This window comes from Centroberyx affinis, unplaced genomic scaffold (assembly GCF_046629955.1).
Source record: "Centroberyx affinis isolate AG114_WGS23_722 - 3 ecotype Tasmania unplaced genomic scaffold, CSIRO-AGI_Caff_v1 ptg002062l_1, whole genome shotgun sequence".
Taxonomy (NCBI): domain Eukaryota; kingdom Metazoa; phylum Chordata; class Actinopteri; order Beryciformes; family Berycidae; genus Centroberyx; species Centroberyx affinis.
The window spans coordinates 159764-229479 of record NW_027280393.1 but is presented as its reverse complement, the minus strand read 5'-3'; the positions used below and the strand labels follow the sequence as shown (position 1 = coordinate 229479).

Below are 69716 nucleotides of genomic sequence, written 5' to 3'. Positions count from 1 at the left end.
TTGACTTCATCATCAACAAACCAATATTATTGAAAAAACACTTTCTCACTGCCCGAAAACACTTGGAGGCAATTATTCTGAATTCTTTTCAGTACAAATGCTTTTTTCCAACTGCTATAGCAAACAATGCAATAACAGCAAGTGAACGTGTCACTATGGAACAGAGCAGGGTGCATTGGGATGCTGATTCACCTGTTAGGCAGAATCAAATTGGGAATCCAGTTGTGTCTGTCTCTCAGTTGTCTTTTTGCAGCTTCTTCTGCAGGAAACCCTGGTAGATTAGATTAGTCAGACAGAGTTGAAACATCAGAAGATTGGCCAGTGGGCTTTGTAATTTCCTCTGATCTGACAACCATCACAGAGAGGACAGTGTGTGTGTGTGTGTGTGTGTGTGGGGGGGGGGGGGGGGGGGGGGGGGGGGGGGTTTGCAGTACGAGACTGCATTTTATACTGGGTTGTTCCCAAGTGTATATGTGTGTAAACGCTGCAAATACTCCCCTTGTTGTACTTTGTCAAGTTGTGTAAGGGTTCACCCAGCTGTTTTATGGTGCTTGCAGTGGAGCTTATTTAACAAGTCAAATTACATTTTTTAAACTATCACATGATAACTCCCTATCACTCCCCCACAGGATGATGAAGACTTCGAAGCCCCTAAGAAGAAGTGGCCCACCGTAGACGCCTCCTACTACGGAGGGAGAGGAGTTGGTGGGATCAAAAGAATGGAGGTGAGATCTGCTAAAGCTCTACATGTGAAGCTCTCATCAAGCAATGCACAGGATGTGATGTTACTGTCCCTTGTGTCAATTAACAAGGGTGAGCGCTTGCATAGAAACCTGGCTTAGACGTTAGGGGAAAGAGGGATGGGTGAAAGTGGGTTCACACTACACTACTCCACAATATCTCATCCACTAATACCCACACTGATTGATTCACGCTCCCACTCCATCTTCTCCATGCTCGGCTGTGATGTCAATACTGTTTCATTAAAGGTAACACCTATCACTGGTTGTTGATTGTCAGGTCCGCTGGGGTGAGAAAGGCTCCACTGAAGAGGGAGCAAAGCTGGAGAAGGCCAAAAATGCCAAAGTGAAGATGCCTGAGCAGGAGTTTGAGGAGCCTCCCACACGGGTTCTCAACAACGGCATGCGCAAACCCCCAGGCCCGCGCAAGTGGTACTCACCCATCAAGGTACGGCCACAGCCAGCCAAGAGGAAGCTGTCTGGGGGGAAATGTTTGGATAGACCCCTAAAGATGGTCTGCACATTCACTTTCAAGTGTAATTACTGACAACAACTAAAAAAGGCAGTCATATAGAGTTAAAGACTAGCAACTGCTCATGATAAAAACAAGAGCCGAGTGGATGGAATCTTTTGTGGAGCATTTGTCGATTTTCTTACAATAAGTATATGAATATTTATAGCTCAGCTTACATTTAATTTATAATACAGGCATTATAATTGTTCAATAGTTCTGCAAGGACTTATGTAAAATAAAACTTTTGTACCGTATAAAGCACAAGATCTGTTACAAATTAGTGAACATTAAGTTGGCTGTGGATATGTAAGTAATAGCATTATTAAAATGTCACAGTCAGGGCAGCGTGAGATGTGTTAAGGTAATAGCACCTAGGTGACTACTGGCACCTGGTCCCTCCTCCCTGGGCCATAGGCGAGTTAAAGGAGTTGTTCTAGGATTGCTAATAGAAAGCAGACTCCTGTTGGACTGACCTCCAGGGAGCAGAGTTGCAGAGCCAGCACTTTTGTGAGGAAAAACAGCTTTATTTTCTGCCCTTATCCTCAAAGTATTTGCTGGGTTTGAAACTATGAAGAGTTCACAGTGAACTAACACCATTTCAGAAATTGGTCATTGGCTGCAGTTGGATTTGGGCGGACGAGGTGGAGCTATGGAAGAGCTGAAGGTCTTGAATGGGACAGAGATCACCTGACTGGGGCTCAAAAACACACAAAAAATACCGTAGTTTTCCTAGGTTTTTCTTAATGGAATTCAGTTTAGAGAACAATTGGTTTGTCCTTTGAATGAATGAAAGGTTCTGTAGTGTTTTCACAGACTTATTTGTTCTTCTCTGTTTCTGCAGAGCAAACTGGATGCATTGTGGGTACTTTTAAGAAAAGGCTACGACCGTGTCTCAGTAATGAGGCCACATCCAGGTGACAAGGTAAGAGCTACTCAAAAACTACACAAGCAAAGGCATTCAATGGGCATCTTAACTCGGCCCACATTTTACTCGGTGACGTAAACACTTGGCTTTACCTTAGGATTTGGCAAGGGAGGAGATTCTTTAGCAACCGAAAATGTTGTGAAAACGGAGCAGCTGTGAGCAATAAAGTGTGAATAGAAAGAGAGGCTCATGGGAAAACTTGTGGTGAGTTGGCATCCAGACCGCAGCGTCTGGCTACAATACATCGCAATGTAACGAAGTCTGGTGAAGTCATTAAAAAACAGCAAATGTAACTCCCCCAAAAGGCCAGCTATACCGGGGGTAGAGACAACAGTCCACTGACCTCCACTGCTGGCTGCTCACATGAAGTCAGACTGGGGGATTTGGGAGTGTTGAAAAATGAGTCTGAGGGAATTCTGTATAAAATACTCCCTCACCCACAAGATGCTCTGTAAAAATCAATCTTTTGCTGCGCAAGAAATCATTAACTGGGTTGAGCAGACAGCAGGCATTTCCACCAAAGTTATAAATTATTGTCTGTCAACCTTTGCAAGTTCACCCCAATGTCTTGCCAACTATGGTTCTTAAAAAGTCTTGTCAGTATTTTGAAAGCATTATGGTTAATTTACTGCATACAGCTACAGCGGATTATCGTGTAATGTGAGTATCATGTTAAGTCAGCTCCAAGGTGAATGTACATATAACCTCTCCTATTAACCCTAATGAGCCTTTTCATGCAGTCTGGGGATCAAGTGCTCTCTGCTAGCTATTCACAAAGGCATATGATGTGACACACAGCTGTGTAGGTTGAGGAAAGGTAGGACGAAGCAATACTCACAAAGTCAAACCAACTTTGGAATACTTTTCAGAGGGTTAAACCCTTTGCTTTTCATGCCATGAATGAGTGCTTTCTTTACAGTAGAGTAAGTGCAGCTAACACGCCACTCCATAATTAACATAACATGAGGAGTAGGAGTGAGTCCTCACTATAAAGCTCTTCATTAGTACACAGGAAGAAAGCTGCTGCAGTATCCTTGATGATTTGCAGTAAACAAGCCTGTTCTGGTTGCAATTAGGAATCTCTAGTCAAAGCAGTGCTTTTATAACTTCCCCTAAATGAATGCAGCGGTGGGAGGGAGCGGGGCGGTCCATCCCATTGCCCTTTACCCGCTGCCTTGAGAGCGAACCAAGTCAGGGTCCTGTCCGGTGCCATGTTGCCTCTGAAGACTGGTTTTGTTTTAATTGTTAGTATACATAAAGGAATCCAACACACAGCACAGTACAAAAGCTCTTACATCAACATCAGACATCTTCGAACCGTTTGCTCATCGCTTCTTTGTTTCTGCACTCAACTTTTCTTGGGTACTGATGCATTCTGAGGTTAGCTCTGTATACTTACCGTCCAAGGTACGTTAAGAAGTCCATGACACTAATCGTCCTTCAGGTGCTAACAAAATAAAAGAATTGGTTTCTGTTTCCAACTCTGCCGTATGACATGCATCATTTTGTATGGTTTTGTCTCAGAGGGCCACATTGCCCAATGGGTGAATGTGAAGCGCGGACCTGCCCTGTCATCCTCTATCAGTCCGCTCCAGCTCCCTTATCCCCACAGCCCGGCGGCTCCAGGGGTGTAGCTTGTTTCTGGAATATGATATAGCCTCTGAGCATGACCTCACTCTGGTTTGGAGGGGAGCAGAATGGTGGCAGGTTTACTTATTCAGCTAAATAGAGCATACACACAATATTACTCACAACTAAAGCCATGATTGAAAATCACGGCATATGTGGAGGTTTGTTAAAATGATCCAGCCGTACTGTACAGGGCAATATGTAAGTCTGGACAATAGGCAGTGCTTCTATAACTGATAGTCACAGGAACATCTGGTGTAACCATCAGTCTGCACGGTTTGTAACAGAAAGCAGCAAGAGACATTTTTATACCTTTAGACTAATTCAGCTGTCAAAGCAATAAAGTCATGCGTGTTTTGTCAACGCATTAATATTTAGAAAATCAATGATATACAGCAGAATCTCATTTTTCCAAGCACCAGACTTCTGAACTAATCTGTTTAACTAAATGGGCATAATGAACAACAAATGCAGCCATACAAAATCATATTACATTCATTGCATGCAATCATTGGAATATGAATGTTAAGTCAGATGGTACCGAGCATTTCAGAAAGTGTGTGAAAGCATCTTTTGTGTGTTGCATCAGCTTTGGTCAGAGATTTCAATTCAGTTTAATTCATTCCTGATGGGATTGGATAAACAGTGTTCTACTGTATCATCAGTATCACTGCTGCTAACAGGCCTCTCATGACTTGGTGCCAAGCTGTCAGAATGATCTCAGTCTAAAGGTACACTGTGTGATAATCAAGTGAAAAAGAAAACGTCTGGATTGTTGCTCAGTATGTCATTTCTTTGCTCTTCCTCTAAAGCCTGCCTCCCTTTTGAATTTCAGGGCAGATGCATGAACTTCACCCGCATCAAGTCGAATCCTCCTCCTCGCTACCCGCACTACAACCACCAGCCATCTCCCATCTACACCCCTCCTCCCAGCAGCAGCCCCCCTCCCCCGCAGGGCCTCCTCCCTCCGGTCCCCAACGGCCCTCCCTCCTCCCCCTCTCCGTCCTTCTCCTCCACCCTGCCGCCGCTGCCCCCCACGCCCCCTCCCACCTCCAGCACTCCGTCCCCGCCCGGCACACCTCCACCTTACACCCCGCCTCCCAACCGGGCTCTCCCTCCGACCACCCTGCACATACCGGCTCCTCCGGCGTTCCCGCCCACCCCGCCGCCCTCCGCCTCCCCGACCGGCTCCCCGACCGGTTCCCTGCCCCCTCCCCCGCAGGGACCTCCCCCGGGACGAGCCCCGCCCCCGGCCCGCCCGCCGCCACGCCCCGGCCTGTAGAGCTCCGGCTGCCAACGGGAGAGAGTCGCGCCAGATTGAAAAGGCAACACAGAGTCTCACCGTCCTTGATTTTACTTGCAGGCAAGGATGTCTGAGTGGCTCGTGCCACGGTCAGCGGGCTGTGGCCTTTCTGCTTTGGAGTGGTGAGATGAGGACTTGTTTTCAGCTATTTGTCTACAGTGACTTTTGTACACATCTAGCCCAACAGTGCAATTGTTCTAAAGCTTGAAGTTCATAGACATTCCCCGATGGATAGCTCGTACACATGAGGCCAGGCGTGCTCAAAAACATTTGCCTTGCCGTGGTCCTCAGAGCTGCTTCAGGCCCCACTGTCCCAGAAGAATGGGTGAAGCCCTGATGAAATCCTGACCAAGCAGAGGTCCTGATGCCTCTGTTCATATATGAGCATTGGCCATCAAGAGAGTAAAGTTGTGTCTATTTGAGAAAATGTAATGTATCAAAATGATCATACTGCCAAAATGTTCTGTTCTGTCTTCCCTGAGCAGAAAGAAGATGCATAGTGCATATGTTCCACATACAGTAGAAGCAGGATGCTTTAGAGGCATCTAAAAATCCCTATTATTGTATTCCTGAACATCGAGCAATTGCATGTAATGGTGTTTGAGTCAGTATTTTTGTTTATTTTATAGCATTTCTACATTTTTTAATACCATATGGATACATAGTGTACTTGTTCTTTTATTGCCTTCTTACCGCCGAGTATTAGCCCACGTTTGTCGAGTCTTTCGAGGTTAGAAAAAGACTCATGCCAATAAACACATGTACAGTAAGTGTATTGAAACATGCAGCATAGCTGAAGTAACAATGTGCGTTCCATGCAGCATCAAACTAGGTGTTGCTAATGTAAGTCAATTACCTTATCTTTTGTGCACATTAGAATAGAGAGTCTTACCCAATTAGATACAAAATTGACAGTATTACAAAAAATAACCAGACACTGATGACTGAAATCATTGCTATAATTGCAAATGTTCAGTCTATCAAGATGTGGACCAAAAGATTTTGTAATCAGGGAAAAAACTTTGCACAATGGCATGCTCATCCACCCATGGCCTTCAGCAGAGTTTCATGTAACTCATTTTTAGAGAACCATGTGTGTTATGTGTGTGTGTGTGTGTGTGTGTGTGTGTGTGTGAGAGAGTGAGTGAGAGAGAGAGAGAGAGAGAGAGTGAGAGAGAGAGAGAGAGAGAGAGTGAGAGAGAGAGAGAGAGAGAGACTCAGCCATCACTAGTTAATTATATTGACAGCGTGTGAACAAATCACGAGCAGCAACACATCCATATTGTCCAGATAAAGCCCCGCAGTACCCAGCGGCTGCAGTAGGCTGACCTGTATCCTCCAGATGAGGCCTAATGTAGTCCAGACTACATCGAGCCATGGAGGAGAGGTTGGAACCTCACTTGTGGAAAGTTGGCCTCCTGCTCTGCCAGTTTCATCAAGTACACATAGACAAAGATGTCTGGTTTTGTGCACAAGATGCTTTTGATTCCTCAGAGCTTGGAACATGCGAGGACAATGATAAAAGCATACTGTTTCATGACGCACAGAAAAGTTCAATGTAGATAATGTGAGGTCAATATGAAGCTGTTCTTTGATGCTGAAAGAGGAGTATGCAATGCAGGTTGTCTTTAGAAATCAGACAAGGTCTTCATTTAATATTGGGAGAATTGAAAAGGCAGTGCGTACCTTTCCATGCGTACAGTATGTAGACGTCGTTTTGAAATCTGTTTAATTCAAGATGAAAGTAAACAATTTAAGTGTATGAAATTGATTGGAGCCTTTGTCTTTCTGTATCTTTTCTTCGAAGACAATTACTGACCTGTGAACCATTTACCATTTTGATTTACCTCCTGAAGCTTCTGGTGACAAGGTGAAAACAGCCACTGAGCCATAGTTTGTTCTCTAACCAATCAGCAGAAGCCTGTAAAGACATTAATGGGCTCACCTCATATTTCCTAAGGTCGCTCTTTATCCTTAAATCCTCTCCTGGAGCTCCTGGGTCTCCAAACCTTAAATATAAAAGATTCCCCTCATATGCCGTTATATAATCCTACATTTTCCACGGCTCACTTATGGGTAATATATCCTGATGCAACTCTCATAATGAATGCGTTGTTCTTTTGTTTAGCAGTAAGTGAGACAACTGATATTATCATTGGGTTCATCGAGTTCGCCCAGTCATATCTATTGCAACGCACTGGAGAGAGACTGGTTACAAAAAGCCCAGTGAACCTCAGTCACTCCCCGAGACGGAAAAAAGAAAAGAATAGGCACAGCATGGCTAACAGCATCCAGATGTTCATATGTTGAATTATGTCACACGCACATGGAGTGAGCTATCTCGGAAAATATTAGACACCATCTAATCCTCAGGAAATGTGGACAGGCTGCAGGAAATGCGTGCTGGTGTTAAACGTTCATGACATAATTGTGATTTGGGGATAGTGGATGGAGCGGAGCGGACCAGCGGACTAACAAGCTATAGCTTCTGAAGTGTGAAAAGACAAAAAAGTGATTGGCAGTGGAGTGATATTTGCATTGTTTTTTGTCACAAATTGATAAGGTGTAGAATACTTCATGCTCTTGCAAATGGGACATTTTAAAGCTGGGCTGTTTCGAGTGGTCTTTCCCGTGTCAGCCAAACACAATGCAAGAAATGTCTTGGCATTGGCTGCCTCCTTTCTTCCTTCCACTTCGTCTGAACCAGTACAGCATGGGTGTATGGCTAACGTCAACATCCAAACTCAATGCACAGTTCACTGTGGACCAGCCCACATAATCATTGTATCACCAAATACCAATATTATGCAGGCTTCTCATACGTGATAAATCTCTGGTCAGAATGTGTCTATTATCAGTTTAAAACCAACCTACCAAATCCCCATCAGGGATGAATCCTAGACCTTAATTAGTGACTGACAGTTAACTGGAAAGACATTTCTTATGCTTTTTGTCAGAGCAAAGTGAGGCCAGCTAAATGAATCAATATTTACTGGTGTCTGACCCACATTCAGATGTTTTAAAATCACTTCATTTGTTTGATTACACTTGTCGGTTGTGCTCTGAGATCTTTTTGTACTAAAATAGAGCTGTATATATTAATCTGCCGTCTAAAAAATTTTTTGGATCCTGCAACTTACTACAAAAACTCGCTGCTACTGACTGTCAGAGACCTTTTAAACTCTTCATTCCAAATGCTCTTACTTTTCAGTATGGAACAATCAAACAATCAAACTAACCCTTACCAAGACATGGTTTCCATTAAGCAGCCCACTCAAGTAACTTAATCTAAACAAAGTGACATGTAGTATATACTTTGCATATTTTGCTTGCGTAAAGCACTTGGCTTGGTTCTATTTACTTGTTTAGTAGCTACTTACACTCTAATAGCCTTAAGCTCATCCCCAAACATTTCTTTGTTCTCAAGAGTCCCAAACCCATCTCTCCTGCACAAAAGCCACCAGAATGGAGGCATTATCACCTAAACCTTCTTCCAAGCTAAAGAAAACCCTGAAAGATTCACTTCAAAATAGGTCATGATTCAGCTGACTCAGCCCTAGTGGCAGAACAACATCAAACTATGCAAATACACCAGGTGGCAACACCTGCTGATAATTATTCAATCACTTTCAGCCACCATAAAACTGCTGTGATGGTTTGTTCATGTTGGTGAGGGACCTGGGCGCAGCACAAAGGACTTGAGCTGAAATACTTCAGATGATGAAATCTTTCTGACAGTGAAAAAGATTAAAACTACCCACAATGCTGTCAGTGATTGGAGAATGGAGACTCTCTCTGCTAAAAGTCATGGTTGTCTTTCATGATTACACCACAGCTGCACTTGAGGCCGTTGTCGTAATTAGTCAGTGCAATGAAAGTGTTCTGAAAACTGCACTTGTTTTTACCAACAGTTTAGCCCTTTTCCTCACAGCCATGCTGAAATTCAACACATTCTTCAGGCTGACATTGCTAGGTATTCTCTCGTGTGTTGAGTTGAGACAACATGGCTGCTCAGACTTCAGAGGCGGCTGCCCCTCTAAGTCCACCTGGCCTTTATCCCAAAATCTCAAAAGCAATAGCTGCTCGCCTCTGTGGTTTCGAGGCGTCCGGTCTGTGGAGCGGTTCAAGTCAAGCTGTTCAGTGTTGCGTGCCGTGCCGGCACTCTATCGGTGTTCCCTGTCTGTTTGCACGGCCATCTTGGCCCTCGTTCAACTGGCACCGTCTGCCCTGTCAGCACTGTGTGGGTATGTCAAACCCACTGTCTCCGTTGTTCTGACTTTACGTGGATGCATCGGCCCGATGCTGTCTACCATGTGGACCGTCACTGGCTACCTGTCATCTCTCCACAGCAGCCCCTGAAGATGTCTCCTGCACCTGTAATATGACTGACAGTAACCAAAAATCATGCTTTTAGAGAAATTACTTCAGAAAACCTTTTAATTTCTATGGACCTCCAGATCTGTCTGTGATGGGATTTTTACTGTCTGCTTTATTTTAATAAAATTATTGTGAAATATTTCCTGGCTAATCTGTAATGAAGCACAATATTTGGCTATACACCCACCACCGGCTAATCATTACCAGTATTTCAGGTTGCATGGGCCGTTTCGGACCAAGACTGGCATGTACCTGCAGCGGACCTTGTCCTGTATCGCTGCACCTTCTCTGACCAAAGAAGCTCAGACACTTAAAAGAGAAGTACTTGACACTTTATTGCATCAGTTCCACTAATAAATAGTGCCCCACTCCCTCCGTAACTCAATAGTTTCCAACAGATGTTGCTGGGATTTAGTGCAGTTCCCTTGTCAATGCTTCCAGTCAAGAAACCAATTGAAAACCTGCTCATTTACTTGGGTTACTAAAGTACCTGTAACATCATTGTCCAGTTTTCCAACCAATCCTTTCACTGGCTCAGAAAAAGCTTAATATTGAAAATTAAATCCGAAGGCTATGAATAGACAGTGTGTTCCTAAATCGAAGTTAAGGCTCGATTGCGAAAGCAACATAATGTCTCAAACTAAAATATGAAAAGGAATAGAAAAAAAAAAAGAAACACAAGCAGCCTTTATCTCATCAGTACTCAGCTACATGTATATAACATCACTCTTTCCTTGGCTTATAAGACAAAAGACATTTGGGAGAGCACATATAGCTGACATCTGAATTTTTATCTAAAACAACTACAGTATGACACACTGCTGCATAACTGCATACGCCCCCTTGGGCCTTGGTGCTGGCCGCTTCAAACCACATAATCTAACAGCATTGATACATGTTTGGCTAAAAAAAACTATGCAGGATGAATGTAAAAATGTTTTGGTTTCAAACTGCCAAAGCCATTGCAAAGTATAGCGATTTTTGGTTTGACAGGACATTTTAAATGACAGTCACATTCACATTTCAAATCAAAGAGTAACTTCAGTAATATAAAACTTCTTTTATAATGTAAGAAAATGGAAAAAAAGGTAACAAAGAGAGAAATAATAGCAACAAATGGTCCCGATATTGCAATCACAGTAGTCAGGGTGGCAGGGTGTGGGTTGGCAACATGGTGCAACTTCTACTCAGGTGAGTGCCTTCATTTCATTTAAATTGCTTCCATTTGTAGTTCTACTGTTAACTGGAGACCACAAATCAGCAACAAGGTCTCTCTCTTCAGCAGCGAGGCAACTTAGGTCAGCAAAGAATCAGACAGAATTGTACACACCCAGAGATTTGGACTCAGACTGATGTACAGAAAAGAATAAAAGCAGGAGCGGCAGTGTAAACAGTATATTATCTAGAGTATATGAAATGGAGAAAAATCCTTCCCTATTCTGGTTTGCTTAGCCACTTAACAGAGCTTGATTACACTACTAACTAGGCTTACTCTAGTTAACCTATCCTATGTGTCAGTATACTGGGTCTGTACAGATAGGCTTTTGCAATCTACCCAAGAAGACAATAGCATTTTACACGGTAGTGTATTCATGAGCTTTACAATAATCCAGCTGTAGATCACCCAACTGCAATACCCTAGTCACTGAAGATGCTGTTCCTACAGTAATGGTGTGTACTTAGAAGCACGTCCAACAGAAAAGCAGACTCAAACCTGGCAGACAAACTATTTTTTACAGCACTGCAATTATGGAGAAGCAGAGTGACCTATGGCTTGGAATGATTTAAGACCGTCTTTTACTTCAAAGTGGGGTAATGACGTTTCAAATGATTAGCTGCCAAAGAAAAGTGATCCCAACACACTACAAATCATTGCACTAAAGAAAAAACGAACCAGTAACTTCAGCAAGGTCTTTTTTAACATGGACCTTCACACACACACACACACACACACCTAACTCCTCCGTCAGCCATCAGCTCCAAACTTCCCAACATGGTCAAAATAATCAGCACAAATAAACATGTAGGATTTACTCACAAGCTTTTAGCATGGCTGTGGATGATCCTTAGTCTGTCAGTTTCTACGGGTTCACGGACCCAGAGAGAGAGCAATGAAAGCATTTATTATCGATACCAGCCCAAACCTTGCCACCACTGACAAAACAACTTCTCTAACAATGATATGACAATGATGCAAAAGGTTTCTGAGAAAAGAGACAGTGAGATACAGATAATAGGTGACAGTGAGATACATAAAAGATTGCATTAAAAAGAGCCATGACACGAGACACAAAACAAGAAACTGTCTTCTCTTGGTATCTGTGTAAAGCTGCTCCAGCTCCGTCTGTTCGTGTTTTTGAATGCGTGTCCACGAGGCTTTTCTTAGGTGATGAATGGTGCGGTTCATTCCACTGTCACAGACTTGGCCAGGTTTCTGGGGCAGTCCACCTGCATTAAAATAGAAGGGATCATTTGCAAGACAGGCAAAAGTCATGCAGATGGACAACACGTACTAAAAGGCTTCTGCTGATGACAAAGTGCTACTGTCAAACTCTTAACAAAATCTTTACAAAAGCCCATTTTATTGTGTGAGCCAGTGACATGACAGCTTGACAGGACTGCTTTTATACTCCCCAAAACCTGGGCCAAAACAGTTCTCATCCCATGGACTTCATAGATACTTAGAGATACTTAAGAAGGCGGGTGGGCGTGCATTTGAAATGTGTGTACATAAATGTTTGCCTCTCCGTTAATATAGCAGCACGATGCGGCACGATCGCCAGTCGTCTTTCCATTACTCAAAAAGAACAGCTAACTGGGCCATCCTGTCTGGAAGTCTCTCCGAACCACTTTACAAGTAGCATCAACACTGGCTATGTTTACATGCAGAGTAACCCGGCTATCGGCCATACACCGGTTAAGCTGTTTGCATTGACTTTTGAACTTTTGATACAAAGCCAGCAAAAAAGTATGAAAAGGTATAAGTGCCAGCTACCTCCTCTCTCTTTGCCTGTAGGTTACTTCTAATACAGGGGAAAGTAGTGATGATCCCAATAATAATAGTAATAGTAAGTACTGCTTGCCTCCGTGTTTTTTGTTGGCGTCAAAATGTACCAATAACGGTGTGAGAGTGTGAGTTTGCGCACATGGCGAAACCCCACGGTGAAAGGACTAAGATGTTTACATGTCATAGTAACGCGTTTAACATTGGAGTAAGCCAGGCGTCTTAACCGTGTTTCCCATAATTGGAGTTTGAGCTTAAGTGGGTTATTCTAACAGTCACAGTGTTTACATGTTTCGGCCCAAAATCGGGTTACTTGAGTAACCGGGCATGTAAACACTCTCTGTGCATGTAAACATAGCCATTGTTGTTCATCTGGGCCATGGTTCCCATTGCCTTCGAGCAGCTCAGGGTTACGGTGCCAGATAAGCAGTGACACTGGGGCTACACAATTCATTGTATATACTCATATATTGTGATTTTAGTTTCCACAGTTAATAAATTGTAGAATATTGGCATATTAGCAACATTGAAATTGAAATTTAGAATGCCCACTGTGGCTGAAAAGTCAAGATGTTGACATAAGATGCAAAAATGTGCAGCAAAATATCTGTTTGTCGAGTCAAGACACAAATAATTCTGATCACAGTAACTGGCAAAACAGTCTGGATCTTCATTTTTATCGGTAACGGTGGAGCCTGAGGTGGCAGTACTCACGTCGAAGCCTCGGAGGACGGCCAGGTGGAAGGACAGCAGCTGCAGAGGGATGACGCTCAGGATGCCCTGGAGACAGTCCACGCAGTGAGGCACTTTGATGGTGCGGCTCGAGTTCTTGATGGTCTCGTAATCGTCTTTGTCGCAGATGACGATGGGGCGGCCCTGTGAATTGAACAAACGGTTTTAGGTTTCTAGCGCGGCATCTGTCGCCTCGCTCCTAAACCTGGATCTGGGTCTTAATAAAGCTGAATCTGATACTTCTGAGCTCTCTCCTGAAAAATACCTGCTTTTTTTTTCAAAAATTTGGCTTTCACACCTCCAAAGTCCACATCTGCTGCAGATTACTAACAGTAATGATGTCACGCAGAAACAACTCCTCCCTTGTATTTATTGAGATGAATGGATCAGAGGACTGTGAAAACAAAACTAATCTGAAAACTGTACTTTGTCACCCAATGTTCAGGGTTTGAAGTGTCTTATTTAAAATGGAAATATCACAAATTTAACTTAAATTACTGAACATTATACCTATACCCTGGGACAGTTTAGTCTGTTTAATGAATCTGGTCTCCCATAGCCAGAAACAATAAAGAGCTTTGTACAGCCCCATAGAGAATGAATTGGGAAACAAGTAAAAGTAAAAATGACAGTGAAAAAATGTTTCTTTGGATAAGCGCAGATGTTATGGTTCACATTGATAGCACTACAAAAGCATACAACTCATTTGGATGTTCAAAATTCAGACAAATGAATTCACAAAGTCACTCTTCAATTCATTGTCAAAGGAAGAGCTACAAGCTGTACACTGGCGCATCATCACAGATCAGTTCTTGAGTTGTGACAGAGTTTGTTCCCTAAGGCCTAAATATGAATCGTGAATAGTGCTATGAAGAAGTGTTTCATAGCAGCTCAGGCAGTGAATTAATTAATCTGGAGGGTCCATCACTTAGGTTTACATGGTTACCATGACAACAGCATCAGCTATGAAGTGAAACATGACATCGTAACAACCAGATGGAAAGTGCTGGGACAAATAACACATTTCAGGGCAGCGGCGACACGTTGTATGAGACGCAGCGGCAGCTAATGGAAAAGCGAAGAAAAAGTGGATAGCCAAGTCCATCCCAATCAAAGATGCACTGTGGGAATGTTTGAGGTCACAAGTAATTTTGGTGAAACAAATACAACCATCATAATAACATGGCTGATGACACTATATAGTTTCAATTTGTAGCAATTAGGGTGTAAACACAAACATTCCCCTTTAATATTTCCCAAAAAATGTCAGCATGTGTTAAAATAGACAATGCTTACAATGCTTACATCGTCTTACTCGTATGTGGCTACAACTGTTAGCTCATAGTACATCTTCTAATCAGATAGGTGTTATTATTGTATTTTCTATTTATAGCCAATTCTTTGCTGCTGCAATGACCTAGTTTCTCCTCAGTTTTATGGTGACAGCAAGCCTTTTCAATCTGACGTGGGTTTACGGAGGTTATTTGGGAGGTGTGTGTGTAGCTCGTACCTGGCGGGCCACAACTTGCTGCAGGGCGTTCTGACACTTGATGTAGGTGTGGTCTCTCATGATGATCATGATGACTGGCATGAGCTTGTCTATCAGGGCCAGCGGACCGTGCTTCAGCTCCCCGGCCAGGATGCCTTCCGAGTGCATGTACGTGATCTCCTTGATTTTCTACACGGAGGGATGGGGGGTATCACAGGTTAAGAAAATCAATACCCATTTATGGGGACTTTATTGATGTACATTTATACAGCACTGACCCAAAAAGGAAAACTATTTGTCTACTTTTAAGGTCAAAAGCTCATGACTAGGGCTTATATCTCAAAACAACAAAAATTATACCCATAAATGCCATTAAACGATAAGGGGAGGAATTTGTTCAAAAGCTCAATTATTTGGTATTATTTTTCTATAACCCTCCAGAAACACTTGGCTTATCACTAACATAAGGGTCATAAATACAAAACTTGTGGCCAAATAATTTCAAATTCCACTGATTGATATCTATAATAATAATAATACGAGAGACGTTTTCAGTGTTCAGATCCAAAGAGAAATGAATAACTTCAGGAAGCTGGGACAGAGAGGAAGGGTTGACTGGCTCACCAGCGCTCCTTCCAGGCAGGTAGCATAGTGGTAGCCTCTGCCCATGATCAGCACACTCTTCTGCTGGTACAGCTCTGCTGCCAACTTCTGGATCTCATCATCCAAACTGAGAACCTCCTTAATCAGGTCTGACAGAGAGACACAACGGAGAAACAGGTTATGATTGAGCACTACTTAAAAAGTTGATACGAGGAATATTTTAGCAACAAAGACTTAAAATATTGCAATTCGATTAGTCTTCTGAAGTTACTTCTTCAAATCAAACATCACTGACAGATACTGTCAGCATACTGCTGTTGACAAATGCTGAAGCTGGACTGGTTAGGAATATAATGTGGGGCAGGGAGGAGGCCTGAGCAGAGTAGCCAGACATTCCTCATTAGTTTGCCATTGGGGACACCCCATCATATGCTTTAGATCCAGAGGAGCATGCCAGGGCCCAGAGCCAACAGCTAGTTCTCCCTCTCTCTGCTCGCTCCCTCTCTCTGTGATCCCTCTCTCATCACAGATCAGCTTCTTCTTCCAAGCAGATTGTTTGAAAAAACAACAGAGCTGAAACAGGCTCTGGGGGCCAGCAAATGAGACCTTAGCTGCATTTTCTCTTTTGTCTAAGAGGCGGTTTTCCATCCCTATACATTATAATCTCACATGTGATCAGGATTTCCCTGATGGGACCAGAATGCTCGTCTGTATGCGAGGCTTGATTTACCTGGCAGCACTCTCAGGCCCTGGATGATCTCACGTCGTCGTGGCTGCATGGAAATCCTGTCGTCACACATCAACAGCGCAAACATGATCAGGGCCACAAACTGACTGGTGTAGGCCTGCGGAGCAGCAAAACAAACACAGAGAATATGTGGTTACTGATGTTTACATAGATAAGCATGGAGAGGTGGAGCTAAGCAGGACTAACATGCTAGCGAGGTACACACTCGCTCACCGTTTAGATCAATGGTGAACCAAATCTAAACATCTTTATGTATTTTTATGCATGGCTTTTACACATTCGGCTGCCTCCACTGTCGGCCAATTTGTAAAGCCAAATACAACTCAGTCACCTGATTATATACTAAAGGCATGATAATTTTCCTATCTTGGGAAAAAGATAGCAAAACTAAAAAGCAACAACCAGATCCCAACTTCAGCTTGCCTTTCAGTAGAGTTTGAGGAGCCTGAGCCTCTTGTCCGCCTGTTTTGATAGTGAACTTTGTCTCCAGCTAATAATGTGCACCAGATGAGAAGTGGAAGGAGAGGTGGGTGTAAGTATACGCCAGGCAGCATTAGACTGCATGGAGCGCATCCCATCAAGTCAGAAAGGCCATTCTCTGATAATTCTGGAAAAGTCACTGCTCACAACATCAACACATCTGAGACTCGATGCCTGCTGTCATCATCGCCCACCCTCTCTCTCTCTGTCCCTTCACCCTTCATCTCGGAGCACGTTTGGAGGCCTTCCATGCCCATTTGGGAGATTTAATCAGTGTTCAAGAGAAGCCAAGTCATTTCACGGGACCCTCTGGACTCAGAAATGCCAGTATCTTGGGCCAGGGAAATGGCTGTAAAGCCTTTACACAGTTATTTTCCCTGACAACACACTAACCACAGCCCCTCAGAACTCTGACAGTCTATGGCGTCAACTCAGTTGTGGCAACATATTTAATCCACATAGTAAACTCTGGTGCTTTTCTGTGTTCATGTCGCCATCTATATAGTGCCCAATGAAGTGTGTTTCATGCAGAACATGTCAACTGTTACGCTAATGATGACACCCTTAAACAAGGTTGAAACACAAACAACCTCCTCTCAAACAGAAACAGTTGCGCACTAGAAAATAAGACTCATAACCCTGTAAATTCCCCCTGGATACTGTCACATAGTTCACTAAGGCCGTCTTCCATTTGCTGTCAATGGACCAGCAGCAGGATTTGCCTTTTGACGGCATCAAAGTCTTTTGCCTCTGGCTTGGGGAGACTTATTCCATGTTTATAAATCTTGAGTATGATCATAGGAACAGGGAAGGAGTTCAATTTTCTCTTCCAATTAATAAAAAAAAGCTATAATTAGCCTAAAATAAAGTTAATAGAAGCAAATGGAGTGATTTGGAGTCATTTAGCAATTGGGTGCGATGCATTCCCTCCTGTGATTTGATGAGCTGGGCTGTGCAGCACTTGGTTGCGCTGGGTGTGGGTGTGTGGCCCAGCCAGCCAAGCAGTAAATGATGGCGTCTCCGAGGCGTGCTCTGGTCTCCAGGCTCTCTGCTCTGGGGCTTTGGAGCAGCACAAAGCCGGCTGAGCCAAGCCCAAGGGCTGGGCCAGGGAGGGACCTGCTCCATTCTCTCTCCGCTCACTAGCTAGGACTCGGGCTCTGCTGCTTTTCTCCTCTTCACTCTCCTCCCGAGTCTTGTCTGGCAAACCCTTTTAGCTTCGAGTGGGGGGGATAGAGGGAGAAAACCATGGATCCCGACTTTACATGGCTAGAGATGAGAATATCAGGCTTCTTCAACTCCCCATGGGACCAGTGTGGAGGAATATGGCCGCTTCCAAGGGGGCGGAGCTAGTCACACAATGAAGTTTTCACTGGGATTTCATTCAGTGTCAGTGGGGTTGAGTGCGTTTATGAGATGATGCAAGAATATTCTGTCCAGCTCCTTTAGATTCGATATTGACATAAAAATACATGCCAGTGTTTAATATTGGTGTGAATTTATGTTACAATAACTATAACTGAGCAGTTACACAGACCGATGCAAAAATTTCCCCTGGACAGTCACGTCTGTGGCAGCAACTTGACAATGAGACAGCTGCATTCATCTCCAATACCACAAATGGGATCTGAGCAGCTGAGACACTAAAGAGTGGGACAGAAGAAAATTCCCCTGCCCCAGCCCTTCAGCCTGGCTCCTGACAGAGGACAAATATTCCCTTCTGAATAGAGATATTTCCCAGATATTCCAACCTGCTGGAGTATCCCCCCCTCTTCCCACCATAGAAACTGTTCAGGACAGAGGATGGAGAGGGGAAAGTGTATCGTTTCAGCCGCTGAGGGCGTATGAGACTGGTGTGTGCAGAATGGTAAAGACATTAGGATGTGTAAAGTCTATAAGCCATCAGAGCTAAAGTCATGAAAGCTGACTGAGTGAGGTAACCGGAGCTGTGGCGCTCGCGGCTCACCTTGGTGCTGGCCACTCCGATCTCCGGCCCGGCGTTGATGTGCACCCCGCAGTCGGTCTCCCTGGAGATGGAGCTGCCCACTGTGTTGGTGACGCCCACGGTCAAAGCCCCTCGCTCCTTACAGTAGCGCAGGGCCATGAGGCTGTCTGCCGTCTCCCCTAGAAGACGGTGAAATGATGATGCTGATTTATTAGTCTGTTAGGAAATCATACTGGGATCAGATTTGAAACAGCGGAACACAAAACACATGGCAAACCACAGAAATAGCATAAACAACGTTGGGAAAAAAAATGCAAATTTACAAGGCTACAACGCAGTAGATTAGGCACAGTGTTTACTCATTCAAGACTCAACTGGATAGCAAACACTCAATAGCTAAAGGAGGCTCAAACAAAGCAGGAGGCAAAATGACTCAGGAAGAATCTGAGTGGCAGTTCTTTGGGGTGGAAAGTGAGGGACAAATAGGGAATGTGCAGTAGATCAAGTCCAGACGGCAGCGCTCTCCCCACCTGACTGGCTGATAAAGAAGCAGACGTCGTCTCGGAAGACGGGCGTGTTCCTGTCCAGGAAGTCGCTGGCCAGCTCCACCATGACAGGCAGCTCGGTGAGCTCCTCCAGGACCTGGCGGGTCTGGGGAAGGAACGCAGCGCTGCTCAGCATCATCGTATGAAACAAGCCAGTCTAGCCGGGAGCAGAGAATGTGCCAGCACACAAGCCTCGCACCTGTGTCCACATACAGCCATGACATTTCCTACTGGTTTTTCTACACTGCTGATGGAATCAATGTGGATGGTGAAAGAGACATGTTTCCATGATGGTCTGATTAAAAAAAAAAAAAATAGCGGTTACTCACCGCAACCCCGGCATGGTAGCTGGTGCCGCAAGCAATAAGGATGAGACGTCGACACCTCTGGATCTCTTTGATGTGGTCCTTCAGTCCACCCAGTGTCACTGAATAGCAAACAAAACAGTCAATCCATCATTCTCCTCAACCACGTTCCACCTCATTAAAAAGGGACACAAAGAACCGATGACTGTGCTGAGAAAGAATGTTTTAACACAACAGGTAATTTTTGCACATTTTGTGTTTCCAGAATTATATATTATTATTATTAAAGCTAATAGAGAAAGGCATTTATGCTGATTTCAGCCTTTGTGTTAAAGGTAAGATCAATATGCCATATGCAGTGATATGCTGGCAGTAGAAATTCAGCGAGTTAATAATTCATTCTTGCGTGTTTATTCTTTGAGACACGCTGAACTGAACTGTGGGTGGTTGAGCATATTTTTGAGCAAAATGCATGAAGGAAAAGACAAGCCGAATAAAAGAGACCTGTTGGCATTGTAAGAGGCTATTAGACTTGGCAATTCTAGTGTTATGAATGTGTAAAATGTGAAGGTGGAAAATGGGACAGGGTGGAAAATGGTGTAGTTACAAGCCGTGCTATTCCATTAATGCTCCACTGTGAAAACTGAACAGACCACCTCTCTAACCTGTGTTGTTGTCAAAGTTGACTCTTCCTCTCATGGTGTTGACCACAGACTCTGGCTGCTCAAAGATCTCCTTCTGCATGAAGGAGCTGTAGTTGCCTGTGGAGGCAGGATCAGAAATCAGGGCACATCCCCAAAACCATTAAAAAGGTAAATGCCTCTTAAGAACACAGTGATGGAGTTTTTATAAAGTGCGAGCCCACATGAGGCCGTTTGAAAAGGGTATTGTTGACACACATTAAGCTCCTGAAAAAGCAAACCACAAACTCCTGCAAGAGCAAAGACGTGACAATGTAGTGATAATCCAGCTTTTTGGAAATGTAGGGAGTTAAAAAGATAAATGCAGTCTTTCTGCAACTAGCTTTTTTTTTTTTTTTTTTTTTTTTTTTTTTAAATTCAGCCCCACTGCATAACTCATCTCTTAAATTAAGGAAAACAAACATGAGGCATCGGGAAGATAGTGTTTTTCCACCAATAACCAATTGTGACAGTGAAATATGCGAGTGTTTTTCGGCCTGCCTCTGACAGCAATTTGGGTCATGCGAATTAGGTTATTCAGCAGAATGGCTCCAGAAGTTGAGACCGAGGAGAGAGGCTGTGTAATGACAGGACCACAAAGGAATGTCTCCAGTCCAGCCAACATCAGTTTACCTCTGCCCTCTGCTGGATCGCCGCGGAAGAGGCAGAGGAGGTGCAGGAAATAGAAAATTCAGTTTGGATTAAGTTTGTTTTAACAACACTGGTACAGAGGGTGGGGGGTTAAAGTCCCCCGCTGGGACCAGGCCGCCTCACTTTGAACATGGCATCTTCCCTGGGGGTGTGAGTGATCCAGGCAGGGGTCGTAACTACCTGGCTGTGAACGACAAGGGACGGCCTCAAGGCTGGAGGTCGACAACCACCTCAGCAATATAACAAAAGCAGTCTTCATCGACATCTGCACAATAATAACAGGGTTCGGGACAAAATTATAGGGCAGGGTACCAATGAGCTGTTCACACATATGGCCGAAGTAATTATCTAAAGTGGGGAGAAAATATGACCACCCTTGTGTGGGATACACCTGGCAGGAGGGTCAAACCGGTTGACAGAGCAGCTGCTCACGGCAAACAGCGGGGTTCAATCCCAGAGTTCGACCCTCTGCTCACCCTTCATGATCTGCTGCAGCTCCATCTGCAGGGTCTGGATGGCGCGGGCGGGGTGGTCTCCGACCGTGCGCTTTATCCTGTGGATGGACAGCCGCCCGTCCGTCACGGCGGCCACGTCATCGTCCTCCAGGAAGATCACCCGGTTGGTGTGCTCGATCACTGCGCTGCAAGCCACATCAAAGAGTTCATTTACACTCCACAAGGCTGAGCTGCTTTAAGAGGCAGCGTAGGATAAGATAAGATGATGAAGACAATGATTCCCCCCGTGGGGAAATTGGGTAACATGTCTTGGGCTAATGAGTGAACTGTGAAAAGGTGGTTGGAGAGTATAAATGTAGACACTGACCTGGCATCAGAGGCAAAGTAGTACTCCACTGCTTTCTCATCCACAGGGAACAGGCAGGTGTCCTGGTCCATCCTGGGCAGGGTAGTGCAGCTTTTCTTGTCTTTACCAGCTGGGGGGAAAAACAAAGATAAACTGGGGCTCAGTAACACTGATACAATAAAATCTGAGGAAATTAGAGAGTAAAAACGCAGATTCAAACGTACAGGAGCGGTAGAGGATAGGAATATGATCTGTGGACAGCTTGTGATCACTCTTCACTCCAATCAGCAGAGGACCTCCCCTCCTGGATTAAAACACCAGAGGAAATAGACTTTATGTTACATCGTGTCTTGATTGATGATTCTGCAATAATGAAATCATTACATGCAGCAGGGTATCTGCAGGTTTCCTATTGCATACCGAGTAGTTTGATGAAGCGCGCCTATATTGCCCTGAATGCAATGAAGCGTTTGTTTTTTTTATCTGCAGGTTTCAGAAAGCCAATACTCAATTTAAAAACGAAATTAAAAAAAAACGCTGGCAAAACAAGCCTATTTCTGAATGAACATAGCTGATGAAAGTGCTGAAACTAGAAACTGGTATTGTAAGAAAAAGGACACCAGGAAATCTGTTGTTAAGGGACATGAAGTCCAATTGTGTTTAGTAAAGCAGATACAGTGGGGAAAGAAAACAACAAAAACATACACTGCATACACTGTTCTGTAGGTAGACATGCAGCACAAAGATGTCATAGCCCGGTGAAAAAAATAAGACTTTTTCAGACTTTTTAAAGAACTGACAGATACCCTGATCCACATTTAGAAGAAACAACAGCTTTAGTTTTTGTTTAGTTTTAATGGAGCAGTGGAAGTGTACCTGGTGCCAACTGCCTCCCCGGGGTAATGGACGCTTTTGAAGACCAGGGCAAAAGCTCCCTCCTGGCAGATGGAAGCACAAACACATCAGAGAGGCTTTTATCTGCCAACCACTTCACAAAGAGCACTGTGCATGAGAAGGCCCTTACCAGCTGCTGGGTCACCCTCTCCACCAGAGTGGCGAAGCTGATGTCATCACTCTCCCGGTTGTCGTACATGTACTTCACCAGCTTGGCGATGGTCTCCGTATCCGTCTCTGACTCAAACTCATAGCCTTTGCTCTCCTGCGGAAATGGAGTGAGACAGTAAGTGCTGACTATGTGTCATATCTAAGGTTGATTTAAAAAAACAACAACTTCCAAATGAATATAACTGCTCACCAGGAATTTCCTCAGGTCTTTGTAGTTGGTGATAATTCCATTGTGAATGACAATGAACTCTGCAAACCATAAAGATAAAGATAAAGATCACAATATACCTTAATATATCACCAGCTTTTTTTTGTTTTAGCTATGTAATTGTAATTTCTATGCTATGAAACAGCTCAGTCTATATTAGCGGACATTCACCACTGTCTCCTAAAGCCAGCATTTCTCTTGCAAACTAATTTGTGATTCACACTGACCCTACAGCTCTACAGAGAATGAACTAGAAAAGACAGAAAGAGAGGCTGTGACAGTAGCAAGGGTCATCCTCTAGGGATTAGGAAACATTTTATAATTGGGAAATGTCTGCTAACAGTGAATAAAATATTAGAGCTGATTTGGATGCAAAGATCTGAACAAATACAATATGATTCCATAAAGTCAGTCTCAGATTAACATGTAAAATCGAGTGTAGAGTATTACTGAAAGTGATTTGTATCATCAACACAACTGACCATTGTTCTTGTCAGACCTCTGTGGGTGGCTGTTTACTGGGCTGGGTGCACCATGGGTGGCCCAGCGGGTGTGAGCAATGCCGAGGTGAACGTCGAATTCCACATCCAGGTCAATATCCTGCTGTTCTGTTGGTTGCACACAAACACAAGACAGACAATAATCAGATTCTTGATTGTATCTCAGTATACAGATGAAATTCAGGGCTTCATTGACCAACGTTTGATTCTTGTCATTTGGTTTAGATCGCTTCATCTCAACTCAAATCTTAAATGATGCTTACTGTTGATCTCCTCATCAAGAGCCTTCACTTTTCCACGCTGCTTGATCAGCTGGATGAACTTGGCATTTGATTCCCATTCCTTGCCGTTCCCGCCATCAATTCCCACACCTAATAAAAAGCAAAAAATTAAGAATTGCAAGAAATTTCTAAAACATCTTCAAAGTGATTCACATTATAGTATTGGACAATCAACAGGTTCAAACAGTATTTTCCAATTCCAAACACTCATGCCACTACTGCCCTGCATATGCACTGTATACAGTATGAACCTAAAAATCCTCAACCATGGTGGCAGTCACACCACTTTGCATCTGCATATATATATAAATCTATCACTTGTTTCTTGGTCAATGATCTTATGTGAAAACAGAGCTCCAACATTAAATGGTGCTACAATAGCCTGCTGACCTGAATGAAACGCAAATGGAGCCAACTTAAGTCAGTAAAAGTGCTGCACCACAAAATGATAATGGTTAGTTCAATAATTCATAGGGACAGTGCAAAGAAGTCTCGCTATTTATTCCTTACAGGCTATATCGAAAAAACAGTGTGACTGATAAAGAAGATTATTAGCCTGGTTAATAGGCTGTTACAATAAATGTAAGTATATAAGGGCTTGAAGGGAACAGTTCCACGCTTAATTACAATCATATTTAGTAAGGGACAATGAATACGGTACAGTGTCAGTCATTCATACATTCTAAAAACACCTAAATCAAAGAAGAAAGGGGACAGCAATTAGATTGAAAACAGAGTATAAAGGGGACACAAACTTCAAGGCCTTATCAGATTAACTACCATGCAGGCCTGCAGTCAGACAGTGAGGGAGAGTGAGGGAAAAGGAGCTGATAAACATGCCAGCGGGGAGTGTGTTGTTGATATGAGGATTTTCTCACCAGCAGAGTCATAGCCCCGGTACTCCAGACGCCGCAGGCCTTTGAGCAGGATCTCAAGGATCTCACGGCGAGTCCTTGGCACGTGGTAATTCAGATAGGCAAATATTCCTAGGGAGAGGAAGACAGAGGTAATCTGTTTAAGTCAAGATTCTAAGTCAGGGGTTCCCAAACCTTTTCACATCCCGGATCCCCCAATAGATCTACATTAGACCATGGATCCTGTTCTATAAAATTTTAACATTTGTCCTGTGGAACCCCATCAAAGAACATTTTGTTATTAGATATGACTTGATACAGAATTATATAACTGTATTTACTGTAGGTGAAGTGATACCAACAGGGTGAAGAGTGAAACCAATGAGCAAAACAGTCATTCTTATACATACATTCTCTCATTGTGCTCACTTCTAGGAAATGAAATAATAGTGAAATTAAACTATTGCTCATTTTTCCGTGGACCCCCTGGAATTGCCTCAAGGACCCCACTGCTCTAGGTCTACTGAGGCAATATTATAGAATTTACGTACCACCCAACCTGAGAATGTCCAATAATAGGAACAAATTAAAAAAAATGATGACAGCAATAAAGACGTCACCCTGCCTGACTGCTGGAATCAAGCCACATTATTCACTGATGTCAACCACTACTATTTAGGACGTCAAAGAAAAAGGACAATGGGCACAGCAGGAGAAACCAGTCTGACAGGGGGAGTGACTCCTCTGGGGGAAAACAGATTTGGTTCTCGGTTATGGCAGTAAGACTTGACTGGAAACAATGGAGTATATCTATGGAGTAAGCCTTTCGCAAGCTGACATCCCTGACTGAGGGAATGGATGTTATCTGACCAACCAGAACCTGTAAAGCAGGTAAAGGGAAGCGGCCTTCACACAATGACAAATCCCAAACATGATGTTCTGGTTTTGGTCTTGTGTAAGAAACCTATACAACAACTAGGCTATGACTACATAGCAATATAGCATAGTGATTATCTTGTGAGATCTCAAGAGCTGCTTCATTTGAATGTGTACAATAAATAAACCACCCAAAGCATTAGGGCTGCAACTAACGATTATTTTCATTGTCGATTAATCTGTCGATTATTTTGTCGATTAATCGATTAGTTGTTTGGTCTATAAAATGTCAGAAAATGGTGAAAAATGGCGATCAGTGTTTCCCAAAGCCCAAGATGACGTCCTCAAATGTCTTGTTTTGTCCACAACCCAAAGATATTCAGTTTACTGTCATAGAGGAGTAAAGGAACCAGAAAATATTCACATTTAAGAAGCTGGAATCAGAGAATTTTGTCTTATTTTTCTTAAAAAATCTCAAGCCGATTAATCAATTATCAAAATAGTTGGCGATTAATTTAATAGTTGACAACTAATCGATTAATCGTTGCAGCTCTACAAAGCATCATCTTCACCTTAAACAATCTTTTTTTCCCCTTCATGTGATGTGATCTGGCCAATGATCTACCTAACATATAACAAATATATTCATGTTTCAGATTTCTGAAGAGCTTTGCGACTATCTAAACCTATTGTATCACAAGTATATCTACTGTACTTTAGTGTTTAGTGTGTACAAACATTAAAATGTATAAATCGTTTCAAGCTTGTAAATACACTAAGAATGCATCTTAAGCTGTCACATACTGCTAGGCCTCATCTTTGTATAAAGAGCTCTGTAAATCAATTTGAGGTTGACTAATGTATCCAATCTCATCAAATAGGCTTTTTGTTTACATTTGGATTATTCAATGTGTCTTTAAACTTTATCCTACAATCAAAGTAAACAATGACAAACATTTAGTAAAGCAGCCACGTAGACCAAAGAAATGATTACACAATGTTTAGAGCTTGTAGACTACAGTCCAACAATAATAGGCCAACATAAATCGAAGCTGCATCACATCACATCAATGACAAAATCCAGCAATAAGTAGTAGTTCTTTGGTATGTGCAATTTGTCCAATATCTTTATCCAGTGAACAACGACCTAGTGACATGAGGGTCACCTTATTTGGTCATTGCTTTGAAAGGGGAGCCATCAAATGCAGCCTTATAACACAGCTAAGAGCTGACGGATAGATGCTAATTCAGAGGCAGAATACACTGAATGCTACATGGTTCAACAGAGGATCCATTCAGAATAGGTGGAGGGCTGGAGGGATGAGGACGGCAGCAGAGTCGAATCGCCAAAGGAAAGTGGGCGCAGAAACAAGGCTCACCTTTGTTTATGAAGGGAGTGAGACGGTAGGAAAAATAAAGTTAACCTGTGCAGAAGGCCCACCATGCCAACCCCCGCTAAATTACATCTTACTGTAGCTGCTGCTGTAAGGAGAACAGCAGCTATTTCGGTGTCCCAAGAGTTAAGTGTGTCTGGTCTAGGTTACTCAGAGATTGGAGTGACATTGATGGGAGACAGGGAAGCCGCTATCAGTTAAGACTGTGTGAGAGAGTGAGGGTTACTAGCAAAGCGTCTCAACCATTTCCCACAACTGATAGTGTTCAAACAAATTATTTTCCGGGTGGTTTCTCTACACATAAAACGATGCGCACATTGTGACAGTGTGAGTGCTACATCCATCCAGTGGACACTCCTGTCCACTTTTCTATATTTCAGCTCGGAAAGCAGGAGGAAGTCGCCAGATATCTGATTCTGAACAAATAGTGACTGTATTAACCGGTAATCCATCACTTATATCAACAACCCGCAGAGACAAGGGTCTGCTGGAAAGTTACAAGATCATCCGGAGATGGGCGTAACGTGAATACAAGCAGCTAGCTGGCGTTAGCAGGAAGCAGCTCGGCATTGACGGCTTTCCGACATCAACTTAGCGTTAGACAGACCCAATAACAAATCGCACAGATAGCAGGCACAGTGAAACGATACACTTATGTACTGTTTTTGCCTAACAGCATCAGCAACACTAGCTACAGCTCGCTAACTCGGGTTAGCCACCCCTAGCTAATTCCAAATGACTTGAGCTGAGTCTGGGGGATGAAACGTAATGTAATGATGCGATACATCGTACCAGTATTTACAATTCAATTCCAATGAGCTGGGGAGCGAGATATAACCCGCCCCTTGACTAACGTTTGGTAAAATGCTATGAATGCAGATTATATTGAATGCAATACTCACCACACATGTCTACACTTTGGTTGCCAGTTACTGCTGCTCGGTTAGTTCCGCATCTGGGAACTCCTGTCACGTAAGCTCCGCCTCCTTACAATTTCATTGAATCAGAGCCAGGGGTCGACTTCAACGCGCTCGTGCGATTGGTTCATTGGCTCTGTCAATCAAGTTACACCTACCGACGCAGACTCTTCTGACGTGGCATGAGCAGGATGCAGATCCGTGGGCAGGCACCACCGATGCGTCCAGGGGAATCTGGCGCACCAAGACACCGGCATATTTTCTTGTGACCTAAAATAAACACCACTTCACAATAGGAGGCGTATGCTCACTGCCAACTGCAAGTGTTGACACTAAATAATGTTCTGTGGAAAATGGGATTGCTGGAAATATTTACAACAGTATGGTTAAAGAGTCTTATAATATAAAAGATAGCCTACCATCTAGTTCAAAAGTTTAACAGAATTGGATTTTGGCATAGTATAGAGAAGCTAAAACCTCAATGCTGCTTACTGTACACAAACGTTGCAATTTCAATGTCATTTACTATTGAAAAATCGTATAATCAATGGAAATCTATGAACTCCTTTGGTTAGAGGACAATACTGGAGCATTTGCAAATGAAAGAGTCTCGACTTGTACTGCAACAGTGTTTCTAGCTTGTAAAAAGGATCCAGAGACACAATTCTATAAAGTTAAGCATTCTCACCAATAGTAATCTCATTGATTGTGTGTGTATGTATGTGAAACAGAGGCACCCAGGTCAATCACATAATTCAATAAACTTTATTTACATAGATATTTGTATTTAATACAATGCATTGTTGAATGCTGTTGTATCTAGCGACTGAATCAGAAAGGTGTAATAATGTGAAATAAATACAATTTATTAGGGTTCTTCAGCCATCAGTAACATAATCTTGTAAACTGTCATCTCCTGGGCTGTGGTGTCTCTGTGTCCTGAAATACTGTCAGTGTACTGACGACCACCATCAAGGCCAATGAGAACTTCTCTGGATGAACAAGACCGTCCTCTCACCACAGCTACAGGGTAGACCAGCCTCAAAGATGCTCGTTAATGAAACTATGGGATGGAGCTGAGGGAGGTGGCGGTGGGGGAGAGAGGAATGTGCGTAGGGTCTGGTTTCTGTTAGATTCAAGCTTGAGCAACCCCCTCCTCCTCATCCTTCACCTGGGAAAGAAAAACAAAAAACATAGTCAGGATCCCGACGCATTTTCCATTTTAAAGTTCCATACTTTTTCCAGAAAGTTACCCTGTATTCTGAAATGTTCATCAAGAAACTGCCTATGAAGTGTACACCGCTGTAGCTACATACAGTACAGATATACAGCTACATCTACAGTACATCTTTTGGTAGAGGGACGAACCTGCTCCACCGACTCGACTTCGGGGACGTAGAACTGCAACATGTTTTGAATTCCGTTCTTCAATGTAATGATGGAGCTGGGGCAGCTGGTGCAGGAGCCCTGCAGCTTCAGTTTGACGATGCCGTCCTCAAAACCCCGATATACAATGTCACCTCCATCCTCCTGCACTGTTGGCCTGGGAGAGAAAAACACCAGGACAAAGGACGCAGAGAGGCTAACAGTGAACAAGCGCTGATATTTAAGTGTGTCTTTACAAGCAGAACAGTAAATATGTAGAACTGTGTACAATCCATGCATCAGCAACAGCAGCTACCTGATTCGAGTCTCCAGGAGCTCTTTGATCATAGCAACCACTTCGTCGTCGTCATCTGACGGTGCTGCAAAGACACAAGATTCCTTGCGTTCACAGACAGCCTGCCCTCATTCTATTTATAGACAGATTTTTTTTCTCGCATGGCTGGCCGTGTCCCTTACCTGTATCTGCACTAGGTACGCTCTCCTCATTCACAACAGGGAGTCCGGTGGTGAAGAAATCCATGATGGCAGCAAACACGTCAGGTTTGATTACTTTCCATTCCATGTTTTCATCAGACTAAATGGGGAGAAAGAAAAGGAGCTGCTCTAACCATGTGACGTTACAGTGTGCCACAGTGTGTGGTTCATACAGACTGGTCGATCAGACAGGCTGATAATTACCCTTGTTACGGTGATGAAGTCAGGGCCCAGGAAGACACTCTTAACACCATCGATTCGAAATAGCTGTCTGAAGGAAAAACAGAAGAACATGGGAAGAGCTTCAAAATGTAAAAATTTAACGTGTTAAAAAATATGAGGCTGTACAAACAACACCAGTAATGGACATTACTCTATGCTCTGAAAAAATATATATATATTATATATCTATACATGTTATTCATTTGTAATATATACATAGAATATATTTAACTTAAGTTTAATAATATAATGCATATAATGCATGTACTAAAATGTTGTAATTGGTCAAATTCTACTTGCTTGCTTTGATTGCTTCATATATAACATGTAGATTGAGACAACAAGGCTTGCATATATAAAGTTATACTTTTTTTTGTATTATACTAATAGACATATTTCAGTTCAGAACTGTTAACAGAACAATGCTTTGAAGCTCAGTTCGATGTAAAAGTTCAGATAAGCGCCCACAAAGTCATTATCCTATTGAATGTCACTTAAAGAATCCAGCAACAGTGTGATGGTTGGTCTTGATGTCTTGATTCTCTAGTTTCAAACTTTAAGAGAAAGATGATCTTTCACACAATTACTGGTTGGACTGTCCTAGTACCTAGAAATGCAAAAATATGCACTGAGCTCAAAAACTTTAAGGACACTGGGTGCAGACTCAAGGACATCCTCAGGAACAAACAGAAAATGTTTCACTACTGTTTCTGTGTATTAAAATCACCGAAACTTGTTTTGTGAGTGCGCACATTGCTTTTGTTCCTAAGCTACAACATGTGAATTATTAAACTGCAGAGTATTCTCCTTTAGGTCACCTTGTATTTGACAAGTTATGTACCTGGCTAGAGGCGAGGTGTACGCATCACGAGGCCCAGCAAAATCCATTGTTCCCGTTTCAAGAACAGTGCGACCAGGCAGAAACTTTAAGCTGTTTGGATTGGGTGTGTCCTGGGTCTGAATGAACATGGTCCTTGCTGGAAGGAGACATAACACAGAAAAGGGCATGTAACATTAGTCATAATATTGTGTTTCCTCTACGCAAGAGAGCTGCAATCGTGCTGCAGGAATACCAACCTGGAACAACACAAAGGGGTGTCTGTGGCCATCTGCCTGTGACTCCTGTGTTATGTGAAAGCCAGTGCAATCCGGCACTCTGGTATCCATAGCCAACAGCTCTAAGACAGCACACAGATAGACTTAAAAGGTTACTATGTAGCCATTGAGTCCTGGGAAACCACCGCCTCACTTCATTTACATATTCATGCTGCTAGATCTGTGAGCATTCAGTGTCCATGCAAGCCCTGCTTATTTCCTTACTCCCACTTAAAGATGTGGCAATGACTGCTTCAAGATCTGGTGAATCTGTTGTGTAAAACTAATCTGCTAAAGGCTGTTTGAGTACAATGTGAATGCAATACATAATTTGTAGCAGAAGCAGCACATTTTGCACAGGGTAGTAAGCAAACTAGCCCTAGCATGACTGATAATACACACAGCAGCTTCCACAATCATCATTTGCCTTGCTGTGCTTGGATAGAAACTTGCACATTCACATGCTGTGCTTTTCATTTAGACACGTATTTGGCTGCAGTACATTCGCTAAGACTGAAGATTATGCTCATTCAGACTAAAAGTGACTAATCCTAAATTAAGCGTTAAACTAAAGTTACTCCTTTTAAAATTTGCCTATCAATGTATCCAGATACACAGTTGACAGTTTGCTGTGTACAAAATGACGAATGAACCTGAGCGCACCTGGAAATAATGTTGGTCAGTACAAGGCTTAAGAGGTGCAGTAAAAGGTCTATATTTGATTAGTAACTTTTGGCAAAATATGTGCTTATAATTTCCAGTTTTAACAGTGTACTGCCAGGAGATAGAAGTCTACTGGCATAGTTGTGGAAGCACTCGGTCAAAATAGAAGCTAAATCACTATAAATTTACATACTTACAAAGTGCTTAACTTAGCTGCTTTCAAACAGTATTGTGTGTGCATCCTAGAAGTGAGAGACCAAAATTGGTAGTTTGTCCTATTTTTACGGTTCGCAGGCTAAAAACTAAACGACTGTGTTCACTAGTATAATTTTTTTGAACCCTAAGTAAAAGCTTTTACTTAACCCTAAGTAAAAGCTGGTGTAAACACTCACAAGTAGACCTATATGCGTAAGGTGTTTGTCAACACTCGAGCGTTTTGGTAGTTCTTTTTTTACCTTTAAATCTTGCGTACTGATATTACTGCGACATTACTGCACACACACACACACGGCGCGAAGCAAAGAGGATGACACTTCGGCACAAACAAGGTATTTAATGTATATGGATATTAAACTAACGTTACATGAAACAGCGGTCATGAGCGATCCATGACCATGTCAATAACGCTAGAAAACACAGAGAAAAACAATTATGATAGCACGCTGCTCTCTGAGATTGTTAACTAATCTGCGTCACTTTCCTGTCTAGCTTGAGCTAACGTGTTACCGTTACTTAACGTTAGCAAGGCTGCGGGTGATTAAGAAAGCAATACATCGAGACGGAAAAGGCAACACGTCAAAGAGGACATCACATATATAACAATATGATGTTACGCCTAGATGGCAAACTTACGGACGCGAAAGTCTTGCTGAAATGCTCAACAACCTCCAGACCTGTCTGTAAGTCGCCATGTTTGTTATGGTTACCTAAAATGAACGGAAGTCGTCAGGTTCCATTTGCGGAAGTGATGTAATATTATTGTACGTCAGTTAGAGTTGTCCTCCGATGTTTACAGCTGGCAAACTGGCTGCTCAGCCAGCCTACTGTTATCTAATAATTTAGTAATTTTGCAGTCAGAAATAAGCTGCAAAAATGCCGCCTGGCAAGAACTTTAGGACGAGAAGGGACTCGTCAGATTTAGAAGAGGATGAGATAACTGAAGAAGTAAGGTAAAACGCGTTAACTGAAATTATTATCTGTTAACTGTGTCGTGCAGCATCAATAAGATAACGTTTGCTATTTATAAACGGGATTTGTTTATTTCTTCTTCACTTAGATCAAAACTAGATGAGGCGAAAGAGCTTCAGAGTTTGCGCAAACGACAGAATGGGGTCAGGTAACTTAGAGGAGGGCTTTCCTCAAATTATGCATTTATTTCATCAGGTAGCTTATAACTTATAAAGAAACATTTGAAGATGTGAATTAATGTTCATGTTTTCTTCTGTTTAGTGTGACCGCCTTGCTGGTAGGGGAGAAACTGCCGCCGGGGGCTGAGATTGATGTAAGAGGCATATTATTAATTCCAAATATTTTGATTTACTTGGATAATGGCATAGTTAAGTAAATGGTTGATATTTCAGTGTTGCACACTTTTGATAATTGGCTAGCATCGGTTAACTGTTTGCTAGCTACATCTATTACAGTTACATTACACATTTGTTACAGGATGATCCCTTTAAACTGAAGACAGGAGGGGTAGTAGACATGAAGAAAGTCAAAGACAGGAACAGGGACATGTGAGTCCTGTAACCTGTAACTGCTTCAATGATTTTGGTTTAGTGACCATAACAGATTGTATCCTTGATGTGTGCATTATGTCATTATAAGTTAGGAAATATGTGTCATTTCAGTTGAGGCTATATTGACCACATGACCTGTGTGTTCCACATGCAGGACGGAAGAGGAGACGGACCTCAACCTGGGCACCTCTTTCTCAGCGGAAACTAACAGAAGAGATGAGGATGCAGACATGTATGCGTGCCATGTTCACTCACCACATTCACATGCACACACACACACACACACACACACACACTCTTTGGTTTGGATTCAGCATTACTATTCAGATAAAACAAAAGAAACAGGGAAAGAGATCCGTAGTCAGACTTTGCTTAGGCAGGTTAAGTGTTTTGGGAATGATGTTTTAAAGGTTTCTTGCACATGTTCAGTGATTCTCTCGAGTTTTCAGTTTCACGCACTCCAATCACTGGCACATTTGTTTTATAGCAGTAAACCTACATTTTAAACACAGTGAAATTCAGTGTATTCTTTCTCTCAAGTGTGGAGGATTAACATATTTGGTCAATAATTTCTTTTATGTTTATGTTTATTTAAGGATCCCCATTAGAAGCACATGAATGTGCCTCTAGTCTTCCTGGGGTCCTGAACATAGAAATACAATACATAGACATACAATAAGAAAGTACAGTCAACTTAGAATATAAAAACAATCAGGCAAGCTGATTTTATACAATACAGACACACAATAAGAGATACAGACATACAATGCACACTGAAATTTCTTTTGTTTGAAAAATTAGTGGAATGCATGTTCGGAAATCATAATGGAAATAGTTTTTCAATGATAGCTACCAGTTAACCAAGTGCCAGGCTGATTCATATCCATAGGTTACAATAGGCAGCTTGATTTCAACTATTATTGCACAGAGAAGTAGCTTTGTGTTTTCCTTCACAATACCAGTGAGTCCATGATTACACTTCTTCAATTCTCTCTCAGACAAAAATAGATTTTGCACATCTAAAATAATGTAAACTGCAGCATCTTAATCCTGATCATTCACGGCACACTTCAATTTGGAGAACTCACACACAGCTACTTAAGAAGTGCTTCATATAAACGTTTCCATACCATAATCTTTTTTTTTTATATAACTCTAAATTAAACTCTGATCCTTTCTCTCTCCTTCCTCACAGGATGAAGTACATCGAGACGGAGCTGAAAAAGAAGAAGGGGATGGTGGAGGCCGAGGAGCAGAAAATCAAGGTGAAGAACGCAGAGGATCTCCTGTATGAGCTGCCCGAGAACATCCGAGTCAACTCTGCCAAGAAGACAGAGGAGATGTTGTCCAATCAGATGCTGAGTGGGATCCCTGAGGTCGATCTCGGCATTGAGTACGCGTACCAGAATCTCAAAGTGATCCTGTAGATTTGGCTTATTTTAAGAACCCCCAGGATGTTTTTTTAATTCTACATTTTGACACAGTACAGTCTACAGAAAGGACTTGACTGTCACCCCCATTGTTTCTTTAATTTCCTTTCCAGTGCGAAGATAAAGAACATTATCCAGACGGAGGACGCGAAAGCCAAGCTGCTGGCGGAGCAGAGGAACAAGAAAAAAGACCACGGCACGTCATTTGTACCCACTAACATTGCTGTCAACTACGTCCAGCACAACCGCTGTGAGTTCTGCCAATCTGATTTGCTTACAGTTCACGAAATCTGTGAAGCCATGTTGTGGTTTTATACATATATATCTACAGTATATCACCTCAGGGATTGCCTAACAGTGGAAATCTCTTCTCCCAGTCTACCACGAGGATGTGAACGCACCGCAGAGGCACCACAGACACAGAGAGGAGCCCAAGGCGAGGCCGCTGCGTGTGGGCGACACAGAGAAACCAGGTCCAGAGGGTGAGTTGAGTCACACAGTGTTGTCTATAGGCAGCACAGCCCCACTATAATACAGTCTATGCACACTGAAGCAGAGGAGCAACAACTTGCATATAATGGTAGATATGTTTGAATGAGCTGTGCTATCTGACTCTTTTAGAGTGGATTTCATACAAACTACCGTTGCAATTATAGAAATGGAAAATACTTGTTATCCTAAAGTGTTAATCTGACTTCTACCTTTTCCTGTTTACCCACAGCATCGTCGCCACCCAACTACCGCAAACGTCCAAACAACGAAAAGGCCACAGATGACTACCACTATGAGAAGTTCAAGAAGATGAATCGCCGCTACTGAGGAGCTGGATGTTATTTAGAAGACATTACTCAACCGGACGCTCACCTGCCCTTTGATTAAAGCCTGTAGGTGAGCTGTAAAGATAGTTTGTGGATAGTTTTTCCAAACATGCATTAAGTATTAAGAGGACTCCCAAGACAGTGTTACATATTTTGTAAATACATAGTTCATTTTTATTTATTTATATTTATTTTATTATGTCTCTCACTGTTGAAATGACTGATGCACTGTATATATTTGTCTTTGTTTACTGGTCGTGTGTTACATTAAAAGGGGATCCCACTTGATTAGAATTCATGATTTTCCTATGGTTTAGGATCCGATGTTTTGAACATTAATAGCCTTCTCTCAAAGCCAGAAATCAGACAACTAAGACTAAAACCTGTGAATTCATCAAGATGTAACATGTTTAGAAATGATGTGACTGTCGTAGACCATAGAAATAACATAAGAAACATTAAATTGAGTGGTATTCCTCTTTAATGGCAGGTACTGTGAACTGTGAAAAAATGAGTTTTGCATTTCACTCTATTGTTAACTCCTGATTGTGAGTTGTTGACTAGAGTTCCAGAAAAAATATGGAATTTCATTAAAGATGTAAAACCCATTGATGTTATAATTGTACTTTAATTGACTAATGCTTAATGGAGTAAAAAAAAGAAAAAAACATTACAAAAGCAAAGTTTTACAAATGAAATCCAAGATCATACACTCATGCAATTCTAAATTCACGCCTGTCATAACACTATGAAAAAAGATGTACAAGCCTATGCAAAGACAGGCCAACAGTTTTGATAACTGATTTATCTTCTTGGGTTCAGAAAAAAACAGTCATGATTGCATGTTTAAATTTGACTGCTGTATATATAAGGCAGTATTTGCAAATTCTGAAATTCATCTTGAAGAAAGTGAAGGGAATGTAACTTTTGATTAATACACTTTTCATGGTGCTCTTCTCCTGTGATGCCTGTATAAGCAAAGGAAATCCTCTGTGCCAAAGTTTAAGTTCCAGTCCAGTTCTATTTCATTCCAAGTCCGCAACAAAAAGCAGTACTGGACTTGCGTGGACACACACTAACAGCATTACTATTAGGGATGGGACATGTATTGAAATTCAATATATCGCAATACAAAAACATGGCAATAAGTATCGTGGGGAAGAAAAATGAATCGCTATATTCTATTCTGCTGTAGTAATCACAAATGAGATGGTTTGACCATCAAAATTTCACAAGCTCTCCATCCAAATGATATTATTTGCACTTTGTAATGACGTTTGTAAATTGTGTTTACATTCTAGCAAGATAATGCCATCGCTAGAAAGATTTGTGGCTTAGATATAAACATAATGCTGCTCAGTCATACTTTGTTGCCATTTAACTTTTATTTATCACATCTTATCGTGGTTGTATTGAATCGTGAACTCCATATCGCTTATCGAGTGATAAGCATATCGACCCATCCCTAATTACTAACACTAATCTATACAAGCATTAAAATACAAACTGTGTAGAGGTGTTTTGTGTGCCAAACTGTCCGATTTTCTGCAGCTTCATGGCTTCTCTATAGAGGCGGTGCCGTGTCCGTTGAGGTGGTGCTGGGGGTTTGTCTCCTGTGAGGGAGGTCCGTCCACGTCCTCTCTGTCCCCGTGGGCAGAGCTGCTGCCGGTGCCTGGGGAGGCCCAGCTGTCTCTCCGCCGGTAGGCCTCGCACAAGGGCAGGTCAGTGCTGTCCCACTGACTGTAGCTTTCCAGAACAGAAACCAATAGGAGGCATAGAATCAGCGCAGCACAGAAAGAGAGGAGCAGACAAAGAGCGCCAAGTCAGAATAAGCACATTCATACACGTACAGAAGATTCATACACGTACAGAAGAGTGCATAAAGGCACACGTACGATAGGAGGACGCACAAGCATGAAGGTTATGCAAAAGCACTGGAAACAACAGCCAGTATGAAGGAGAAGCTTAGCTCTTCTGCTACTGTCCTATAGACGCCTGCAAGCTTTATATCTGGAAAAGAAACGGGACAACCTTGAACACAACCAGTGGAGGAACACCTAAAATGCCTGCTGGGACTGCTGTATTACTCTGCAATGGCTGTTTATTAACTACATAACACAGAGGCTTGACTATAAATTGTTTTTAACTTCAGCAAAAAAGTGTGATTAGTTGCTGATGGAGGAGAAAGAAGAGCGAGGGCAGCGAGGAAGAACAGAGCCCCACACCTGGCATGCTCAAAGCAGGATCGAGACACTTCTCAGTGCTTTCTTACAGAAAAACAAATTAGACAAACTACTATGATGTTTTGTTTCTACTTTATTTCTTAGTTGTTGTGGGTCTACGAAAATAGCTGACACAGATGAGTACAAATGTGCGCAGCAGCGCCACCGCCTGCACAGTTACAGCTTCGCTCACGAGGGTTAAGGACGGAATCTATAAAAGTTAAACCCCTAATTGATTTTACAGGAAATTTCCACTTGTTTAACTACTAGTAGCTTCAGATTTGACCTCAAATAAATAACAGGAAACAGTCAGGTGTGATTATACAGTCTACCCCAAACATGCTTCCACAACTCACACTCAAAATGTACCTTACTGGGTATCACCGTTACATTTATGATTTAAATAGAAATATATAAATAATCTTAAAATGAATATAACATTTATAAAATAATATTTTTTATATAGTTTTGGTTCTTTCAATGTATATTTTTTTTTCCAGAAGGTATTTTATTCCCTTTCCCTAAGCCCAAAGCCTTGTGTCACAAGTGCCATGAATTATTAACATCCATCTATCGATCCATCCCTGGATAAAACTTACAATGATATCTAAGCAAACTAAGTGTTTTGATTTCATGCATATACATGCACTCTGGTCATCACTTCAATTTTAAAATATTTTAGTTCTAAAGGGACTAAGGAAGAAGACCTCATGACTTCCACTTTAAAGAGGAATACCACCAACAACTCATGTCTCTCCTATGGCAGACAGTATTCCAGTCAGTATTTGTTAAAATATCCCTCCCAAGCTAGAGACCACATAGCCAAAAGTCTCATCTGTGATGTATTCAAGATTTGGAGCTGCTGCACTGACAATAAATGGGATGCTGATTTTAGTTAATATGTTTGTTTGCATGTTTGCATGCAAATTAATGTTTTTAACAGTAGCACTATCTGTTTTGAAACATAAAATGCATCATTGTCACCAGAAAATCATGGATTTCTGAATATTCCAGCGGATTTTAATTTTGAGCAGTATTGTACATTAGCAGGACAACAGATGAGAGGATCAGATCAACTCTACACCTTGTGTTTGAGTATGTGGGACAGTAGTAAACACTAAAGTATCCTAATTTACGGCCTAAGGACACTTAAATGCTGACAAGTGGTATCCCCCTTTAATGCTGAAGTCTAACATTGGATTTCCTGTCTACCACGGACAAATTATGACACACACCATGGAGCAGAAACAAAATCAAGGCACTTAACTCATCAATTACAATATAAAGTCATTGGTGGGAATGTACGAGATGAGCGAGATGAGCTTCATCATGTCTTGCGTGACACCAGCGGACATCACTCAATGGACATCAGTGTGTGTTGATGAATGGTGGATGGTACAGTGTAGAAATACAAATGAAGGTGAGATAACCACGACACTAGAGCTTCTGGGCGGAGATGGGGGCAGAATTGAACCCTTCAAAAGGCTTAGAGGTGAATGGTAAAGGCAAGAGGGCACGCGGTGCTCGGCACAGGACTATGGAGGGGCAGCGGGATGGGGGCAAGTATGAGCCTACTTGTACCTGGAGGAGTAATATTCTTCCTCTAGCTCGTACAGGTCGATGGCGATCTCGTCGCGGAGAGAGGTGAGCTTCTTGTCGCACTCCTCCTGCAGCGAGCGGAGATGCTGGTTCTGGAGGCTGATGGCGTCGTTTACGGAGGGGAAGTCGTTCAGGATCAGGAACTGCTTCAGGTCCGACACCAGCTTCATCAGGGACTCGCCGGCACGCACCTGACACAGCAACACAGGTCAGAGGAAACAAGTGTAGAAATTAAAAGCGGGGTTATGATTTTTCCATGGCTTTTTCAGACATAGTCAAGTCCCCTGCCTCTGGAAGCACATGTGACTGGTTTAGGATTGAATCACAACAGAGCTTTCTCTCCTGCTTCTCCCTCTCTCGTCTCTACTTTTCCACTGAGTATTCTGCATGGTTTTGCCTTCTGAAGCACTCTGTTGCCACTCAAATACTTACGATGTTGGCTGCTCTGACGTGCATCTCATAGTGGTCTTGCTCCCCTTGGGTGGCTCGAGAAACCTGCGTCTCATCTTCAATCTGGAGAAAAGAAATATTACAATGCTGTTGTCACTTCCACAGGGAGGGCAAAGAGAAAACAGAGCAGAGAGAGAGAGAGAGACAAGAGAAGGGAGGTTGATGTTGATATCATGAGAAAGCATAGAGGCTGTCATTTTTTCCTGACTGCCCTGCTTTCCATCTCGAGTGTGTGAGGGAGAGGGACAGAGGGAAAGATAGAAACTAGCCAAATCTTCCACAACCCTATGCCATCTACCATTCGGGAGACGGGATGGGGGTATATAGAGAGAAGGGGAGAGAGGGGTACAGTACCTTGGCTGTTTTGATTATTTCTGTGAAGTTGTCCAGGATCGACCTGATATCATCCTTCAGTCTCTTGTTGTAGTTCTGGAGGAGAGTCTCTTTGCTTTGGGGGAGCACTCTCTGGGTAGCCATCGTGCTCAGGAAAAGGCAACGCAGCTCACGTTACCTTGCAACATTGACACAAACCCATTCAGGCCATGAGTTTACCATCAGAAAAAGCAACAAATAGCACCTAGCATGAACGGGCATTCAGTGTTTCATAACAGAAACGGATGAGGCAATGGCGCATAGCTAACGTTAATGCTAGCTAACTCTAGCAACATTTACAGCCGCAGTGCACAAGTAAGTTTCCACAATAACACAATATCACTTACCCCCTACTGCATAGTTTGTAAACAGTAACGTTACTTTCACGAAAACGTGCACCAATGTTAATCCAGACGGAGGGGGAAAAAAATAACAGGACTTCTGGTCAGAATTTCAAAATAAAAGCCTTATAGACGCGCAACCCCAGTAACGTTTTTTGAGTACCATTGTGAAAATAAAGAGTATATTTAAGCAGGAATATGTAGTAAATGAAACCACAATTGTTGTTGTTTTTTTCCACAAAATGTAATTTTCACAGCTATGACTTTAAGACATATAAAAAGAGAAAGACCGCAAACAGGAGATCAGTCATTTCCGCTGTCCGACTCCTTTTAGGAGCCGTGTCTTTTGTGTCTATTTTTTTAATTCTGATCATATTTTAATCAATGCAGTGATATTTAATATGTTTACTGTCTTACTCACAATGACTGTAATTCTACACATTTGTTTTGTTCAGCTAGAAATGAGCTGTGTCTTTTGTAGCGATCAGTTCACGCAAATCTTTCAATATTAGATGACATAAAATTCCTTTAAGTAGTGTGCAAAATGCGCTGAGCAGGGCAGGTCAGACTTTGGTGACAATGGACAGAAGGAGGAGTCGTTATTAACAGTTAGTAGCCTACATGGTTTCTATTAATTCAAAATAACTCCCAAGCTTACTGGCCCTCTAGTGGTGCCTGGATCACATGAAATCATTCACAACTAACCTAATGACCAAGAAAAGAAATTATGCCCAGCCACCAGCCAAGTGCTGTTCAGTTTTGGTTGTGTGTGGTACGTTTGTCTACTTTACCAGATACTTTGATATGATAACAACCCGCCTCTGTTCAATTCTACAAAGCAATTTGGCTGCTAAAATAATTAAAGTCTCAGTTGAGTTGTGGAATCCACCAGTCAGTCACAGTGATGCTGAATAACTGCAAAAACGGCAAAAAATTGTTTTACATTCATTTAATATTTTTTTTATAACATACGACATGGTTTTCAAAGGCAAGCTTTGCAGCATGACTCAAGTATTTCGATATGAGTGCCTTCAGTTTCAGCATCTGAAGCTGTTGAATCCTCCATAAGTTTCCTATACAACACTGCGGTCGAAATACATTTTGTATAAACCTCATACAGCTGTGTTATCATCAAAACACATTCTTGAGAGAATCCTGACTGTGTCAGTGACTATGTGCAACCTTCATTTGTACAGGTTGGGTGAGAAAAGTGAACATTTATAAAAGATTGTACACTTCAAGAAGAAAAAAAATATTGATGATTTAAACAGAGGAATACATGAATTACACTTTGGGTTGAAGTAAATGTTGGTTACCCTTTCTTAAATGTGCCAAGGAGGGAACTAACAACTGCCTTAGGATTTTACAAAGCACAAGGCAATACAATATTTTCCATATGGCTATGCAAACAAATAATTCAAAAGGAATGCCATGAACCAATCACCATTCAAGGACTCAATTACTAGATAATACCACAATTACAATCCCTGACTGGAACCGTTATGTTAAGCACAAGTGCTGTAGATAGTCATGTGACTGAAGGAAAGCATTAAGTTACTAAAGGGCTTAACTATGCATGTATTTTCACTTTAGGTGCTTACCAGAGTTAATCACAGTTAGTACACATTCAGATTTTACAGAGATGTCCCTAATAAAGGTAGATGAGGAAATGAAAAACAGTCCTGGTGCATGTGCATATTGTAGACAGCAAAAGGAAGTTGTACATAATTGTACACCAGTATTTGGTGCTGATTGCAAGTGCTATAAAATGGAGTAAATGCAGCAGTTAGGAGGGAAGCAAAAGAGACAAAAGTGATGGTATAGGCTGCTTGCCGTGGGAGTAGGGGAGTAAGAGTGTAAGGTGTAACAAATAACATACTGTAGAGCAGAGAGAACAAAGAAAATTGTGGACTACATGTATATAACAGAGGAAGTATTATACTGTATTCTGCATGACTAGCATTTACGTATATAACTTGCACGTTACATGGAATAAACATTGATATTCCATTTTCATGGACAGGACAGTGACCACAAACATAACAATACACATGACAAAAAGGCAAACATTTTGGACTGAAACGAAAAAGTAACATTTTTAATCATCATACATGGTTCTTTGAAATGTCTATGCATCGTTATCCAGCATCTGATTAATATATCAAACTATTAGAAATGACAGTACTACTGAGCGTTGTGCTGTTTTTACCCTCACCGCAAAGAGCTGCAAGGGTGTAAAACAATTGATGGTCTTGGCGAACATAGGCTAAGTAAGGCAGTTTACACATTTCTTGTTTGATGTAATTACAGGTGAATTCCTCTGAACCACACTGAGACAAAAATCTCACAACGGTATTGACAAAAGACCAGGGGCGATATCACTACAGATGCTCTGTGTTCCTTTCAAGCTTTTGTGAAGTTGAGATCCTATGACCTAAGCTGAGTACTTCTGAGAACTAATACATCCGAGGAATGGGAGTCTTGTGAATGTGAATGCGGCGATATCAGGCCAGATAATAGTTTCACAGTAAAGCTCAAATGACCAGGAAACAAAACTGCCAAAGCTGCAGATAATTTATTCAGTCCCTCACGGAGCGATATTTTAGAGCGGACAAGAAAACTGTAACTGAGGTAGGCAAGAAAACAAACAAATACTTGACCACCTCCTGTGTGTGCGTACCAAAGGATGCATGACAACTCTTAAGATATTAAAGAAAAATGACAAGAAAAATAAAAGGCAACTGGGACTGATGTCAACTTCCTTACTCTACTGCAGCATTCAAGTGTAATGATGACCTTGTACTACCAAAACTAATTTGAGCCAGTTAAGAATGAGATCCATGCAGGCCTGCAGTCCAGCCGCAGCGCTGGTGACAGCATGCAGTGTGCCTGTTATAGTTTGCATAATTTAGTGCCGCCGCTACTTACTGCCCTGATCTGTGCGCGCCTTCAGGGCTTTTCTTGAGGGGCCTTGAGGTGAAAGGGTGCAGAGACGAAGGGATCTACAGCTCTCACTTCTGAGGTCCATGAATGGAGAGGTCCAACAGGGACCGATCCCACGGCAGCTTGCCTGCCTACATTAGACACTACTCTATGGGCGGCTACAGGCTGCTGGGGCAGAGGTCCCTCAAAGTGTCGGGAATATTTGGCCAGAGCTTGCGGGCGGAACGGTTGAGGGGCGACCTGCCCCAAGACGCCTTGTTCAGGGGTTACAGCGTGAGCTACAGTCGGATGGGTGTATGAGGTCTTGGGCTGAGGGGACATGCTGGTGACTCCCGTGGCCTCCTTTCGTTTTCCAAAGGGAGCCTGGAGGAACACATCCAGCTGCTGTTCAGCTGCAATGGGGGCACGTGGAAATGGAGCGTTGGCAAAAACGTCAGCTGCGTCCTCTTGTGTGATCCGAAACGGGGCTTTGGAGAAGACATCCGGAACGACCTCTGTCCCCCTCGCCGACTCGGGTACCTGCTTGGAATGATTTGGAGTAGGTTGCTGGAAGGTAGGAGATGGTTGTGTCGGTAATGTGTCGGAGTGCGGTGGCGGTTGGAGGGGTAACTGAGATCCTGGCTCTTCTTCATCCTCAGAGTCCAGCAGTAGAGGTCTGGAGCCGCTGCAGTCATGGGCCACCGCATCGCTCTCATCGGCTCCCCCGTCCTGCTGGTCTTCCTTCTGGGCTTCTTTCTCCTCCGTTTCCTCCTCATCTTCGTCGCTGGAGTGAACACAGCCCTCATCTGCTCGAGAATCTCCTTCTGGAGGTTCAGTCTCTCGCCCCTCACCAAGCACAGTGTAGCCATTACTCTCCCCTTTCAGTTCTGCAGAGGAAAGCAGAGACAGAAGAATACGTTTCAGAAATGAACAAAAACTAAATCGTCTGGCAGTTAACATCCAAATATTGTCACTAGCAAGAAACTTCACCCTACTTGAATCACAAACATCTGAGGTCCAGCTGCCCGTTTAACTACCAGAGCATCAAACCCCAATCACAAACACATATGACCGATGGAACGTCTTTAACATCTGTAACCACTAAGGAATCAATAAGAATGGCCCAGCAGTGAGGAGCCAGCACAGGACAACAAACACAATACAGACATGTTCTACTCTGTACATAACAAGTTACACAGCACAGACAGGACTAGCCAGCTCTACCGCTACAACATGAAATAACCTTGTTTCCACAAATTGATTTCAGAACTGCAATATCCTCTAAGCTTCACTCAACCGTTACTCAAAAATAATGTCTTGTGTACTTTTGAGTCAAAAGAATCAACAGCGGCAGCAGTTTTAGTTTTGATTGGAATAGATTCTGTTGATGTACAAGGAGCTCAGAGGGAGTGAGTAGGTCTGTGGAAACAAGGAGCAAGAGCTTTCACTGGAGTCACAGCAGAAGTAGAGTTATGGACAGACAGGCGGACACAGAGGAGCAGAGACAGTCTTACCTCAGCAGTGTTGACAGCAGCTGTTAACTGGCAGCTCTTGGGAAGATGTTAGTTGCAGCCATTAAAAGAAAATACCAGTGTTTTTCACTTATTGGGTCATTTCCTTCATCACACTATCATCTATTTTAAATCATCCGCAGCCCATTTCTCATTTTATGGGCTTTTCTGTTATTTGAGCCGGGGTTCCTTTAATTGAAAGATTACTTACATATTAGTGCCAACTACCAAACAACTACTAACAGCAGCACCGCTCATGTAAATGTGTAGAATACAAGTTTACAGGTATCAATTTAACACAGTCTATATTGGTGCTGCTTAACAAGCAGAAGCACTATTTATTCAGGAACTCAATGCCAGTTACCAAAAGTCGTTGCCTAAAAAGGATGGATTGATAAGGATATCTGTCAAAGGGATACTTGATGGAGTTTCAAACAGAATGGGATCATATGGGCAGTGGGATGTAATGCAGTTTTAAATTACATGTCTCACGACATCCAGGAAGCATTGAACAAGTAGTAGAGGAATGAGAGAAGTAGAGGTAGAAGAAGAGGAATGAGAGGAGAAAACGAGAGGAACGAAAACCTCAAAAACACTGGTATTTTCCTTTAAATCTCAGGGCAGAGCTCAGTCAGCCAGAGGAAAGGACAGCTGAGCAAGTTCTGAGTAAAAGGGGTGATACACTTGGAAACTTTTGGGGCAATGTAAATGTGCAACACTTTCAGCAAAAGGCAACAAACTGAGGCACATAATCATACATCTATTCCAATTTTTACTGTCTACAAGATGTTCCTATTTAATTAAAGAACTAATGCTCAAGCACCTCACTGGGAACTGGTTCTCATCAGAGCTGCCCAAAAAGTTGACTTCTGTATCACTGCCTTACAAAAAGGTGTAGGTCTTTGCTATCCCGTCTTTTACTTTCCTGCATGGAAACATATGCAAGTGTCTGATGATGTTGTACTTTCTAAGACGTGTAAACGTTTTTGGCACCCATATAATGATAAAGTTTTAAAAGCACTGAAATCTGTGCTGAAAAGGGTTTAGCGGCTGCCATGAGGTCAGATTAGATGAACTGCAATCTAACTAATCTGGTTCCCCGAGGGAAGAGTAACCTACCAGCTACATAAAACACAAGGAAAAGGAAAAAAATATTTTGAAATAGAGGTTCCAAACAATCAACAAAGATACACTGAAACTTTCTTGTTTCAGTGTAAAAATATAATGTGACCCAAAGACCCAAAGAGACTGAAGTTACATTCACATTTATGAGTTTTATTCAATGTCCCTCTTTGTTTTGTTTTTTTAACTATTTTTCTCAATTCATAAAAATAGAAGTACACACTGGATAATAATTCTGCTTTGACATATCTGCTTCCAAATCATGTCAAACAGTTTGATATAACCAAAGTAATTATACCTGTCACCGTTTTAACCCAACCAACACAATAGGTACATTGGTTTCACACAGCAACACAAGTAAGACTCTACGGGCAAGGCTAGAACTCTACAGGATACAGCACTGTGGTGTCTAATAATAATGTTAAGCATTATTGTAGAATTGCATAGGTTAGCCACAAAAAAAACTGCAAATGACGCAACTGTACAACATTATTTGGAGAGAAAACAAACAAAAAAAAGCATAGTTTTATTGACCAAGCAAATTCTTATAGTATGGTCAATGTTTGTGACTAACCTTCACAATATGTGGCATTGGCGGGGGGGGGGGGGGGGGGGGGGGGGGGGCAACAGATCAATTACTCATGTCACAAAAGAAAAACTTTAACTTAAAGCATATACTAGTAGTGGCATCTCAGTGGAAATGTATTGTGTTATGATTTGTGCATTACATTTCCAAAATAAGGAAACAAGAGTTTTGCATTGACTGAATGTATTACAGGGAAACTGACAGCTCTGCCTCTGTTTGAATTTCAGTCTACTAACCGATATTCAGCATCTGAGGTGATATGGAGTTTAAAAGGAGACTTATGCCTGTGCAATGGACTTTCCCCTGGCTGGAGGCAAGCCAAAAGAAGAGGTAACACTTAGTGGGACTTCTACATTAAAGATGTAATCCAACTAACTGGCATTTCAGCCAATTCTAGCAATTGAGGATCATATGTAACGCTGATCCTCGAAGGAAAAGATGTCCATGTAATGTAGATTGTAAGAGTCACACAAGCCTCTACTTCTGATCAGCAGCCGATTGAGAGAGAACACTTAAGGAGGAGACAGGGGGTCACAGAGATATCAGGAAGTAAATTCCGTCATGAGCTCTGTTTTGCCGTCTCGTAGATGAGGAGGAAATCTATTCCTGTCATGCAACTTAAAAACCAAATCACCAGCATTATGAAAAGAACTGGGATAGAGTGCTTAAAATACTTCCCCAGTGAGGTAAGTCACAAGCACAGAGTTGCACCTACAGATGAGGATAGCGAAAACAAAAGGACTAGCTCAATCCTAGACATGAATGGAGAGATAAGACAAAAGGACTTTGGACAAAAGAGAGGGACATCTTTGCACTCTTAAATACAGCTTCATAAAGAATACACAGAAATATTTTTTCTCTATAATATGTACTTATGAACTTTATATATTTCATATTGGTACTCACTTCATACATTCATTCTAAAGCACTATCAATAGTCACATTTATTCATACCATGATAGATGAAATGCCTTTAAATATTGAACACTTTAAAATCTACTTTTACCAGTGCTGACAAGGGGAAAATGAGGGAATTCAAACAGCGGTTTTATGTACAAAGGAGTTGTTCGTAATATCTTTTCAGAATGAAATGAATGTTACATTGGCCAAGCGACATCAAGGTGTGTGGTATGAATGGATTGGCTAGATAAGACAGAGGGGATGTGAATGGGAGAGGGAGACCATGTGCCGCGGGCACACAAGAAAAAGACATTATCATGTGAAGCTTGTCTGATAATACCTACACAAAACTACTGGACGAAACCTACACTGTACATCCTTCTCTCTATAGTAGTACACTGCTAAAAACCTGCTCATCTTCACTGACCACTGACCCTGAGACCGGACCAACACATGGCATCGCTGGTACAACTTGAAACACAGAATAATGAAATCTTTCCTTACTTTGGCATTGTTACAAGTCAAATAATTTCACTCCCTTTTATTTCTGCTGTGTCAATCTGACAATGGGTCAAAGATAAAGATATGATGGTAAACCCATTCCCCTACACAAAAAGAGGCAATTTCAGCCCTATATAAAATGTAAATATACCATTGGTAGTCTTACCATGTGTTGTAGATAATGCTGAGGGTGATGATGTGCTGTCATGACCAAGGCCATGCAGCCAAATTAATCAATAAAATTCACATTGGCTTCACCAATTTTCATGATTTCAAGAGTTCATCACAACTGATAGATTCAGAGGGCAAATAATCACCTGCTCAATAGTCAGAATGAGGTCACAATAAACAGTTATGCTGAAATTGCATCTCTTACTGTATGTACAAAGTGAGCCTGAATAAATACCTGTTACACACATGGTTACTGATCTATCTGGGAGAAGCTACACACATTTGACTGCCTTAAATGGCGCAGAATGCATGCGCACTGAGATCGCATCCCAACAAAACATTTGAAAAAAGCAGCCAAATTCCCCTGGGGGCTAGCATGGCAGTAAACCACAACAGTTTGAGAAAACTGACAAGATTGCCCAAGAATTACATTTTGGCATCATTGGTCAATCTTAGTTTACAGCCAAATTGGTTCAATCGGTGCCAACAGCTCTGAATGGTTCACTCAGGGTTCGTCTTTGCTTGGTCAATAGTTTTGCTACCTATAAGCCTACATTGTATATGTTCAAAGCTTTCATAGGAAAGTGCATCAAATTATCCAGGAGGTCTAAAGCATTTCACTGCTCACTCTTTAGTCAGACCCCTGACACAAATGAGCGTGCCTGAAGGTGGCTTGTTTAAATAAAGCTTCAACCCTGAACAAGTGTACAAACACAGTGAACACAATGTAGCTGTGATCAAGCAAGGTAACATATGCATACAATGGAGGTTGATCACCATGGCAGTGCACTCAATGTGGGATGTTAATGGTAGTATGAGGAAAGCATGAGGAAGACCATGGTGTAGCCAGGACAGAAGCAGACGATGTGCTGAGGGGTTAATGTCAGATTGTTACCAGCATGGGAATGTCAACGGCCAGCAGAGATATTTGAAACCAGCTTTTCAGGTAAGTAGAGATGGAGTTCAGGCCGAGGAGGCACGTAAAGAGAAATGTTCCACTGAACCAAGCTATGGTGGCTCCTCAGTTTCACTTTGTAAGGTGCTACATTAAGTGCCTCTGCTTCCCCCATCTCTATCCCCCTCCCCCCCGCCCCTTGTTACGATTGCACACTGCCCCTTCGACCTCTCCCACCCCCCCTAGAGGTCGATGAGCTGATCCACCAGCAGAAGGGAGCGGGCCAAGTTGGGGATGCTGGACTCTGAACTGCCACTGTTGCTGCGCGAGTGACCACCTGAAACGTGCCAGAGAGAGAGATAGGGAGAGAGATGGACATGGAAAAGCCAAGGGAGGGTAAGAGTGTGAAAGACAAGCAAAAGAATAAGTAATATTAACACAGACGGTATGGAGAAAGAAAGGGCAAGGAGTTGATGAAGATGAGGGGAAAATGATGGTAGAGCAGAGAGATGTGCATGAGGAACAGGGGTAGGAAGAGAAAGAGAGACAGGCAGAGAGTGAGCTGGGGTAATCTTTATACAGCTGCATCATTATAGGGAGAGAGTAAGGGAATATCATTCTAACATGCTACCTTTGGGAGGAGACTTCTATCGTTTTCAATCCTGCCCTGACTTGGAAGCATGAGATAATCTACAAAGAGCCAAACACCTGCAGAGCGGAGAATCCCTGGCAGTATGACACTAGAAACAAAGGAGAGAAAGCTCACTAATGTGAGAGCTTGATGGGATGAAAAGCCTTAATGTGACAAGCACACCCATACAAGATTTCTCACATCAACGGTCACAGAATGAGCTATGGTGTCAGGGCTTTTGAATGAGGGCCTGCGTCATTCATCTTTGATCAGCAGTTGTGTGAGCGGAGGAGAGTGTCTCGTAGTCTGGGCTTTAGCAGGTGTGAGTGCTCAGCTCTGGGTTCTGCTAACCTTACCTTGATTCGAGTTTTTGGAGATAAGCACAGGGATGGGGTCAAACTCGTCCTCAGTGCCCTTCTCCCCACCCGACATGAGGAAAGCAGACTCTGCGGTGAAGGAAGAGGAAGTGAAGGAATGATGGATGGGGAAGGTTAACGCAGCCAAAGAGAGCAAAAAGAAAGGAGGATGCAAGTAGATTAAAAATAGATGTAGCCAGGGCAGTCACAGCATTTAAAGCCATGCATTTTATGTGGCTTTTGGCTCTTCTACAAATGAGTCAAGGGTCTGTTGAAGGTCTCAATACATGTGTCCAATGTCCATATCACATATTATATAGAAATATTTGTCCTCTGTGTCTGATCAGGCTCTCCGTGGTTTAGGAGGATCTTTGGTCTGTGATGGTTTGATTGGTCAAAACACCCAGCAGACATAAGGCTAGCTGTGGGGTGTTGCAGAGAGACGGTCTTACCAGAAGCTGTCTGACCAGGGGGCAGCGATACAGAGGCCAGCTCTTCCAGACAGGAGCCAGAGCCGGAGCCAGGAGGAGCAGAGGAGCAGGAGGAGGAAGGGAGAGCAGAGACAGACTGGGTTCCAGGAGTAGAAGGATGAGATAACAGATCGCAGCCCAGCAGAGAGTCCTCCCCAGCCAGAGGGTCTGAGTCAGGATGAAGCAAAGCCAGACGGACCAGGGGTTAGGAAAGTAAAAAGAAGACTGTTAGCTCAAGGCGCAGAAGAGAATGCATTTAGTTAGTTAGGCAGTTCACTGTTTTACCTCTGCTCACATAGGATCATCATCATAAAAAATGTATTGGTGAAAATGCCACTTTCTGTTAGTTCCCTCTGGTGGAGCAGTTTCACACAACAACAATATACTGTACCCACAGCATACAAGGTCAGAGTCAGGGGCAGCAGCTACGCTCTACTGCTCAGCAGTAGCTGTGGGTCCCCAGCCTACATTTTTGCCACAGGCAATGTCGATCATTACAGAAGCATGCAGATTGTGGGTGTATTTTGAGCAAGATCAGCATTGCTAATGAACAGTTTGTTCAATGTTTTCCTGTTTCACCCTCAAGAAAACCTCTGGCTCATGGTCCACAGCAATTGCACCAGACACGAAGGCAATCGTTCAGTGCAGCTGCCTGCCATATTGAAGAGTGACAGGCTGGATAATTTGTGCCAAAGCCTTGTTGCCAGGACAGCTCGTTCTGGTATGATGGTGAGGGTTAATGATAAATGATGTTGTGCTTTCCACACCAAAAAATAACAACGTAATTGCAGTTGTAAAGCTTGTGGAAAACCTTCAAAACAGCAGTGATGGGTATCAACAAATGACATGGGGATCATGAGCTCAACTGGCTACAAGTTATTTTTTCTTTTGCATGGTCAAATGCTGCAAGGAAGTATGTTGTTAATATTTCGCATTCTCTGGTCCAGAATGCCCTCTTTGTCATTGGGAAGGTCCATTCAAAGACAAAGTATCTGGCAAGAATATCCAAGTTCCTTGATAAGGAAACCATGAGGACATTAGCTACATCATTAGTTCAGTGCCACTATGCTTACACCTGCGTAACCTGGTACAGTGGTATAACTAAAAGAACAAAAGATAAGCTTCAAAAAACTCAGAACAAACTAATGAGGGTCGTCCTTCATCTCAGTCCAAGAACGCACATTAGCCCAAACCATTTTAAAGAGTTGAATTGGCTTCCTGTTGAAGGTAGAATTCAACAGTTAAAACTTATTATGGTCTATAAGATTTTACAAGGTTTATGTCAAGATTATTTCACCAGGTATTTTCAGTATGTTCGGGACTCTCATGGCCTGAATACGAGGGCTAGTGTATCTAACCTGAAACAACCCAATCTAAAAAGCAAAGTAGGGAGAAGTATATTTCTCTACACAGGGGGGGAGGAAAATCCCAAACAACATTAAATCTGCCCATTCTCTGAATAGTTTTAAAAAACAACTGAAAAAATGGATGCTGAGTAAGTTAGTAAAGTGAAACATCGTTTCTAGGACAGTTTGGACTGGTTTCTGAACTTCATGATTGTATAAAATTGATGTTTCTGTTAGGTGTTTCAGTGTAAAAATGGGAAATTAGTAGCATATACATGTCACTCCCTTTTCCTGCCTGCCTCCTAGCCTAGACCTCAGGACCGCAATGGAAATAAGTCATGTGACGTTATTGCGATATCCTGATGAATTTTAGTACTGTATGTAAATTTGTACATTGTATTTTAATTTATCGAAAGTCAATCAATCAATCAACCTGGCATGCTGGTGGAGATGAGCTCTGGTTGGGCTGATGGATGTCGCTGGGCCTGGGGGGCTTCCAAACCAGGAATCAGGGAATCCACACACACCTCTGCCTTCGCTACACAGAAACAAGAGGAGGAAAGGATGGTAAGATAAAGAAATTATAAAAGGACACATTAAACAGGGGTTAAAGAGATGTGGGCCTCCCAGGCTCCTTTCTCCAGTAGGTCTTTCTGACTTCATGACCACAATAGTTATCACTCATAGGTAGAGAGAGGAAGAGGAGAAGGAAGGGAAGGAAGAAGACGCATGCAGAGGAAACGGGTAATTGTAGGGCAAAGCAGGGGATAAGAAGAGCCTGTACCATTGGTGGAGCTCTCTGCAGAGCTGCTGAAGGGGTCAGACAGGGGTAAGAGGTCAGGGAGCAGCAGAGAAGTCTCTGGGGACTTCAATCCCTCAATCAGCTTCTCTGTGAGCGAGCCAGAGAGAGAGATGGAAGGAGGTAATGGATAGATGGCAAGAGAGAGAAACAAAATGAGGGAAGATTTTGCATTGACGAGTGGGAAGAGAGCAAAGAAGGAAAAGAGAGATATGAAAATCAGGCAGTGGGAGAAAATATTCCATCTCATCAAAATAAATGAGACTACCTTTGTGTTAGTAATAGGTCAGATGTAATAGATATCTAGTAGCCTACATAGCCTACATTTTTAAACAGGATGTAATATGGTTAGGAAACACAAAACCAGGATGTGATGTAACAACAAAGACCACCTTTTTGAACATTAACTTTCCATTCACAAATGACTCTTGAGAATCAGATGACTTGCATGGTTAATAAAGCCATAACATTGTAATAAAATCAGTGTGGCATGAGTGTAGAAAGTTGGTTTATTTAATTCTGCCAACCACAGTCATACACTCCAAGATCAGTTAGTGCAATTAAATCCCATGCTTTCAATGGACAAAACTCTGCTGGCCTTTACCAGCAATGTAACCATGCCAAACCAAAATAAACTGAGATTGGAAAAACATTCCACTTGAATAGTGTGAAAAACTCACAAACTGCAATAGCAAATCATTAGTTTAAGACAAACAAGCATTGACAATGAGTCAATGCTTGAGTCAGTGTGCTTCTTCACAACAGACATACACTGCTCCACTGCACTGTCCCTTCCACATGCCATCTCTCTCAACTATTCATTTTTGGACCAGTGTTGACAGATGAGCAGAGGACATCCCTGTTAAGTCAGCTTTGCTCTGTGTGCCAGAAACTTCATCACAGGCAAAGCATGAGGGTTGTTTTTAAGATATGCACCTCTCAAACAATCCCAAAACCTAGTTAATAGGCCATATTATTACTAATCAGGTTAAGTGGAAACCAGGTCCATGCATGTTATATGCTTCTCTCTGCAGCTCATACTTACAGGCGACTGCTATGGGGCAAAATATGGGAGAGATCTGATGCTGGGAATGTGTGGGCTCAGAAAATGGCACAGCAGATGTGACCTTTTGTCCCCTTCACTACAGGAAAGAGGTCAACACTGATGAAAAGCTGTTATAAATCCTAAAAGACAAAGAGCTAATTCCTCCTGTAAACTCAATGGAGAAAGCATGGGATATTCAAAATGCAATTTCACTAAACTGTCTTTTCAAATATATAAATTCTTCTTTGAATTCCAATAGCGTCTTCCTTATCCCAATTGCGGCTTTGTGTCAATCTCCTGTCGACACAAAAACCTTGTGCTGCACATGAGCACGCTGAACAACTGTGCTGAAAACACTCAAAGCTCTCTCTGCCCCATCAGCAAAAGTCTGAATGTGTTTGTTTGTGCGTGGCCTATTTGAGTGAGTGAAACAGAGAGAGAGAGGGAGAGGGAGAGAGAGAGAGAGAGAGAGAGGTAGCTTAGGGAGGACAGAGAAGATTAACCACACCCTGATTATGTAACAGCCTCAACATTTTATCCTCAGAGTTCAGTCCCTATTCAGTAAATACACAGAGAAGCGACGACTCCCCGGGTTAAAGAGCTAAGAAGCTTGCACTTGTGAAAGGGCTAAAGGCTAAACTGAGGAGAGCATAAAAGGCTGGGTCAGCATTTAATTAGCAAACAACAGAGAGTGGCAACCTGGGCTGAAGATCTGATGCTAAACTTTACCCTTGTTCTAAGTGGCCCTTATAAGCAGGCTCCTCCAGCAGTATGGCAATCCAATTAACAAAGGAGTATTTATCCTTGACATTACCAGGCAACAGCGAAAGCACAGATCTGCAAATGAGATGCAATATAGCTGTAGCTACGGTGTCTATTCATGAAAACTGACAAGGAACCACTGTGAGGCTGTCTGCTATGTCAACAAGATACGAATATGTAAAGATCAAAACCATAAAACTAGCTGTCACAAATTAACCTCTGTTAAGGAAACTACCTATATAAATAAAGAAAGTGGCTCATAAGTCTTAAGAATATTTTGTTCAAGAGCTCAACATGTTAGTGGACCAAAGGCATGGCATATTGTTTCATGTGGAGACAAGAAAATTACCTGGGGTGTCAGAGAGGGAGAGTGCATTAAAAGGGTCCGGGACACTCAACAAGGCTGAACCTGCATCCAAACCCAGGATGTCAGTAGATCTTTCAGCTTAACATTGCACAGAGAATGAAAACAGGGAGAGAGGGAGAGAACAGAAGAAGGAACGTGAGAATGTGAACAACAGAGGAAGAGAGAAGGTGGGACTACAGGAGACAGAGAGGACATAGGCTAAGGTATAACAACTCCAACAACTCATTAGAAGACACACAATACAGCACAGTGACTGGATTTCCCTGTCTCAAATGAAATAATTAAAGTGGCTCAGAGATTATTCAGAGAAATGTCCACTTGACAACTGTTACATCATCAAAGAGGAATGGAAGCTATGCACAGCAGAAGAAACCAAAAGCTGAATGTATATGTATAAAGCCTCCAGGGAAATAATAGAGATAGCAGACAGTTGTTATACTGAGCAGAGACAGAAAACCAGCAAGGAAAAGATTGCATATTATGTAAATAATGACAGCCCTACCTGGGAAAGCATGGAGCCCTGGAATGAGATTTTCACTGGAGCCTGTGGCCTTCTCTCCTGGTTTAGCTGCTGTGCACAAAGAAAGCAAAGTAGTAAGTAGTTTTAGATCACAGGTTCATCTACCAATGCTGCAGGTATACCTATGCATTGGACTGGGTGGTCTTACTCTCTGCTAGCTTTGCAAAGTCTTTGTTGAGCAGCTCCTCTGCTGTAAGCTTGGAGAAGTTGTCATCCCCAAATGGGTTCCAGCTGGGCTGGGCGTTGGTGCCAGGAGGGGCTGATGGGCCACCACCCTCACCTGGCTGGTACACACTCTGCTGGGAGGAGCAGGGGGAGCCCGAAGGGGTGGTGCTGGCTGATCTACAGTACGCAGAGGCATAAACATACACAAGGTTAGGAGAGCACAACAGAATTTGATCATGGGTGTCATCATGCCTTGGTTAATTTTATGGATAGTGGCCTACTGATGTATGCAAATAAGAGTGAATGAATAGTCCACAGAGTTATTTGTGGAATGAATGGAGGGATTCTTCCTGTGCTGGATTCTCTGGGCTATAAAAGGGTCATTTATTCTCCTTTGGGGTTCTCTGTCGTATGAATGGACTGTCTATTGCCCCGCTGAGCTCACTTAGTGCCATGAATGGACAGTTGATCCCTCAGATCATTGAGAGGAGTTAATTCCGCTCACTTGGACTTGTTGAGGCTAGCCTCGGCTGCAGCCGCCTGGAGTAGCTGGGTGGACTTGCTGACTGGGACCCCAAATACGGCACTGTGAGTGACATCGCTCAGGATGCGTCTGTGGCCACCCTTGGGGGCCATCTTCGGGGAGGAGGGGGGTGTCAGAGAGCCCACTTTGTGGATCGCTCTGCCAGCGGTCTGTAGGAGGGAAAAGACACAGAAGAAGATGAGGGACCATGCCCTTGATGCCAACAGAGAAGGTATCTGTTCACTGCATACAAAGATCCCAAGAAATCAGAGAAAAACTCAAAACAAAACAAAAAAACAAAGATGTTTCTTAAGATGATGACTTAACAATTCCTCCAAAACCATAAGGTTATGAAAACATGAGAAAAAAGTAATGAACAAAGGAAGAATAGATCCCAGAAAAAGGGATCAGACAGAAACAGAAAAACCTACTGATTCAGGAGTTCAACAAACCATTAAGCCTAGGCTTTTTCAAAATATATAGTATTGTCAACCAAGTATGAAATAATAATTTTGATTAGTTGAAAGATCTGGTGCAAAGAAGTAGATGATTTTGTCATCAAAGCAGCAATGATCTGGTCTTTCTAATCCTTGGACAGTAAATCCCCACAGGAAGCATCATTATATGAGTGTTCACAATCCTGAATTTAATATATTCTGTGAGAGATCAATACCACTTTCCCAGTGCAAAAGAAGAGAAAAACGTAAAAATCTGGATGTGATTTGTTAGAGAGGAGCCGGTAAGCAACCCTGATCCAAAGAGCAGCAGACGGCAGCGTGCATGGGGAGGTTACCGTGACCTCTGGGTCAGCTGCAGGGCCAACGGCTGCAGACTCCGGGATGGGAGTCAGATGGGGAACTGCACTTTCATGGATGGGGGCTATGAACACTGCAGGGCTGGCTGGCTGCTGCTGCTGCTGCTGCTGGTGGTGTTGCAGGTTAACAACTGGAGGAACAGGCTTAGCTTTGGACTGCAGTAGGGCAGATTCCTGAGAAGCTGAATGCTGCTGCTGCTGGTGGAGGCTCTGTACCAGCTGATGCTACACAGGAATACCACACAGCCAATGATGAGGAAGGCCAAGTTGCCATTAATAGTTTGGCCCAGTTTATCATGATTTATTGCTCTTTGACAAGCGCAGCAGTCTTTTATGGAATTATTTTTAGGGCTTATTTTCTACCTTATTTGACATGAGAGAGAGAAATAGAGAGAGACAGAGAGACAGAGAGACAGAAAGAAAGACAGACACAGAGAGAGAGAGAGAGAGAGAGAGAGAGAGAGAAAGAGAGAGAGAGAGAGAGAGAGAGAGAGAGAGAGAGAGAGAGAGAGAGAGAGAGAGAGAGAGAAAGAAAGAGACAGAGAAAGAAAGAAAGGGGAGGGAGGGTGAGAAAAGATGACGTGACATAGGTCAAGAGCAGCTCACAAACCCAATGTTATGAATACATAGTCTGCTGAGAGCCAGAGCACCACAAATGCACAGGTCTGGTCTAGTATTTTCACTATGCTGACCCTAGCTGCAAGTTTGAGCAGACAGGATTTTTTCTCTCTCTTCTGAGACCAGAAACGAGCTCAGGCAAAAACAATAAGAGAGGGAATGATCAAGGGTGGAATAAACTGTCACTGTTATTCATGGATTAATGGATAATGCAATTACATATGAGTAGATATTTAAATTAAATATGAGTAGTTAATTAAAGACCAACACTGAAAACCTCAAACAAAAATCCTAGAAATTGAATTTTACAGTCTGAACCCCAAAGTAAACCTCAGATGTTATGGTCAAAAATGTATGAAGTGTGCAGTTTGTAGACAGGGAAATGGGTTTTTTTTAAAAACACACAGACACAGACACAGACACACACATACACACAGACACAATACTGCAAAATAACAATTTCATTATTTCTCAGACAAAATCCCATGTTCTGCCAGGTTGCCCACCTGCTGGTTGGTCTGTTGTTGTGGGCTAAAGAAGGCTGGGGCTTGTTGCTGTTTCATGAAGAGCTGCTGATGCTGGGGTGTGGCCTGTGGCTGCATGTTGGCGGTCTGAGCTGGCTGGGGTGCAGCCTGTGCAGTGGGAGCCTGCTGAGCAGGTTGGACAGCGGCAGCAGCCGGAGGTGGGACACCGATCCCAACACCTGGCAGGGAGCAAAGAGGATGAATGGCTGCCTTCTTGGGTTAAAACTGATAGCACAAAAGAGAAGCCAACAGAACTATCATTTATCACATCAAACCTGTAATATTTTTTCCACTAAGCCTAGCATTTACCAATAATACCAAGGATTCTTTCAACAGACAGTAGCTATGGTTCCATCAAACTGTCAATTTACACAAACTCTTGAAATGTTGCAAAACATAAAATGTGAATCACGCGTGCTTCCATCAGCTGAGTTGAAACAAATATATTAAAAAACACATCCACAAGAAAAATGGAAAGAGTCCTTCAAGAATTGATTAGTATTGGGCAAGCTAATAATTTTCTTTTGTTAGCTAATGTTTTGCCATATTTCCTGCTTTAACCCACAGACAAAAACAAAGAACTGCACTCTGCAATATTCTAATGTACCAACTAATAGGCGTACAAGCACAATGGGCTCCTTATACATGGGTATGTATAAGGTGAGGAAATTTGATCAAATTTCACTGTTCCTTTAACCCATTTTAATTTGGTACATTATAAATAAAAAAAATATTTGGATGGAAACCCAGCTAGTGAGTGAGTCAGAAGAAAATTGTAAAAAAAAAAAAAAAAGTATGGCACTGTAATTAACAGTAAAATCGTCCTCCATGTCTTTTTACAAGTAGGCCACAGACTGGATGGCCCTGCGAGACTGTGGGTGTCAAAGGCTCATTAAAAGACAATTAGAAGCGTTGGGCTAACTGAACCACTGGGATTACAAGGCCTTGCTATTTCAGCCAAATGCTTGAGCTCAGTACAAGATGTCTGTTCCTAGGAGTATATTGTTACCAGGAGTCACGTCGCATACTCAGGCTTCTATTACCACTTAGTGAGGCACTAATGGTCTTAGCCTTGAAACACAGACTTAGCACAGAGCAGCCCTTACCCATAGCCTGGGACGCTCCTGCAGCCACATTAGGCCTCTTGCGTGGGGTAAGGGCTGGCTGGATGGGCAGAATGCCTGATATAGGCTGGGGCTGGGCCTGGCCAGCCTTGGGCCGCTGCCGAGGTGCAATCGAGGTTTCTGTGGTGGGAATGGGGTCTGTGAGTCTGATGGAGGGAAAGGAGAGTAGAGGCCAAGTCATATTACAGATTGTTATTGATAACTGTACTTAAATGCTTTGCTCGTCACTCACCTGGCTTTGGTTTGACTCTTTTTGGCCACAGCTTCACTGGCTCTGATAGGCTCGGGAAGTTTTGCAGGAATGGGCGAATTCTAAGACGGTAAGAAGTTGCAATTTTCAGATGAGAAAGCATAATCAAACCAGAGTTTCACTTTTTAAAACTTATATCAGTGAGGTAGTAAGAAATATTTTAAGCATCATAGCTGCAGCCTCCACGGATGCACCTTTAATGCCCACTTTAATGCTGCTTTGTGGGCGAGGTGGGAAATGTGCTGAATCAGAAGACTGAGTGCTGATGTAGCTATGTCAATACATTAGAAAGGGCCCTGGGGGAATGGAAGGCAGCCAACTGGCAAAGCCAGAAAGTTTAGCTTCTATCCAATGTCATTTTGTTCTAGACTGTTGTTTCTTTGCAAAACAATGAGATGCAATTAAAGACGCTTTATGTGAGGTACAAGGCTTCACTGTGGTAATAAAAAGTACATATTTCACACCAGCCCTACAGTATATTCTCTTTATGTACTCCTGTCAATCCTGTCGCCCTAGACAGCGGTGACTTACATGTACATTTTGGACCGGACATTCTCGTCGAACCAGCTTAAAGGCAAAGTAGGATACTTGGTAGATATCTGGTCTCTTGTCTGGGTCAGGTTCCAGCATGTATCCTGAGAAAACAACATGGACAGGGTTGTTTAGAAGCAGACACACAAAAAAAAAATCGCATTCAAGCCCAACTGCACACACACACCATACACATGCACAAAGTAGGACAGTGAGTATATTCTGGGGAACAAGGTTACTCACTGATGAGGCAGTGCATGTCCTGGGAGTAGCGGGAGTTGTCTGGGATAGTGAAGCTGCCGTCACAGATAGCCACTTGGCTCTCCCCAAAGGGCAACGTGAAGTAGCACAGCTTATAGAGCAGACAACCCATGGCCTGCACACACAAGAAGAGAACATAAACACACATAAAATAGCCTCGACTCCAGAAAGTCAGTACTTACTAATACACGTCATTATCATGGTGACATAATATGATCCTATAATCATCATAACATGATGATTAACAGTCCATCTCACCCAAATGTCCGCCTTAGTCGTGATGACCTTGCCACCATAGAGGTTGACCATCTCTGGAGCACGGTATGACAGAGTAGTGTACCTGTACAATTAGTGGTAGACATAAATGAGTTTCTAAATTTTAGTTACAGAAAAGAATATGAGTTTCAGTCTAAATGTTGTCAGGAACCCTCACTTTTTGATTTCCTCCTCCACCACCGGCACCCCCTCTGTCTGAGGGTTTTGGAAGTGGTTGGTGGCACTCCCGAAGTCACAGAGCACGTAGTGTCCCCGGTCGTGCAGAAGAATATTCTCTACCTACATGTAGAAGAGATGAGGAGACTGATCAGGGCTGGTAGAGCAAGAGCTGAACAAGAACGTCACAATAAATTTCCATCAGATAATTAGCGTGGTGCACTATCTGATGGCTGATTGTACACCACGCTAATTATCTGCCATGACTTATAGATGGATCATAACGGATTAGTAGTTAGTACATGCATATTTGGACATGTATTGGGAGACGTGCCTTGAGATCTCGATGGATGATTGGAGTCTTGCACTGGTGGAGGCGGGCCACAGCCTCGCACGTGTCACAGAAGATCTGCAACACCTCGGCCTCGGTGAAGCCCGTCTGTAGCCGCTGGTTCATTAGGTTAACTACCTGTCCGCCTACAGAAAACACAAAAGGTCAACTGAGAGTCCACAAAGGTCAGCTGACATTCAAGGACAAAGGTTAACTGAGAGTCCATGACTAATGACTACTGGTATGCCTCTATGAAAGGTATGATATTTAAAAAGGAAAATACTACTAGTTTTATTCACTTTTTGGTTCATTTTGCACCTCTGTTTTACATATTCATAAGCCATTTCCCATTGCCTGACTTTAGATTACAGCCTGCTTCCTCTCTCACTTTTTGTTTGTATTTTGAAAATGGCTGACGCGCGCAGGAGTTCTGAGGATGATGAGCCCTCAAAACAAAGACACCAAACTGTGGATACACTTAAAGGAAAATCACAATAACTAGTCCATATCCGTGGATGCGTGTGCCACAACTACGTGTAGACTTCCAGGGATGCGCACACCACAACTCCGCGCAGACTTGCCAAAAATGCGCATAAACAGTGTAAATTTGGGAAAATGGAAAAATCAGCTTCGTCAGTCCCTGCCTATGCCAATGCTCAATGCCCATGTGCAGTTTCAGATTGATTGGCCAACCCATTGAGCAAAATGGATGCAGACAAACAGACAGACGGACAGTTTTCCTAATTTTATAGTAGGATGTAACACGCACGCTATGCAAAATCAACCCGGCTTTCTACAGTAGCATAATGAGCATGCTTCAGCATCTGAGAAGAAAACATCCCTGTGCGGAAGAAGGCAGAGCTGTACTGTTAATGTAAACTCTTACTCTTATCAGCACAATGTTAGCATTGGTGCTAATAGCGTGAGATAACTTCAGATGCAATATTTTTATTATGAAATATTAAGAAAACCCCTCATTAATGTTTCCACAAAAGACTATTGTTGTGAACAGTGCTATCTTAAGTTAATGTTGGCTAAAGTACAGCAGTAGTAACAATACTTTCTATGACCTGGTGATAATGATGTTACAATAACACAGTTTAGGTTTCTTCTTGATCTGACTAATCAAGAATAATCCTCAGATTAAAAGATTATCAAAATAATCATTGTTGCAGCCCTGGTTATAACAACCACAACTGTGTTCAGATGATACCTAAAAGGTGCCAAATAAATTTCACAGGTATCAATTCCATTGCCACCTCTATCCTTCCTGCAGTGCACTTTGACTCTAATCCTGCTTGACTGGGAACTTGTTTATTAACATTATTTCCTGGTAGGAACAATGAAGCTATTTCTACAAGTAACACCACTCAGTTTTGCATTGACTGAATTATGAGTTCAGTTGACTAGGGTGGCTGTCAGCAGGATATCTGATAGAGCTTCAAACTGAGCAGGATCCAGTGAGTAAGAGAATGTAATGGAACTCTGAATTCAGTAGAGACAGGAAGGGATAGAGGAGCGTAGATTTACCTCGACAGAAGTCCATTAAGATTAGGACTTCCCACACATCGCCAGCTCCAACTGAAGTTATGCTGGAGTCCAGGAAACCGACTATGTTTCTATGGCCCACCAAGTCCCTCTGTGTAAACAAACACATAGAGTTGGGTTAACATAGCACACAATGGGAGATGCGGCTTTCTTTAGATTTTGTTTTTTACAATCCTAAAACATTGGCTAAATCAATGACTAAATACATCCATATGTGTTACTATTCAGTCCATTTTTATCTGTAGAGAGCTGCTGAGTCAGTGCCAAAGGGCTGGGAGTAATAATGATAACCATCCTGTAATAGTCTTGCCCCCCAGGGTGTGGCTCCAGGAACTGGTTGGCTTCCCTTACAGTAAATGTCTCAAGTTAGGAAATGGATGGGTGAGAGAGTTCACATGTTCAAAGGTGCCAACTCAACATTTTCAGCAGAATTCACTGTGTTTAAGAGTGAATGAGTCACTACCAACCCTTGAGCTGCTTCCCGGTATCGTCACCAGTCACCTGATATTGTTAACCTACTTAAAATACCTAGGAGTTCCAGGTGTGTGGGGTTTGTCACACTGGGATGACACAGTTTAGAAAATCAAAGCAAGTATTTGAATGTCAATTCAGTATATTTCTCTGTGACTAATAATTGTCCTGATGCAGTAAATCCCACCCACCTGGTACTCCAAGCAGGTCAAAACTAATGCTAAGAATTTTCTGCAAATACTTTTTGATCCATGTCTGATTGTCACCATCTCCCTCAACAATAAGACAATCTCCTACAACACCAACTCCAAGTAGTGGCAAACATAACTGTATATACATAGGTGTACATAGCTCTTCACTTGGAGTCAGATGCCTATACTCACCATAATCTGAATCTCCAGTTTGCAGATCTGCAGATCGTGTTCATTGTTAACGTACATCCTCTTGAGTGCACAACGCAACCCCTGGTGAGTCCGCACCAAGAAAACAATGGCAAAACCTCCTGCAAGACAGAAAGATAGACAGAGAGAAGGAGAAAAGAGAATGAACATGCATTTTATTTCAAAAGTCAAACAGCAATTGAATACATAACCAAAACTACAATCTCATAGAAAGTGGTTCCATTGTACTTCTGGACTCTCACCTAAGGCTGAAACCTACGGTGTTTTTTTGTATGTAAAGTGATATAGTATACCGTCTATGTCCCCTTGCACTACTGTCCCTACTGCACTCCGTCCCTGTACCACGTGTGCTAGTATGCAATTATGTCACTATGTCAGTTGTCAATGTTTTATGGTACTGCAGCAATGTGACCAAGACAAATTCCTGTACATTTATTGTATGTGGTAAATAAGGTGATTCTGATTTCTGCAAATGAACAGCAACATGAGATGACATTAGCCTATGATCTGTTCTGAAAGACTCTTCAAGCCAAAAGTCCCTCAGCTGCGCTTTGATCCTGGCAGAGACTAATTTTAAATCCTGGCAGCTCACAAGGCTGATAGATATAAGAATGGTTTTGCGGAGGCCTATTCCAATCTGACCATTACTGCATCAAAACAAAACGCAGCTCTCAGTCAAACAAACACATACATAAACATTCCCAGTCAAACACAAACTCATCGCCTGGCAAGAATGGTGTTGCGGTAGGGGAAGGAATGCTACAGTGGAATGTGTGCTGAGTGAAAGGCTGGTTGACACACCAGCAAGAGGAGCTTGAAATAGCACCATGTGAGTCAGCAGTTGTGCTGAGGGGAAGGATGCAAGAAGTGAAGAAACTCACACAGGACACAGAAAGTGTGATTGAACTCATCATCCCACCTTTGGTCACACAGTGTTGGCACACAAGGGAGCCCAAACGATGGCTGTCTCCATCCATGGTAACTCATATCCATGACAACACCCAGTATACACTGGTTCTTTTCTAAATTCTTAACAACCACACAAATTAATGAAATAAGTGTATTTTTGAACAATGCAAGAGCATTTATACCTAAGGCTCATGTCTCAGTACAGTACAATGTAAACTGTGCTGTACAAATGCTGGATTTGAAAAGACAAATTGTTTTGGTTCCACTGCATTGAACTGTGGGCCTGTTGCGTGTGGACAGTCTGCTTCATAATTCACACTATACCGATGTGCATCAAAACTAGTCAAAAGACTACTCTACTGTCTTCATCGACTTTTAGATATGGACTAGCCCCAGCTTTCACTTATCTCATAGGACTGACATCAAGTTGGTTCTCTCTCTAGATTTGAAGTCCGCAGCATGTAGCACTTTAACAACATACATTAGCACATGCCAACTTTTACAGTAAAAGAAGTCTGTTTTAGTCCCTCTCCAGGCGCCGCTACCAGCCCTCCTGCTCACTGTTTATCTCTCTCTCTCTCCCTCTCTGTCCTCCCATCAGCTTGTGTTAATGCCAAGCACTGGGCTGAGTCATCCAGCTGGCATCACTAAGCCAAGGACAGTTCCACGTGACCGGTCTGTTTGAGGTTTGGTTAGGACTGCCTTGAGCTACTTAAGTGTGAGCTGTCCAATGAAAGAAATGAATGGAGCACAAAGGGCCGATGGGAGTCAGCATCTTGAATAGGCCTTGCCTTGCACAATAAATACAGCAGGCTCGGACTACCTTGAAATCATATTGGTGTCAGGGTTGTCACCAGTATGTGACTAGGTGGTGCTGGGCCACCATTGATGATATCACATTATACTTTTACTGTCATCAGTCGTAGATTAGGCGTGATTGAAAATTTCACAATGAGGTGAAAAAAGAAATTACACGCTGTGCTGCGCCAATGGTACACAGAATGAGAACACTTTTTGCTGCAGTAATAAGAGTGTTACGACACAGAACAGTGATGTGCTTGAGAAGTGTGGCTCAATTAGGACAATATCAAATAGACCAAGGTTATATCTTAAATCAAAATACACAGTAGTAGGAAGCACACTTCATGAGCATGAGGAGTAGGTCTCGTGTGGATGTGTGTCTGTGTGTGTGTGTGTGGTCCCCTCAGAGCTCACACTGCTGAGTCCCTGCTGTTTCACACTGTCTAATCTGAGATGCATGTAAGAAATTAGAAGGATTAGCTGCCTTCTTAAGCAACATCCAGCAGTGGTCTGCACTCTCACCAGACAGAATGGCCAAACAACAGTAAGTATAGCTACAAATAGCCACTGTCCCTTGACGTAACTGACTGTCAGGATTATACCACTCGAGCTCATGCACACAGACTCAAACAAATGCACACAAAAATACACCTTCAAGTGTTGTTACAAGAAGTGCAGTCATTGGTTCAATGTTGGGTCACAATTTGTCATCAGAAAAATAGAACTTATGTAATCACCACATAGGCCATGGCCTCCTATAAATGTCCACAGGCTACTATATTGTTTACAAACATGCTCACTGCAAGACTACACCATGCTGGACTGACAGCAAGAGATACTACTACCATCGTCTCATCTACTGTAGACAAATTAACATGGGATATCCAGTGTTAGCTTTTTATTACCTTATTTTTTTTACAAATAAGGTAATTCTTTTTTCCAAACACACTCACTGGAGCACTGTTTTGCATAGTCTAACAGCAGCAACTGAGGAGACATCCTCCCTTACAATGCCACCCATACAGCTCCAGAGAGGGCTAATGTTACCAGCAGTAATTCTATATGGCCAGAAGAAAACCCATCTTGTTGATAGTGAGGAAAGAAAGCTGTGTCACTGAAAATCCTCATAGACTAAGGGCTGAGAACAAATCACAAACACCTAACCTAGGCCCAACCATCTCAATTAATGACTAAAAAAAAAAAAAGACATGATTCCAAAGCATTTACCTCTATGCCATTAGCTACGAGAGACTATGTCCCTCTGACCGCTGTGTGCCTGTGTATTGTGAAAACTCTGTTTAGGACAGCTAAAGGCCACAGAGATCAACAATGATAACATACAGCAGACATGAAAACAAACACAATTTCCGAATGGAATAGCAGCCCGGCAGATAGCAACAAATAGCCTAGACTGCAACCAAAACCATCTGAATAAATAGGCCTAGCCACACTGGAGTGAGTCAGTATCGCAAGCAGGAGGTCCACCGCCAGGGCAAGAAAATATGATCTGTAGAAAAACATTCCAACTACCATTTTATGTGACGTGTAATTTGGGGGAAAGATTAATCCGGTGCTACAAAGACTAGGCAAAATCTTGCTAGCAAGGCCTAACAATTATCAATCTCTCAAATGATGCTTCTCTCAAGCTAATGTCTGCATCAAGGCCTGTTTCCAGAACTGATAAGGAAAACAGAAATTAAGTGCTACCCTCTCAGCCTCAGGTGATGGAGGCCCAAAATGAAAAAAATCCACTTTGATCATGAAATCTGCTTGCAAGGTAGGAAGGGAGAGTGGATGAATACCCATTCATAAAGGCATGGTGTGGCCCAACAGATGGTGCCCATCCATACTACTGATGAATTAATCACTCTTTGTCCATCCATTATTTAGTAACAGGCGCTCTTAGCTGATAGAGCATGGCAGACACTCATGGCAGAGACAGACGACCAGTGGGTAACCTCTTACCCTTATTAACAACAGTGTTTGGAACACTGGCAATGTTGTGGTAAAACGCTCAGTAGGAATGTTCACAAAGACTACTTTAAAGCTAATGTCTCAATCATAATATTAATCTCAAACATGTTTTTCACTTCAACCACATCACCATTTTGGATCTAGACAGGCAGATAATCAAAATGCATGATTGGCCAGTAAAATCAGTACAGAAAAGTGAGGGCCCCAACCTAATATGAATGCTCCATCTTGTCACGAGGTCATATTTTTTATGAGTATGTTGCTCCAGATCCTAATGACATTTTCCCTTAGCTACCAAATGCATTAGAAGAAGCAAAGGCTTATCCAAACTTATGAAATGTAGGGTACATTTGTGATTTGTCACTCCCTCTGTAAATATCAAGACAGATGACTCAGCATGGTGTTGGTTCCTTACAACACAGCAGGCAATCCAGTTATACCATGTTCCGCCCAGTCTTGAGGTATGGAGTGCAATAATGTAATGAGATGGCAACCTGAACAAACTGTTGTAATCTGACTACATGGTGATTCACTGAATGATACACCCTCATCCACACTTGAATTTTCAGCTTTTAAGGGAGTCTGATTGGGACTAGGCTAGCTTGCATGCCAATGAAGAAGACAAACTGCAATAACAGAGAGATGCAGCCAACTTGTCTACAGCAATCCGAGGTGGTCACAACTGCCTCAAGTAACTACAACAGCTGCTACAGCCTTGTCCTATAAATCTTGAACACTGACCAAGTCAAGACCTTTCTCATCAAGGAAGGAAAATGAAGGTAGCATCATTATGTTAGAGTTGTAGCTGGGCTAGGCCATAGCCCCTCCAAGAATAGGCCCGTCGTTTACTGTTCTGTTCGTCTTCATAGCCATGTGGGCCACTTTGAGATGTTTACTCGTACATCTAGTTAAAACTGGTTGTGTGAAATGTGCATAATTCACACGAGATATAGTTCACCTTCAGCGACAATCTCCTCGACGGTCACTTGATAACGTCCAATGGAAAAGACCCGTCCAATGAAGCTGCCACCGCCGCCAGAACCACCGCCTCCTCCACCGGCTCCAGAACCAGGCCCAGAACTCACTAGTTCCCGACGCGAATCAAAAAATTTCTTCATTTCTCCGATGTTATCCAAAGCACAATCAATGCCCAATTTATTAGTCTTGTAACAGCGACAAGTCCTGGATGTAGCTAGTTGCTGTTGGTTGTGGTGCTGGTGTCAGCAGGCTGCGATGCTAACGCTTTAGCAGTTACTAAATAATTGAATGAATGCTACTAGCTAGCTTCCAGCTAAATGCTAGTTAGCTGGACCTCAAAATATTCCAAACACTGCTGACCAATGTTACTTAACTCATGGTTTTCGTAACGGACAGCAGGCTGAGTCAAATAATGTTGATATTTGATCAGAATAAGATAATGTCCATACGGAAGTCACCGCTTTCCACACTCAACCGACAGGAGCCAGCCTGTGAGGTGAGGCTGGGAAACCCTAGTTAGCCTTTAGCTTAGCTAGCTAGCTAGCTAGCTAACCAGCTACGTACGGTGACAGCTGTCAGTTGATGATAGACTGGCAGCCAGGCAGGTCCTTAGTGTCCCATGTAGCTTATTACACATCTCCACTGCTTTCTTCCACACGGAATGGTATTTAGTCCATCGGCTCTTCTACTTGTTTGTAAGAAGCTAATTTGAATCTCCAGTCCTTTTGACACGTCCTGCAAAGCTGTAACAAGGCTGGTCCGCTAATGATGCGGCTACAAAGAGAGTAGATAGCGAGAAGAGTCCTCTATCAGAAGCTTCACTTCGGAGATTTCAATTGAGTGGATTGGTCAAATGGACTACGACTTCCTGTCAGTCTTACTGTAGTCCCCTAAGACTTTGTCGCAATCAGCTCAGTGTCAGTGTGACACTACTGTGTTCTCCAAGTTAGAGAGCTTCGGATCAGAAAATTAACGCCCCCTTTGAGAGACAGACATAGCCTACCTTGGCAGCTCATTCATTCATTCATTCATTTCATTGACGAGGACTATCCAGCGCTGAAGACCTACTGTCTTAAATGGTGATTTTTTTTATTATATTAAATCCTTTTTTCATCCTCACTTCAAGAGCAAAGCTGCCTTTTAACTTTTGTTAATGTTTGCATTTTGACAAATTCACATGCTTGAATTGAAGAGATCAAACTAAACAAACGAAATAGACATTCAGTCTGAATATCAGTCTACGTCAATCCATCATGTCAAGCAAAAGCAAGAAGGTTTTTTTTCCAGATTCAGATTTCAGAAAAATATAATATAATATAATATAATATAATATAATATATATTAATTAGTAGAAATAGTATTATAGTACAGTTATATATTAGTAGTTGTAGTAGTAGTATCATTGTTCTTGTAAACTGCTCCTCGTTCAAGAATGAAAATAAGTATGAGATATACAACATATTCACAAACTCAGTCAAACCACAGAGATAAAACTGCTTTATCCTGTTTTATCTCTATGGGTCAAACCATAACAATTTAGAATTTAGAATACATGACTTTGTTCACCAATTCTCTTTGTTTTAATTTACAGAATTGAACCACTACTCCATGCTGGTGACAAAAGAGCAGTTTTCACACCTGAGCAGGAGGTAGAAATGTGTCATGGTGATGGCAAACAATGCCATGAGACTTCGAGAGCTGTAGAGTGCTGCTGTGCAAGATGATGGCATCTTCCAGAGCATCACCTCTGTGAGCCTGTCCACACATTTACAGGGTTCCTTTT

General features: G+C 42.5%; 6 protein-coding genes across 12 annotated transcripts in view; 2 read left to right on the top strand and 4 right to left on the bottom strand.

Moving 5' to 3' along the window:
* The window catches only part of LOC139654214 (anthrax toxin receptor 1-like), a 23944-nt gene extending 18854 nt beyond the window's left edge, over positions 1-5090 (top strand). Inside the window, exons 15-18 of the mRNA XM_071531291.1 lie at positions 630-725; positions 1021-1188; positions 2096-2176; positions 4644-5090. Coding sequence (XP_071387392.1) covers positions 630-725; positions 1021-1188; positions 2096-2176; positions 4644-5090 — 792 coding nt within the window. The remainder of the gene's footprint in view (positions 1-629; positions 726-1020; positions 1189-2095; positions 2177-4643) is intronic.
* A 4708-nt stretch (positions 5091-9798) lies between these two features.
* gfpt1 (glutamine--fructose-6-phosphate transaminase 1) lies at positions 9799-27593 on the bottom strand. The gene is made up of 19 exons (XM_071531299.1): positions 27549-27593; positions 24401-24508; positions 23505-23612; positions 23224-23349; positions 22724-22782; positions 22493-22627; positions 22345-22406; positions 21693-21772; positions 21490-21598; positions 21144-21307; positions 20002-20097; positions 19361-19458; positions 19017-19137; positions 18508-18665; positions 16047-16161; positions 15338-15465; positions 14735-14902; positions 13207-13368; positions 9799-11936 (listed from the first exon to the last, which is right to left on the bottom strand). Exons 1-19 carry the CDS (start codon positions 27553-27555, stop codon positions 11892-11894), a joined length of 2049 nt encoding a protein of 682 aa, XP_071387400.1. The 5' UTR covers positions 27556-27593; the 3' UTR covers positions 9799-11891.
* A 721-nt stretch (positions 27594-28314) lies between these two features.
* Positions 28315-32340, bottom strand: nfu1 (NFU1 iron-sulfur cluster scaffold homolog (S. cerevisiae)). Its single transcript, XM_071531308.1, has 8 exons — positions 32256-32340; positions 30723-30823; positions 30487-30622; positions 29628-29694; positions 29406-29523; positions 29245-29308; positions 28932-29106; positions 28315-28734 (listed from the first exon to the last, which is right to left on the bottom strand). The coding sequence occupies exons 1-8, from the start codon at positions 32312-32314 to the stop codon at positions 28699-28701; spliced, it is 756 nt and encodes a 251-aa protein (XP_071387409.1). The 5' UTR covers positions 32315-32340; the 3' UTR covers positions 28315-28698.
* Positions 32341-32463: 123 nt separating this feature from the next.
* LOC139654226 (splicing factor C9orf78 homolog) lies at positions 32464-35890 on the top strand. Its single transcript, XM_071531309.1, has 9 exons — positions 32464-32572; positions 32680-32739; positions 32853-32904; positions 33069-33139; positions 33297-33374; positions 34338-34535; positions 34686-34822; positions 34950-35054; positions 35294-35890. The coding sequence occupies exons 1-9, from the start codon at positions 32496-32498 to the stop codon at positions 35389-35391; spliced, it is 876 nt and encodes a 291-aa protein (XP_071387410.1). The 5' UTR covers positions 32464-32495; the 3' UTR covers positions 35392-35890.
* Positions 35891-36044: 154 nt separating this feature from the next.
* med22 (mediator complex subunit 22) lies at positions 36045-40479 on the bottom strand. 3 transcript variants are annotated; one of them, XM_071531303.1, is made up of 5 exons: positions 40381-40479; positions 40016-40172; positions 39644-39724; positions 39194-39402; positions 36045-37136 (listed from the first exon to the last, which is right to left on the bottom strand). In XM_071531303.1, exons 2-5 carry the CDS (start codon positions 40136-40138, stop codon positions 36944-36946), a joined length of 606 nt encoding a protein of 201 aa, XP_071387404.1. In that variant the 5' UTR covers positions 40139-40172; positions 40381-40479; the 3' UTR covers positions 36045-36943. The 3 variants fall into 3 exon arrangements, with proteins under 3 accessions (XP_071387404.1, XP_071387405.1, XP_071387406.1); XM_071531304.1 differs by having other exon boundaries at positions 36045-37130; XM_071531305.1 differs by lacking the exon at positions 36045-37136 and having other exon boundaries at positions 37691-39402.
* Positions 40480-41323: 844 nt separating this feature from the next.
* Positions 41324-68756, bottom strand: LOC139654215 (AP2-associated protein kinase 1-like). Of its 5 annotated transcripts, XM_071531292.1 has the most exons (19): positions 67914-68756; positions 63254-63372; positions 62382-62490; positions 60855-60997; positions 60522-60643; positions 60347-60428; positions 60071-60203; positions 59828-59931; positions 59279-59358; positions 59029-59192; positions 57905-58101; positions 56760-57005; positions 55949-56136; positions 55427-55620; positions 55261-55329; positions 52219-52323; positions 50422-50607; positions 49970-50059; positions 41324-44183 (listed from the first exon to the last, which is right to left on the bottom strand). In XM_071531292.1, the coding sequence occupies exons 1-19, from the start codon at positions 68071-68073 to the stop codon at positions 43324-43326; spliced, it is 3351 nt and encodes a 1116-aa protein (XP_071387393.1). In that variant the 5' UTR covers positions 68074-68756; the 3' UTR covers positions 41324-43323. The 5 variants fall into 5 exon arrangements, with proteins under 5 accessions (XP_071387393.1, XP_071387395.1, XP_071387396.1 ...); XM_071531294.1 differs by lacking the exons at positions 49970-50059; positions 50422-50607; positions 56760-57005 and adding exons at positions 52570-52674; positions 54741-54836 and having other exon boundaries at positions 60522-60639; positions 60851-60997; XM_071531295.1 differs by lacking the exons at positions 49970-50059; positions 50422-50607; positions 56760-57005 and adding exons at positions 52570-52674; positions 54741-54836 and having other exon boundaries at positions 55261-55326; positions 60522-60639; positions 60851-60997.
* Between the last annotated feature and the right edge of the window lie 960 nt (positions 68757-69716).

Bases quoted from the DNA above. Each gene is read 5' to 3' on its own strand.
- gfpt1 (XM_071531299.1), bottom strand. The intron at 21,308-21,489 runs GTCAGTGTCTAC...TGTGGCTTGCAG, and splicing joins TACTTTGCCTCTGATGCCAG to CGCAGTGATCGAGCACACCA. The intron at 11,937-13,206 runs GTGAGTACTGCC...ATTTTAATGCAG, and splicing joins CCGTCCTCCGAGGCTTCGAC to GTGGACTGCCCCAGAAACCT.
- nfu1 (XM_071531308.1), bottom strand. From the start codon at position 32,314: ATGGCGACTTACAGACAGGTCTGGAGGTTGTTGAGCATTTCAGCAAGA. The intron at 29,309-29,405 runs GTAAGGGACACG...GTGTCTTTGCAG, and splicing joins CGTACCTAGTGCAGATACAG to CACCGTCAGATGACGACGAC. The intron at 29,107-29,244 runs GTAGCTGCTGTT...TTTCTCTCCCAG, and splicing joins CTCCTGGAGACTCGAATCAG to GCCAACAGTGCAGGAGGATG.
- LOC139654226 (XM_071531309.1), top strand. From the start codon at position 32,496: ATGCCGCCTGGCAAGAACTTTAGGACGAGAAGGGACTCGTCAGATTTA. The intron at 33,375-34,337 runs GTATGCGTGCCA...CCTTCCTCACAG, and splicing joins AGAGATGAGGATGCAGACAT to GATGAAGTACATCGAGACGG. The intron at 34,823-34,949 runs GTGAGTTCTGCC...CTCTTCTCCCAG, and splicing joins CTACGTCCAGCACAACCGCT to TCTACCACGAGGATGTGAAC.
- med22 (XM_071531303.1), bottom strand. From the start codon at position 40,138: ATGGCTACCCAGAGAGTGCTCCCCCAAAGCAAAGAGACTCTCCTCCAG. The intron at 39,403-39,643 runs GTAAGTATTTGA...TTGCTGTGTCAG, and splicing joins ACGTCAGAGCAGCCAACATC to GTGCGTGCCGGCGAGTCCCT. The intron at 37,137-39,193 runs GTACAAGTAGGC...TGTTCTGGAAAG, and splicing joins GAAGAATATTACTCCTCCAG to CTACAGTCAGTGGGACAGCA.
- LOC139654215 (XM_071531292.1), bottom strand. From the start codon at position 68,073: ATGAAGAAATTTTTTGATTCGCGTCGGGAACTAGTGAGTTCTGGGCCT. The intron at 57,006-57,904 runs GTGGGCAACCTG...ATTCCTGTGTAG, and splicing joins AACAACAGACCAACCAGCAG to CATCAGCTGGTACAGAGCCT. The intron at 52,324-55,260 runs GTAGGGCTGTCA...GTTTCTGTGTAG, and splicing joins AGGGCTCCATGCTTTCCCAG to CGAAGGCAGAGGTGTGTGTG.